General features: G+C 46.1%; 1 protein-coding gene and 1 long non-coding RNA gene across 2 annotated transcripts; both read left to right on the top strand.

Moving 5' to 3' along the window:
* Window positions 1–29,369: 29,369 nt before the first annotated feature.
* LOC144173110 (uncharacterized) lies at window positions 29,370–49,404 on the top strand. The gene is made up of 5 exons (XM_077701617.1): window positions 29,370–29,487; window positions 33,858–34,035; window positions 38,418–38,557; window positions 40,404–40,524; window positions 48,475–49,404. Exons 1-5 carry the CDS (start codon window positions 29,418–29,420, stop codon window positions 49,268–49,270), a joined length of 1,305 nt encoding a protein of 434 aa, XP_077557743.1. The 5' UTR covers window positions 29,370–29,417; the 3' UTR covers window positions 49,271–49,404.
* Window positions 49,405–54,834: 5,430 nt separating this feature from the next.
* Window positions 54,835–60,589, top strand: LOC144173085 (uncharacterized). Its single transcript, XR_013323150.1, has 3 exons — window positions 54,835–55,179; window positions 56,865–56,934; window positions 59,395–60,589. It is a non-coding gene; the product is annotated as an uncharacterized LOC144173085 (long non-coding RNA).
* Window positions 60,590–72,089: the final 11,500 nt, after the last annotated feature.

Here is a 72,089-nt window from a genome sequence, read left to right as displayed (position 1 = left end):
TTTTTCGTCAACGAGCACGAACAGCAGCATATTGACGCATCAGTTACCAACAACAAAAGGCCCCCATTCGGTCGTTGATATCTACTGAATGGTTGCCAGACCAGTGGTGCGCTCTACGCTAAAAGAGCGAAGGCGAGGCAATGAGTGTCATTACAATGAGATAATTACACAAACATACCTGCCATACTGTTTCGAGAAACGTTTTTTTTTCTTCTTTGAGCTATTTTACTGGTTCTTACAAAACCTCAAATTAATAAAAGTTTGCAATTGCACGGGTTACATTTGATGAAATAACAAAACCCATCTAAGACTTACGCACTGCAGTGGGTTATCGAAACAAGCAACGATCTCACTGTTCATACCTGCATTCTCGGCGATCAGGGTTATAAATACTTTGTCGCCGTGTCAATGTTTAGTTGTGGCTTGTGATCATGTGGACATGTGAAAACTGTACTATATGTTGTGCTGTGCATACGTGTATTATGCTTGCGATGTTGTGTGTTGCGTGTATTGTACGTTGGCAATGCCTTTAATGAAGTGTATGCCGCTATGTTGTGCTATGTTTCTTCCCAATATGTGCCCGCCCACATGCGGCCTCCGTGATGTTGGCTATAATAAATACGTTATCCATAAAGGAAACCAAGGAAACGCCTTGAAGTAAGTGCCCACGGATGGTGAGGCTTCGTAGCTGCCCCTCCCCACCCCTACTTTTTTTTTTGCGTCATCTATCGGTTATTTTAAAACGTTTACGATTGCTTTCCTTCGAGCACGCTAGAGGGCGAGCATTGTCAAGGATGCGACAGCGACGGATACGTTTTTCGTGTTGTCTGCGTTGCCTTTACGATGAGATTTACGATTTCAGACGATCCGCGTTCTGATGCATCGGTTGTAGCAAGGTAAGGCGACTAACAACAACTGGTTGTTCTCAAACGGCCGCATTGGATGCTTGCGAACTCGTGTGAGGTGAACGGCGGGATAACGAGCCTTTCGGAAATAAAGGCTGCATTTTGAAAGCAATCGGTATGACTTCTACTGTGTTTACGGCGGCGCGTTCGCTCTGAACGCATAGGCGGGGCGCGCAGCGAGACGAATGCAAGTCGCGCATATACGATTGGCGACATCGCTTGCTAACCGCAGTTCTGGTGCTCGGTAGGTAATTTCTTGGTTATTTTAGCGAATTTTGAGCGCACACAACCCCAGTAACCTACTTAGTTGTACTTCCTCGATCCTCAAACCGATCAGCTCGCTAGGCCTTTATCGCATGACAAGCATTGCTTGGGTGACGCTGCCAGGGGAGGAACGCTCCTCCATTAGCTCATGAAAGGGGGAAATCTTCCTCCACTCCTAGGGGTAGAAACGCGCTCCTCCCTCTTAAAGGGAGAATCTTTCTACCCCTTAGGGAGCAATATATGATACATTCCTGTTTCACCCTTAAGGGAGAAACTACCACACCCTTTTTTCTTAGAGTGCACAAAGGAATGCTTAGCTAGCCACGTGTGTTAACTGTCCGGCTGTGCAAACTAATACGCACATTTATGAGGAATCTCTTAAATTTCCGGATATACAGCATTGACGAAAATTTTGGAGGCTTTTTTATGGCACCGTGTTTCCACGTCTCGCAGACTGCCAGCTTATGTGGTGTACCAGACGCAGAAACCGACACCGCAGCCATGAGATATGCGAGGTAATCGTATAGAAACCGCTGAGGTCACTGTTGCAAAATGAATTGGTGGTGTCACAAAAGCCCATTTCCAATCAGGTCTTACGCTGCGTAAAGTATTTCCTCCTCCTCCTCTTTCTCGCAAACTTTTCTACTTGTAAGATCAAACTCGTGAGCCGTCTTGGGAAGAGATTTATAGCTGTGCTACATGGAAACTCTTATTTGACAGTTGACTACTTACTCACAAGTGCGCCCGCTAGAAAGACCGTAAGCCAGACGATAACAATCTGTTCGAAGGCCTGTGATACACGGTAACTTTAAAGTGATATTTGGACTCTGGTCCACAACTTCCCCTCATGTATTTACAATGGGGAACTCCACAGACAGTCGGTTGAACGGCCTTCCGAAGGCCTTTGAAACGACCGTGTAGCACAGTGTATAGAAACTTTTTAGCAACCATGGCGACCCTTTTGAATGTTACGTAACTTTTCTCGCTAATATTTTGCAGCGCTTTAACGCTAATAAAGTTTCTTGCGTTTTAATTTAGCATCCTAAGGCGCTATTAACGGAGTTTCTAACAACGCGAATAAAGAATGAGGAAAAATCCGGTCGCAGTTGTAAAACGCGCCGTCAAAAGTTGGCGACACGCCACAGCATCGAACACTTGTTAGACCGCAGCCTTTGTTATTTGGAAATGCAAAAATTACGAAATTTATTTCGTGAGTTTTGCATCCCGCAAATAACAAAGGCTACGGTCTTCCCTAATCATTTTTGATGATCACGCTGAGAGTGAAACATCAACAAAAGATGGTTCGACAGAGTTATTATAAACGTAGCCCCATGATGCGCCAAACATTACATGTATAACCCTCATAAAAAAAAAAATAAGCCGCCCCGTCCTGGACGTTTTTAATACGCCGTAATCTTCCGAGCGTCGCTAAGAAGAAAAGAAATGCCACGCTGTGTCTGACAACAATAAAAACTGCCCACGTGCTTACTTTGGAAATTCCCATTATTCTGCGACGCAAACGAATCTCCGTATTTTTAAAAAATTACGATGTCACCAACCACGGCCGTTCGTCTACGCGAATACCTTAGAGCGCATCGAAACAGCTTTCGCGGCCGGCGGCCGCCGGGGTTCTTTCACCGATGATTAGCGCCAATGTCGACGCTGTGACGGAAAATGGAAGTAGCGCCGTCACCGGCGAAGAGGCGCGTTCGGCAGGCCGGACCTACTTTCCATCGAGCGGCCGTGCTCAGGGGCTCACAGTGACGCCAAAGTCGTCGTTGATACTCAGTAAATCCTCAAAGCACACTCCTTTCGGCACAGCATCTGGAACGTTGGCAGGCTCTTCGTCCAGATCGCTGATGGTGCCGTCATGGTCGGGACTCGCTGAATGGATGTGCTCCGTCGTGAATCCCGTGCGTCGGAAACAGTTACGGAAGGTATCAGGCGTCACTTCGCTCCATGCGAGGCTGAACACTTGAATCGTGGCCAATCAGTATCTCAATTGCCGCTCCGAGACCATGCATTCGGTGGCAACTGTAGGCGCGCCGAGTTCGATCGATATATCCGACGTGAATTTCGTTATAAGGAATATGTTTCGCATGCGTTTTCATAACGGATTTTCTTTTGTTCGATATACAGCCTAATTCGCTCTATCCGGGATCATTATAATAGGGTTTGACTGTATTCGAGTGATCCGCGGCCGGCAGACTTCGAAAGGTGTCGCTGTGACTGCAATTGTCGCGGTCGAATGACAGCGACAACTAGTCGTTTCGCTTTGTGGCACCACTCGCAAAAATAGCTCTGTGTGGCTACATCTTCAAAACTAAAATAAGACTGCAGCGATAATCTACAGACTCAAGCGATGTGTAGGCGACGTGTAACTCCGACCCGTGTAGCAGCATCCTTCTGTGACAAGCAGCGGCTGGCATACAGCATTAAACCACAGTAACGTTACCGAAACGATGTAAAAGCCGAAACTCATAGGGCTAAAAAAACTCCCCCCACCTCCCCGAAGGGGATCATGCGGAAATGCGAATGCATTGGGTGCACCGATGAGTGCGCTGCGGCAAGCAGTCACGGAGAGAGGCGCGCGCTCCACTGCATTTATATATATTTTTCCGAGCGCAGCGAGCGGAGAGAGGGTACGCGGAGAGGAGAGAGAGACCCGCGCAACACGCCCGCCCCGCGCGCGAGCTCTCTCCGCCGAGCTCCGCGATGCGAGCGCCCTCACACGCCCGAGCGCGCTCCTCCTCTCCACTCACTCTCCGCTACTCCGCCCGAGCTCCGCGATGCGAGCGCCCTCACACGCCGAGCGCGCTCCTCCTCTCCCCTTGCCCTCCGCTACTCCCGCCCGAGCTACGACGTACTCCGGTTGCTAGGCGCGCCACAGCTGTTGCTAGGCGCACGCCGGCCAACGCACGATAACCCCCGACTAAGAAATGCATTCGCATTTAAAATGCAGTGACGTTACGTCACCATAAACGAATGTTTGGAAAGGCGTTCACACAGGAGAATGCCGACGAAGTGTGTAAACTAACTACCTTAACTGATGCTCTTCCGCATTACTGTTCAGTTGAAATGAATGAAACGAACGCGTTGAGAACGAGCCATTTAATGTCGTCTCACCGATTTGGCTTCCCATGGTGTGATGATACTTATCTATTCGTTGCGACAAGATATACCGCTCAAAATAAATACCTGGATCACGTCATGAGCTCGGCATGGACTCACATGTTTGTAAAACCGCCCGACCATTTGCCACTAAAGTATATGCGGCTGGTAAACGGAAGTGCGCCAGAACTCGAAACTTATGGTTGAAAACTGGGGTACGCCACAGCTTTCATTTCTCGTACCTTTATGGGTTCGAGGGAAACGATTGTCCGGTAGCGTCATTGTTTATACCTTTACCGGCTTTTCTGCACCCCGACAAGAGTCGATGCCCTGTTTTTTGGATTGAGGTTGCAGCCGCAGTCGTCGGCCTCGGCGTCTTCGTTCGTCAGTTCAGACGATAACAAGCTATTTGACGCCTCAAACAATTGCAGTTGCGTATTTTGTACACCTATAGTGGGACCTGCTTGAAGGCCTAATAAAAATCTAACAACAAAAATATTTAACCACATTCCACACGTGAAGGCTGGAAACGAGCGATGCATGTAAAACTTACACAAAGAGGACTTTTGATAAGAACCACAAATACATCAGTTTTCACCGACGATAATAGCTACCTGGCTGGACGTTTTTTTTATTGAAGCATCGTGCGTGTTGGTCTGTTTTCGTTTTTATTTTCTCGCATTTTTGTGCTAATTGCTAGGAGAGGCCGACTATCCACAATTCAAGCGAAAAACTATCCAGAAACAGATCTCCCCATGGTTCGCGTGCCCGTGTTCTGCTAACGTGCCGTCACATTCACAGACCACGTGACACGCCTTAGGCTAGCTTTCGTTCTTACAGGGGGAACGTGCCATTAGTGTGGAGGTCGGCGTCAGATCCCACCCAAATTCAAACGTGTTCGTTTATTTTATGTTTGTGAGCAGGCAGTTTGTGGCCACGGACGTGAAACACCTGTCTGAGTACAGTCTAATACCGCTCCGCCTCCTAAAATTTATAATCCCTTGCATTTTTGGGCGTAAGTGTGAATAGGAATGCCGCACACAGATGTCTCTGCTGCTCCACACCCATGCCTACGCCCACATCACACATACCCCCACCAGGGGTTGGACAAGAACGAAAACACCAATACCTTGTCGTCATATCTCGAGGAATATCTGCTTCAGGGCAATGCTCACATAAGCACACGAGACACGGGCCGGCGTTGCGTTCTTTTCCCCATTTTTAGGCACCGGTGTAGCACGTACTCCATGAAGTATTGTTTCACGGTGAATCCCCGCAGCCGTTTTGCTGTATTTCTACCGCTGTCGCTGGAGGTCCTGTCCCCTCCGTTTCTGTCGGGTCAGGTTCAACCCTCGAGTTCTAGGCCCAGTGTTTCTAGGACTGCATAGACTAGAACATTAGAAGGGTAGACCGCGCCCTGCGAGGCCGGCACCTACCCCACGCAGGATCCTGTAAATAAAGTCTTTTCTCTCTCTCTCTCTCTCCGTTTGTTGCTTCTCTCTATACCCATTTAAACAAAAGATGCTATACTTGAAGTAATTTTTCTATGACACTGCGTTACGTGCCCATCCCGTAATTTTGGCTCCATTCGTATACAGATAACTTGTAAAAACAAGCTAGAATACGAGCGCACGCTGGCAGCAAAAGTGAAAGAAGAACGGCGTCATGGATCCCGGGAGAGTAGTTGCGGTAAGATCATCGCCTTATTTTTAACCTTCCAGGGTAAAAAAAACTGATCAGATTGAGGAAATCTAGCAACACCTCACGTGGATAGCTCACATAGCGGTGAAACCTTCGTTCTGCGCTGGGGATTATTGAAGTGACCCAGGTACCCAGCCGATAAACGCATCCAGACTTTCCTTCATGCGTTGAGGCACTGCAATGCAATAGGTATGGCCAGCGAAGGGCGGGACCGCGTGACCGGCTCGCCACTGTGTGTGCCTTGCTTTCGTTGTGGTTTTCTTTCAAGCTACCATGGAATTGCGTGCGTGTATTGCAGCTTCTGTAAAACAGCCGGCCAATAGCAGCGGTGTAGCTCGAGTGACGTCAAACAAGCCCGGAAATAATGCTTGGACAGAGCAAGAGGGGAAAATATTATGAATCCGTATATCAGTTATTTGATTGGCGTAGAGCAGTAATATTTTTCCTGGGCAGTTCGCGACCCTGTCATCTAACCTCGTGCCTCGCTGCCCTTTGTCCATGTTAACTTAGCGCAGTGTTTTCCAAATGAGTGAACGGTCTCTTGCAAAAAACAGTCTTTTACATACGCTGGCCACAATCGTAGTCTACGCACAATGTGCAGGGTCTCCTTCGATACGTGGACACGGCCCAATCGACGTCCAGTGCCCGTTCGCTGATTCCGCCGCCTCCTGCGTTCACGCGCACCAAGAACTGGTGGCTGTGGAAACTCATCATGTTGGCGACGTGTGTGCTCGCCATCTCATGGGGTTTGGCGATGGCCACACAACGCATCAAGGCGAAGGCAGCTAGGAGGCAGCAGCAGCAGTTGAAAACTACCGCCGCTGAGCCCACGGTTGAAAATGCGCCTGCACGTAACCAAAGCGACGACGCTGCCGCCCTCAACGTCACCAACTACGGACACGAAACGGCCGCCCCTCCAGCTGGCGTCGAAAATGCAACGTTGTTTAATATTTCTTCATCCCCAAGTGGACCGAAGTGATTCCACGCACGCGCCGCCGGATTTTTCACCGCCCTATAGTCTTCAATGTCGATTATGTCTCAATACTTGTGGCGAAATTTATTTGCGGTTTACATTATACTTCGCCCTTTAGTGCCGCGTTTCTTGGGAGTCGGATATGTCATTAATTTTGTCGGTAAGACATTGCGATTAATTATTATAAGCAAAATGTCCATGTTAGCATATATATAATATAGTGTATAGGCCCAAGAAAGTTACGTGTGCGTAAAGGGAGGTCACCTAAGGGCTGAAAGTTCGGAACCAGGTTACAATATATGCGTCTTCGGCAGCGAGCTGAACACGAAGATTGAAATGGTTGAAGCATGTGAGCGGATCGGCAGAGCAAATGATAATATTGCGACACGATCTGGCTTAATCTTTAATGCTCAGTAACAATTTCAAAGCATTTTTGTACAGAAGCAAGTTTAACCACACGTTCACAGCCAATGTTTCAAATAAAGCAGATGTCGTCGCCAGCCACTATGGATGTGCGTAGCCAATGCTTCAAATAAAGCAGATGTCGTCACCAGCCACTATGGATGTGCGGCTATGTATACAAGCATTTTTATGCGAAATCCGTAAAGAAGCAGCAGAGCCATTCACGCGGCTACCCAGAAATGCTACGTCAGCAGCTGTCGGTGCAACTTCCAAAATTTCCAACTTTATTAGCAAATCTAAAAACTCTTCTTCACCCGGGACCAACAATACTAATTGCGAAATATGAAAAAAGACGTTCCGGTTCTTTTGCACTTCATGCATGCAGACGCACTTTTCTTGGACCAGATTCCTGCTTACTCGAAACATCGAAGGGATTTTTAGTCCAAAAATAAGGGGCGAAAACAAACGTATGTCTTTGGCAACACTGCAAAATTGCTTAACGGAGACTTTATGCATCAAGATTCTCCTCTTTTAAATAAGCGATTAATCGTTTTATGCTTTCTGCAAATTTAGCGCTGCAATTTTGCGAGAAACCAACTGACCAGTAATCGTCACGGGGTCAGTGTAAACCTATTTTGTGCATTCCAAACAATAATTTCTTTGAAGTTCAGGAACGCGTTCAGAAAGCGGACTCTAGATACAAAGTTCTGAAAGTTTTCCGAGCAAAAAACGCGACAACATACATATTATTCAATAATTTCTACGCATACGCTCCCGGGCTGCTCTTGTCACCAGTATGACCTCTACTACGCTTAGAATATTATTGGGAGTCCCCCACAAAGCGAAACTTAAGTGTTTATTCATGGGGCCGTCGAGTTGGATTTCAAACCCTCGGCAGCAACTTCACAAACGTTAGCTGACATTAAACGAGGAGTTGTGTTGAAAGGTGGAAAGTTGCTTCAAACGGGGGCCATCGGAGCGCTGGTCAAGCTCCGATGGATGGGCTCCGTGTCCGTCTACCAGGCACGAAGATCAGGGGCCTTATTGGATGTGAGGCTAAATATAGTGGACTGCGCACTACCAATTCCCTGCTTTTACAGCAAACGTTCTACTGCGCCACATACATATTTCAAGGACATTCATCCAGCCGTGCGCTTTTCTCATTGCTTCGGTACACGATGCTTCGCCGCAGCGGTAAGACATGACCGGGCGAGGGTAAGACGCCGCCTTCGTCTGGCCCTTATCCCCCAACGGTGGTTGCGCCATCTGTGCGGTGGTTTAGCGCAAGCACACCACGCGATTACGCGATGGTTTACCCGTGATATACGAAAACAGTGAGCTGCATGAGTTTACAGGAACGAAGGCTTAAAAAAGCAGGATGCACGCACACGGAAGTAGTGCTTTGCAGGCAGGTTCACCAGCACTTCGTTCCTCAGCCTCGCCATCGATTACGGGAGAACTGCCCAGCGCCTTCGAAAAGGGGCCGCACCGAAGCGACCTTGCCGCTATTACCTGCTATTCCTTTCGAAATACCTCCCTAGATCATTCAATTTGATGACACGACTAATCCAGTGACATCAAAATTCACCTTATTGCTCCATTTATTGAAACTGTCATAAGCAAAGACTACCATACCAAAAACTAACATCTAGTGAAATCCTTATTGAAGTACACAACCATTCGCAATCACAAAAGCTCTACAAGAGAAAGCTCATCAGGGATGTAGAAAGTTTTATAAAAACAGCCCCCTTCAACTGTCCTTTCAAACGCCATTGGTTTTCGAATAGAAGAAAAGTTGTTCTGAGCAGGACACCTTGTCTTTGCCCGAAAAGGCTTGATAATGTTGGTAACTCCGATTACCAAATTGTTATCCAAAACTGATCTTCCTCGTCACTAGTGCCAGGTCCTGAAGCCATTACTGGATTAAACTGGAGAGCGATAGCCAGTTCAGCAGGCGACATTCCTGCAATGCGAGCTGTACAAACTTGTCATGTATTGTGTACCGCTGTGAGGGCTAGTCGATAGAGGACATCACGCCCGCCCGCCGAGAAGCATCCAAACCCTAACGTCGTGATGCGACGGCGGCTAGTCTCCCGGCTGGCCCCTCACTCCACCAGGACAACGTATCGCTGCCTGCGTACCCATCCGTTTTGACCAAACAAGCTCTTTCAACACCGTACAAGGAACCGCGTCTGATTAACCCGATTAGCCATGTGGCGGACCTATCTGACAGCTCTCGTGTGGACAGCAAACACGTATTATCATTAGCAAGCGACTCTGTCTACACGGCAGACATAAGAAGCCACTTAGAAAAAACGGCTAAAAAAAAACTATACGACAGGGAGTTTTAGTTGCGCTGCGCTGACAAACACTACTTCCCTGTAGTACCATTTTTTGGCGCTGTTTTTTCTAAGTAGCATTATGCACCAACTAGCCCGTCTCAGACATAAGAAGTTATGTCTGCCTTTCTTTCATGCCAGTACAGACTTGTAATTGAAGGGGGTATCATTGGGTTTCGCGGTCTTTATTAACGTTCTTTTTCTACCGACGACCCTGCTATTCGCGCCCAATGGTGATGATTCCGGAAACACCTGACGCGAAAATTACACTGAATAGCGTGTGTCTACCGAGAGTCGAGATACTTTGAATATTAGGACTGAGTCTCCAAAAAGACGAAGCAGGCGCAGCCATCCACACGAAGGCTGCTACGCTTAGCTTCGGATGCAAGACTACTTGGGCCCGGAGGACGTCGACCCCTGGACAGCAACAGGCGGATGCGGCGAATCGTATACCTTCCTACGAAGCATCCACTGCCTTATTTCCAGTCGACGCAACTTCAAATTTGGTCACCGACAGAAAAGACCTTCCGCACTGTACACGTGCACTTATTCCACGGTGTGAATCAAACCTCCCTGGTGGGCTGAGCCACCGTGAGGAAGTGGCGCTAGAAGGATTGGCGTCGAGGATGCTCTCACACCAGCTGTCACCCACACCTGGCGCCCGGATCGATGGGCCCCGTTTGGCCGGAAATGTCCATTTTGTTCTACGTCGACATCAACTGCCGACATTCACCATGTTCTGTGGACTTTCTGTGGCCTTCAATGTTCCTGACAGCAACAGCATGGGGTTCAACGCAAGCCGGCCGCCCGACTACCGATGCTGGCTACCTGGGCCGTATCACGGGAGCCTTTTAGACTTCCTCAGAGAAACTTCCTGTCTATGTACATTTAGACTCATCCGCCCCACCGTTTTATGCGGCAGAGCAAACTTTCGCAATTAAAAAAAGCTACTCTGCAAGAACTACAGAGCACCATCACCCAAGTAACGCACCTGGTCAAAAGGGTAACGAGCAGAAATAATGGACTCAAGGAAGCGGATACAATTAGATTGCTAGAAGCATTAATTATCAGCCGAGTTTTATATGGCACCCCATATTTAGGGTTTAAAAAGGCCGAAACAAAAAAAAACTGAACGTTATGACTAGGAAACGTACAAATCGGCACTGGGTCTACCAGCCAAGACATTGACTGAGGAATTACGTCAACTAGGGGTGCATAATACCTGGGAGGAACTTGTGGAGGCGCAGAAAGTAAGCCAAAGCGAGCGACTAAAGCTCACGGAAACTTGTGCTACCTTACGCCATCTCGGGTACGCAGCAAACCTGGACACCCAAAGCGAGAAAACGCGCACACACTTGGGCCTGAGGCATCCCATTATGCATGGCGGCCAACGTACCGCGCAACATGCATCCCGTATACCCTAAGGACGGAGAGAGGCTGTAAGGGCACTCAAAAAAGCCAACGGCAACGACAGCAGAAAGCGATAAGTTGACGCCGCAAACACTCAAGCAGGGGAAACCGAGAACACGCGATATGCGTGATTGACAGCAAGACAGAAGAGCTATGGTCGGCAACAATGAGGACAGACGACATCGGCGAAGCTGAAGAGGCAGTGATTGCCCTCGCCACGTCAACAGTTGTTAAAACTGAAACTCGAATTATCATAATAACGGGCTCGCAAGCGGCCTAAAAAAATCACCAGAAGGGCCGTAATTCCGCAGTAGTGCTCAAAGTACTCTTGAAAATGCACGACGGAAAATCAGAGGACCAACAGGACATTTATATCGTATGAACACGGTCACGAATTTCTGTAGGGTAACATGGCGGCTGATGCCGCCGCCGGAGTCCTTTCCCAACGGGCAGCAACTACTGCCCCCACCACCATCGCAGAAGATCAAGCTCCTCCCCCGTCGCTGTTCCCGCCTAGTCCACGACGCAGCAGGGACATCTTAGAACACTACTGGTTAGCCCGAAGGAAATACCCACCTCCTCATCCGGAACTCTCCAATGACAAAGCAATTCAACTAAGAAGACTTTACAGGAACTTTTATTCCAGTCTCATATGGACTAGTCATAAGGTTCATTACAGTTACAACTGCAAATTCTGCGGGACGCCAAACAGTCTCTATCTCTACCACAGGGTATAGAAGTGCAGGGATGTCAAGAAACTTTCAAAAGTCCTGGCGCCCCCGACAGACCAGTGGGAAGACCTGCTGTACAGCGAGGTCCTGGAAAACCAGCGCGGCCTGATGATCCGAGCCACACAAGCAGCTGAAGGCTGTGTGTGTGTGTGTGTGTGTGTGTGTGTGTGTGTGTGTGTGTGTGTGTGTGTGTGTGTGTGTGTGTGTGTGTGTGTGCGTGCGTGTGTGTGTGTGTGCGTGTGTGTGTGTGTGTGCGCGTATGCGTGTGTGCACGCGTGTGCGCGTGTGCGTGCGTGTGTGTGTGCGCACATGTGCGTGTGCGCGCGTGTGCATGTGTGCACGTGCGTGCGTGCGTGCGTGCAGGCGATAAGCGTTTATCTCCTCTCTCTCTCCCTCAGAGACTTTCATTGGGTTCTTTCGGATTGTTCCTCCGTTCCGGGATCGCGTGACAGCGGTCCACATTGCACACGGCTCCTATCGAACCATTTAGTTGCTCCGATCCGTGCTTGCGTGCCGCTCATGTCACGCGTCGTGCGGTTTCTTTTATTAACTGCATTAGAGGTTAGCCTTGTCGTCGTAGCTCGCTGTAACGGTCAATGTCAAACTACTGCCGGAATCAGGCGGTGCCGCCAGACAACGGCCTAAAGTAGAGCCCGGCGTTCCGTCGTAGAGCGTCCCGCAGAGGTTGGAAAACCAAGCGGTTTAAAAGTAATATAACCATTCGAAACTCGTCAAACGCCGGCGCTTGTCATGCATTTTCCAGTTGTTTAGCGCAAAAAGCTGCAAGTACATTTGACGCAAGTACATTTGACGCAAGCAGCAGCCACGTTCATTTAGCTCGGAACGCTCGTTGGGTTGCTTTTGCGATCGTATGCGAAAATAATTGGCCGCGTATCTGCTCCTTTCGTTGCAAATGTCGTCAAAAGACGATAGTCGTTGTGGACATTTGCCAAGGAAATCCCCCCTTTGCTTTCCCGCTCATCTCTCATGCTGTTCCTGTTCCGTCGCGCTAACCCAAGGTAAACACGCTAAAGGTTTGCTCAGGCGATTTGAATTTACCGCGTTCCACTGACAGGCCGGGTTCTCGATGCCAGCGCTACAATACGGCGGAGACGCGCGTTGATCGAAACGGCCGACTTCAAGGTTTATAGAAACGCATTGCCGTGCTCCACATGTGTTCCAAGCCGAACGTAGAAACTAGCTAGTGGAACCTTTCGTTGCTTGTCCGCGTGATTTCTCATATGCCGCCAGGAGGGGGCGCGGGCAACAGTAGGCGGCGGTTTTCTGCAGCAGATAAAGAATATCATTTGCTATCTAAAAACCACGTATCTATGAATTTTTTACCTAGGAACACTGTAAATATCCCTTGGGTATTACTTTCGGTCTTATATTTACGTAATGTCTTGTTAATGTTCAACAAAGTTGACAAGTATGAACCTATAAACGGGGCTTAGACGCTCACATTTGGCGGTAAGTATATAATACTATTGCGCACTATGCATGTTGCTTTGGCCGGGCGGCTGAATCGAGTCACAGACAGACAGACAGACAGACAGACAGACAGACAGACAGACAGACCAAAATTTATGGGTTTTAAGTAGCCCAAGAAAGACAATTGTCTTTAAAAAAATGGCAGTGCAACACCGGCCCGTGCCGATGAAAAGCAAGCACAAAAAGAACAGAACTCCCGCTGACGCTGTTTCAGGCAGCGGGCGAGTGAGCACTACGGAGGCGGGAACTTTGAATTGCTTTGGGAGGTAGCAGTGAGCGGATGGCGGCGCTACAGTCCGTTATGGCGAAGCGCTGTCTCTGCACTTCCCTAAGCTTTCATGTTGAGTGGAACGGCTTCATTTTTTTGGTATTGCGAGGGGCAGCGTCGCTGCGCCTCACGAGGTGCGTTCGCTTGGCCAGGTCCAAGGGGCTCGTGGTATGTTTAGCGTGCGAGTCGGATCACTGAGCTCAGTGGCGTCAACGCTAAGTAGCGCCTTAACCTTTATGCTAGTGCACTTTCTTTCTTTGAACGCCAAAGGCATTCGAAACCGGGATAAGCAGGGGGAGATTCTGCTCTTTGTTAGAGCGCCAAACGTTGATGTTTTATTTTTGCAGGAGTGCAATTTTCTCACGCCTCGAGATGTTTTCTTAATTAAAAAGTGCTTCCCTGATGACGCTTTTTTAGATGGTCGAACTCACCTGCCTCAGGAGTTGGCATAATATTTTCGTACGCCAGTTTGCGCCAAAACGCGCATGTCACCTTCGGGTTTGGCGGCCGAACGAACGCGGTGAATTTTAACACAGAAGTGCTTTATTCCGGGATACACCAAGATTTCACACACGACATATCCGTCACGGAAATGACGCCAGTGCAAAGAAGCAACCAGCCTGAAAAAGGGTGCACCTCTGCACACGGTCTTCTTGCGGGGTAGCAACCTTTAGTAGTAAAGAGAATGTTATACTTAAAGTCGTTCATCTTCGGGTTTTATATTTTAACATGGAAGTGGTTTATGTAGGGATACACCGCGATTTCAGTAACGTCATATTAGTCACGCAAATGACGCCAGTAGATCTTTGTCTAAGGGACACGCCACCAGGATGTCGCTCGCCAAGCACACCCACAACACAGCCGCAGACCTGCAAATCGTGCTCACTTGCAGATTTCACTGCACATTTCCTTTTCGCGTTATACCTATTCGTATGACAGAGGAATCAACCACAGTGTTTTTCTCTTTCTTCTCGCCAAGTACGTGCTGTAAACCTATAAGCGGAGGCACAGCGCCACCTATCTACAAATGTATGTGCATCACTGGATGTGTCCTTACTCTACAGTCACCCCACCGTTCTATTGGGTGATTTTACCTGCGTTTGAGATCCTGTTCGAGACCTTCAGTGGCCGGGTCAGGGAAGACCGCGGCGCGGCGCGCGCGCGCTTGGAGACTTGGTCGATCAATTTAGACTGAGTGACGCTTGGGTAGAGACACACAGCGGCCTGTTTACTCTCAACTTGGGCAGAGGAGTGTCTGCCAGCGGGATGGAAAAATTCTATCTGCCCGCAGAACTCCGTCGATACCTTGAAAAGTGCGAGGAGCTGGCGTTTCCACCGGGCACCCCTCACATTTCCGACAATTCTCCCGTCTCCGTAAAGCTGGTGCAACGCGGAGCCATATCCAGCCATGACATGTGGCGTTTGGACATCTGCCTGCTAGCGGATCTGATAGCGTTGCGCATCTCAATGACCATCTGAAACGCCGGCGGCAGAGAAACGAATGGGACGACTTAAAGTCGACTTGGCGCAAGATACTGATGGAGGCCGGAAGCAAACGTAAGGCGCGCATCTCATGAGAACTGGAAGAGGCTTTGGGGAGGTTACGCCTTATAAACGGGGGGCGAATGACATATGGTAATCTGTTGATGGCGAGCTACGAGTCTTTTGCGTCAGTCGTCTAGCGCAGTGGGTCGCGCATTCGTGCAAGGCAGGCCTTCTTCAGACCCGTCGGCACTAAGGCACGTTGGGGCAGCTTCGGCAGATGACGTCGGTCGAGCGCACGTACCCCACGTCACGGTGCCGATCGGTGCCGCTAGCTCGCGTTCAAGTTCCAACCGACATAAGTGAAATGTTCACTCACCACTTGCGGGAGTTTTTTTGAGGTGGCACGTAAGTGCGGACCTTCCCCACAATTTGAGGACAATGTCCGCAACTTTTGCAGTGAAATTCCCGAAGTTCCTAATGCCTTAGCAGACACTTTGACCGCTCTGGTCTCTCACGAGGAGCTATGGGTTGCAGTCAGAAGCATGAACCAGGCCTCCAGCCCGGGGCCAGACGGCACTCCCGTGAGGTTTCAGAAAGCCTCCTTTTCGTGCCTCAAGGACCCGCGGTTAAAGAAAGTGAACGCCTTTTTCACCTATGGCGTGCGGCCACTTTCTCTTAAGTAGGGCACCATAGTCCTTATAGCGAAAACGGGAGCAGAGCCGTCACACCCACGAGCACTTTGCTGAATACCGACTATAACATCGTAGCCACATAAATTCAAGGCCCATTTCCAAAGTTTGCCTAACGTAATGACCCCTGCCAAGACATGTAGAGTAGCAGGGCGCTCGATGTCCTCGGCCCTGTCTCTCACCAGGGACTTGTTCGCGTTTGCCACTCGAACAGGCATTCCAGGCTGCTTTGTGTCGCTGGGTCAAGCCAAAGCCTTTGATCGAGTGGAACATCTTTACTTGATGGCCGTTCTTTGCAGCTTCGGCTGTCCAGTGGACCTCATTACGAGGTTTTTTGTATTATGGCCCCACTTCCCGACTTTGCATAAACGGACAACTTAGCGCCCCTTTCCAAGCTGAACGCGGGAACCGGAAGGGGTTCCCAGTCTCTCCCCACCTTTTGTACTGATCATCCACCCTCAACCTAGACGCGTGCTGAACTCTCCTGACTCATGACATACGCTGCTATGCCGTTCCCGGACAGGCCCAGGTAAAAGTGCCGGCGTACGCAAACGACGTGTCCCTGTTTTTGCGGGACGACAGCAGCTTTGCCGCGGTCTCACGCCTCTATTCCATTTACAGAGAGCTGCCTGGCGCGCAACTAAACTGGGCGAAGAGTCAAGCACTATGATTCGGAGAATTCACGTCAGACCTTGGGGGAGAAGTGGAATGGATCGCCACCATCAAAGTCCTCGATGTTACATACGACGCCTCGGGTGAGGTGATGCGCGAGACATGGACGGGAATTACGAAGGCCAAAAAGCACCTGTTGGTAGCTGCGCAATAGACGTTATGCGAAATTGCTTGGTGATCTAGCAACACTGATGTAAGCGAGACCGTCGGCCATATTGGTACGGGCGCTGATCGGGAAGTCTCGTATTGTTTACTGTGGAAGAGTAGGTGACGGTAACGCGGTATGGCTCAAACTGTACGGCATTTTCCGGCTCCCGACCGCGGATTGTGGACGAAGGACTTTTCTGCACTGCCGAATGTGTCTGAAGACTCATACCACTCGGGGCGCCGCGCCAAAAACCCATCCGAGCGGCAGCGGAGCAGGGCATGCCGCCTAGCCAACGAGGCGCATTGCTCGCCTTCATCGGTGCGGACAAACACGTGCGACTCGCAGTAAGTAAATCCTTCTTTGTTTTTTACTTGACGCAAGTTAACCGGTATGAGAATTTGTATAGCACTTTGCTCACCGTTGTTTACCATGCAAATGCGTTGCGGTGACCCTGTTGCAGTAACTCCGAAAGAGGAAAGCGACAATCACGAGACCGTACTGCTAGTGGGTGGATTGGGTATTTTCAAGTGCTGTACATCGAATTTACGGGATGATTTTTGGCGAAGATGTTTACGGAAAGGTTGCGGCCGTTTGCCGTGATGGTCGTCCGCCAGCGCGTTTGCCGCAAAGCAATCGCGCTTTGCGGCGAAGTCAACTACAAAAGCTCACATACGCCTTGATTTTTCTTTAGTGTGTTTTTATTATTTATTGCGCATGTTCTGCCGAAAAATTCTGTTTGTGTGTCTTTCTTCTCCTTTTTTGACGGTGGGGTGTTGTGTTTGTTTCTAAAGCGCATGTTTTTGGTGTGCACGAATAGATAATACAGTAAATCCTCGTTAGCTCGAACACTGAACTAGAAGATTTTTTTTAATTCGATGGGTCATCGGTATAGCCCGAATGTTTACCTGTTTATCTCGAAAGGTTCTGGAAGTGAGTTCCAGATAATCATATTATTGCTTGCTTAAGTTATGACGAGCACGATTATGCGGGTACTGGTATCATTACCCACGGTGAGGTTTTTAAATGTTAAACTTCCTTCTCTTGAAAATGCATTAACAAAGCATGCAGAGACACTTGCACGCTCGAACTTGACAAACAAATTTGACATCATTGCAGTTTGAGGTGTAGATTATTGCCCTAGCAGCAGTGTTAAGCAGGACACAAAATCTGGTCATTTTGAGCCTGTTCCTTGCGGCCACTTCTTTCTGCTCTGTCCCTTTACCATAGGCGGTATCGGACTAGTCCTGTTCTTCCCTGAGTGCTATTTACTGTTACTCTCTCTGTTCTTGCAGGTTGGGCCTCATCCATGTGCTCAGCAGCTGCTTTCGCTCCCTGAAGAAAAGTGGCCGGCCCTATGTTGTGTGCCTCACCTTTGAGACGGACAGTGGGGCGATTGTGGAGGCAGCGTACGATTGCCCGGCGGGTTGCAGTGGAGCATAGAGTCACATCCTGGCTGCTGTGCACCTACTCGCCCTCTTGGAAGCCGAAGGTTTTAAGCAGGATGTGGGAAGAAAATGTTTTTCGTTCCGGTTTCTGTTTCGTTCCATAAATAGAAGTTCCGTTTCGTTTCAGCTCCGGAACGAAAAAAATAATGGTTCGTAACGGTTCATAACGGTTCGTGTTTGCACGAAAAAAATTAATATCTATGAAATTGTTAAAAAGTATTAAAAATTGTGAAATTACGTTAAAGAAGATGAAGTGATGCTTAATCATTTTTTTAAATATATTTTTTGAAAAACTCGTATAGTTGTGATCTTACTGCTGAAAGTTTAAAACGGTCTGTCTCACGGAACACTGAAAAACCCAGTTTTTAATATTAAAAGAGATTGTGTGCGAGTATGTAGCAATGGATTAGCATCAGTACCTTCAGCAACCCCCCCACCCCCTTCCACCGTATATATTCGAACGAAGGGATAACAGCACGAAAATTGGTGAATAATTATTGCGCACTTCCGCATTGCAAGCGTATATTTCTAAAATACTATAATAGATAGGAGTGCCCTGCCCGACATTGTTGCTTCCGCGCTCCTTATGAAATATTTTCCGCTGCGCTCTGGCACCACTTCCTTACAGTGCAACATGACTTGTAGCTGTTTGCATTGAGTGTGCGGCTGTAATCTGCTTTTTGCGCTGCTAGTGGTGTATGCAAAAGGTTGTAGGCTTTGCTCCTTGTTCTTATGTCATGTTTTAGAATATTCGTTTCTTTAAGTATCACACCCCCTAAACAATGCCGTAGGGATCATGTGGGTATTTTATTCAACTAAATAAATAAATAAATAAATAAATAATTCCGCGACGTCTGCATCGAAGCCAGATGCCCGTGGCAATCACGCGTGGACCTCAGCAGCGCGCCTATCGGCACAAACGGAGAGAGTATGGAAGCAGGCAGCAAGACGAAAGACGATTTCATGCAAGCAATCGACGGCAATTTTCCATTTCGCTGAATGGAAATTGAATGAATCCTGAGACACATGAAACTGTCACTCAAACCGAAAACCGAAACGAAATTTTTTTCGGTTTCGCTTTAGAACGATGTAATAAATATTGTTACGTTTTCGTTTTCGTTCGGGCCAAAAATTCAGTTTTTTTCTTTTTTCGTTTCTGGTTTTTGTTTCGTTCCGACACCCTGGTTTTAAGAGGCGCCACCGGAGCTTGCGTGCACCATAGGTCGGCGTACTCACTCGTGAGTACACTCATTTGTACTCATTTGTACTCAAACTCACGAGTGAGTACGATGATGAGTGATCACACACCCAGAAAAAAACAGTGAGTACGATGACGAGTGAGTACAGGGGTAAGTCCACTACTCATGAGTACAGTACTCATGAGTACACTACTCATGAGTATGAGTACTCATGAGTACAGTATTCATGAGTATGAGTACTCATGAGTTTGAGTACTAATGAATATGAGTACTCATGAGTACACAGCACTCATGAGTACACAGCACTCGTGAGTACACAGCACTCGTGAGTACACAGCACTCATGAGTACAATACTCATGAATACTTTTTTTGCGAGTGCTTGCACTCTTGAGTATATGCACGCCTCAGTACAGTAGTGCAAACAGTAGTGCAAACAAGAAAACGGACGACAAAAGCTGCCACCCGAAGACACACAGAAAAACGCAGTTTACGACCACGGCTGCACCGACAACCCCCGAGCTCCCCTGAGCCCGACCCGGCCTGAGAACAAGAAGAGACGCAAGACGCAACGCGAGTGCTTACGTTCCGTTTCGTTTTCTCACATGTACTTGCCTTCGCGCAGTAAGTCGCACAACGACAGTGCACCGCGTCATACGTTTTCTTCCTCTGTCCTGATTTATAAGTAACCTGTGCTTTTCTAATCAATCAAACAATTTATTTTTTCTACTTAGTCTTTCATTCGAGCTACGACCTAGCTAACAGTGCAGATAAGTTGACTATTCGTGAGTAATACAAATTGAGTACTCATGAGTACAGATTGAGTACTCATGAGTGCAGAATGAGTAGTACTCATGAGTGCAGAATGAGTAGTACTCATGAGTGAAAAATGCGTAGTACTCATGAGTAGTACTCATGAGCAGTAGTACTCATTGAGTACTCATGAGTACAGATTGAGTACTCATGAGTAGAGAGTGAGTACTCATGAGTACAGATTCAGTACTCATGAGTACAGATTGAGTACGAATACTCGTGAGGACAAATGAGTTTGAGTACAAGTGAGTACGATTACAAATGAGTATTTGATGAGTGAGTACGAGTGATTTTGTAAACAGACGAAGTTTTTGAGTCTGAGTTTGATTGAGTACAGCGTGAATGAAAAAAATTGTGAATGAGTTTGAGTGAGTTCTTTCTGTTTTGCCGACCTATGCACTGAGCTGCCACAACAGTGGGGACAAGGTCCGAGACAGCAGAGCATCAAGCCAGCGAGTGTCCAAGACATTGACTGGAGAAGCCCGCGAGAAAATGGCCCCTCCCTTCTCTTGCCAATGCGTCTGTTCGATGCACGTCGAGTACAGGAGCAATGCGAGCAGCAACAAAGTGCCGTGCAGGCGCTTGGGAGAAAACTTGGTAGCCTTGGGAATGGGTTTTTTGCCCCAGTTGTGCTGGTCTCACCCCCCACAGTGACAGAAACAAGGATTGGCATGGCATCTGTAGGGTCGCCTATGCTCTACCAGCAAGCATTCATGTCACATTTCGCCGTGGTCATCTCGCGAGCACGCAGAGGCTGGGCAACGTCGTGTTTACTAGACCGCGGCATGCAGGGGTGCGCGAACGCTTCCCTTTGTTCCATTTGTATCCACAGTTTGCTATACTGCATGCGCTATAAATCAGTGAAGTAGTTTAATTTACCAGCATTTTCACTGTGGATACAAAAAATGCAAAAGCACTCAAGCTGATGCGCGGCGGCCGGATGCAACTCTGGCCGTTTTCTTTCTCTTTTTTTTTGAATAAAACTTAAAAATTGTCTCAGCTACCTACATCAATGGCCACTATCATTACGTCGGAGGCATGCATGCAGCATGTGACAAACTAGAGAAGTGAGTGTGTATTTTAGTCGCAAAATATTCGACAGTAAATACATCGTGGCTGAAATGACAATGGGCGCCAAGTGAACTTCACGTAACAACAAACCTTTCAGCCCGAAAAATCGGGAACCAAGTGCAAAAGCTCGAATTTTCCACCGTTAGATCATCATAAAACAGTGTACGCCACTTCTGCAACGACACGCGGCTAAATGCAATGTAAAAGAAACTAACAACACACTCCCATACCGTGCGCGCCCACCACAGATGAAATTTTCAACCGCGCTGTGACAGCGTAGTGCGGCAAGAAAAGTTTGTTTACAGCCCTAGGTAAGATAAAGGCTCGTGTAGGGGCTAAGCGGTACCATTTAACAATGAAATGAAGTGGGCGCAGAGCCACAGGGACGAGTAACGAAACAGCCTAATTTTGGCAACGTGTGGTACTGTTTTCCCGGTCGAGCGCCGCTTTCAGTCGCATGAATAGGTGGTGCACGCTGAGGCTTCATTTAGAATACAAAGGCTGGACCACAGAACGCCAACGCAGCTGTATTTTTCATCCGGACAGCGACTACGGAATCCCGCGCTTAGCGAACCAACGACAAATATTCGCTCCCAGCGCACCGCGCCCAGCGTAACACAAAGGTTGCTCGCGCCGGCATAGTTCGCGTCAGAAAGTTAATTCAAAAGCGTGGAACTTCACGTACCTTTTCTCCATTTGAACCGGTATTTCTGCATTGCGTGCACTACGGCACGAAGCAATGCTCCGGCATTGTAGTCCACCACCAAGAGCAGTCAATGCCCGCCTTCTATGTTTTGCTAATTGGTTTCGGTTTCAAACGACCGTACTAAAATGGCTGACCTAGTTACCGGAGTCGACGTGAGATGGCGGGGCGCATTTTGCATAGGGTCTATTGAAACTCCTTCATGGAGGTCAGCTTCGTAATTAAAGCATACGTTTCTTTTGCGCTTTATTACGTTGCCCGCATAGCTCGTCCCCCCAAAATGTAGTGCGGAAGCTGGATACAAAGTTCTTCTCTTTCTTTTGGAGAGGGAAGACAGCGAGGGTAGCGCGAGCTTTATTGCGGCTCACAAGCAGAATGGGGGGATACAGCCTCCTAAGCATATCGACAGTGTGCGGCGTTCTGGCGTTGTGTACGTACGTAGATCTGACGTGATCTGACTACATTGAAAGCAGCTTTCTGAACTACTACCTGGGAACATCGATAGTCGTGTTTTACACTGAACAGCACATCGGCTCTTTGACAGAGGAACCACCGCCGTTCTACTTTTATGTCAGGAAAACCGTTTGTGAACTTTTAGCACAGATTCCAGACTTGGAAATTTCGCACATTGCCCAAGCAAACTTTCCGAACAACTTGCTGTGGCGCAACTCACTGTGGAGTAGAAAGCACGCCCTAAAAAGGCGCACTCAAGACCGCTCCGTAATTGGGTGCTCCTAGCGGACGTTAGGTGTCGGTTGGGTGCGTAGTTGGGGTGTTCTACCCACAGGATACCGCTTTACAGCGTGGGGCCTAACCCCGTAAGCGCAGTGCCCTCAATGCGGACAAAATGAAAGTTTGCGACACAAAACCTTTCAGTGTTGTGTACCAAAGACGTTTTTCACGCTGATGTCTAGAATGTTTAAAGTACGCCTAGAAGAACGCACAAAATCGCGCGACGCACTTGTGACGTTTTTGTTACGTGAAGGGGTCCTAGTTGTATGGAGGCGTCGTGGTGTAGGGGCGCTCCGGTTCCAGCCTCCCAAGGCTGTGTTCCCAATGCTGCTGCGCATGCGCAAGCGTCGGTTCCAACACCTGGAAGCGGAACTCCCCAGGCTGGGGGAAGAGGCGTTCCTCCTGGGTTGGTCTTGCCGCTTCATCAAGGTGAACAGCGCATGTTTAGAAATCAGAATTGTACAATATCAGTCTTCTAACCACAATAAAACACGACACATAGTTACCTGCAGTGTTCACTATCCAATGTGTGTAAACTTGTGTAAACCTCTAACCTTTGCAAACCTGTGTAAACCTGTAAATATCTAAGATTGTAATACCGTTAATGACATTAGCAGTTATTTAACCCTGAAGTTATTGTTCGCGTGTATCGACAACTTACCGTTTCACCCTGTCTATGCCGTGCCCTGCGTGGCACAAGTAGTTAAAACTTACGTGTAGGTCAGAGGCAGTCATTTTGGGGTTGTTGTTTTTGTGCGTGTTCCCCTTTTTAAGTGCGAATGCACTTTATAAGCGACCCCAAACCTTCCACCGCCGGCGGCGGCGGCGTCGGCGGCGGCGTCCGCAGTCCTCCTCTCTATATAAAAGAAAACAGCATCCGGCGCCAGGTTTCGATCCGAGGACTTTGCGGCCGCAGCGCGACGCTCTACTGACTAAGCCACGGACGCGACGCTGATATAAGTGTTAGTAACGCGCCTTATATCTTTAACGCATTCAAACTACGTCGTCAGCGGCGTGCGTTGGCGAATCAGCGGCGTTATAGCGGCTTGATAACTGCGTGGTGTACACGTGATACTACAAACCCGATGGAAGAGATGGAAGAGAAGGCGGCGAGGCGGTGGGCTGCGGGGGCCGAGCGCAAGCGCCACAAGCGGGCCGACAACCGTGCATTCGCACTTTCACATTCTCCCCCTCGGGGAAATGCGGGGGAATTTTTTTTGTAATAAGTGTTTGTTGCCTGACGCATAGTTCCAGCGAGGCGAAACATAGCAGGTTATGTACCTTCTTCGATGGACAAATAAACCTCTTTTTACATTTGGGTCCGCTATCTCGCTGCGCAGCCTGGTTCCGGCAGTCTGGTTCCTGGTTCTAGCAGGTTCCGGCAACAGCGAGCGAGCTACGGCGACAATTCGAGCCCACAAAGTGCTCTACACACAAAATAAAAACGTTGCCCGAAGGGTCCTACCATACGTGGGATGACTAAACGCTGCAGCTGCCCGGGATGACTGTAGGTAGTGAGGGTAAATTCCCAACAGTGTTTTGGATCAGAATGCTGCGGCATTCCGACGTCAGCGGGAGTGGTCGGTGAGCAGTTTCCTTGCTGTGGTCAGCGCAGTTAATTTCCAGTCGCTAGACTTCTTTTACGATTTGCTCCCGCACTTTGCTCAGAATTCTTCTAGATCGTCATCGCTAATTGCAAGCCAACACAACTCAGGTCCTCACCCCATAGTTCCCTGTCGCTTCTTTTCAAGGACCCATTGTTTATTTTTATCACGGAGCTGTATCAATAAAAGGGGTGAAAGTTGGGCGAGTTGGTCTAACAAGGAGTGTTACAAGGAGGCCGAAATACCAAAAGAAAACCCAAAAACTTCGCCGTGGTGCCTTATGTTCATAAGTTGTCTAGTGGAATAAAAAAAAGTGGCAGGACGGTATGACGTGAGCGTATTGTTTTCGGCTCCTAATAATTTGGGTAAGACCTGTCCAAGAGTGAACAAAAATGCAAAAAACCGTCAGGGGACATGTGGTATAAATCACCAAAAGTGATTCGTACCGTGTGCTACAGGGTCGTTTATTCGATCCCACTTGCCTGTGGGAAACTATACATTGGCCAAACAAGACGATGTTTAAATGTCAGGTTTAGAGAACATAACCATTTAAAAGAAAAACGTGCCCTCAGCCACTTGTCTTCCCACTCCCGCGAATGCATTCCTGATTGTGTCTCCGTGTTTGAGCGCACAGCCATCTTATTCTGAAATAGGAACCAGCAAACTCAAGAAAATGTACTTCAAGAGGACGTGTTGCTGCGCGTGTTTCCACAAACATACTGTGTGGCGGAAATACACAACACACAAGAAAGAAAACACGTGTCTTCTTTCTTGTGTGTTATGTATTTGTGCCACTCAGTATGTTTCAAGAAAATGTATATGTCAGCCACATCATAAAAGCTGGTTCCGATTGCATCAGTCACCCGTCTATTGGCCTCCTTAGTTCAGAAGTCGCATACTTAAATGCGCATTGGGCGCGATTTCGGGGCCTCATCTAGGCATGTCAGTTGAAGGTGAGAGGGGGGGGGGTCTTAACCTATGTTTGATGCTGTTATATTTGCCGCTTTTCGCCATTCCTGTGCCTCGAAGTTTGTTTTGTGGTTTTGTTGTTACGTTTTTTTTTGTACGTGCGGCTGAGTGCCCCGAGAAGAGTGACGCATGTGGGGCGTGTCGATTGGGCGCTCGGGCCTTAAAGGCTTTGATGTGTGTAATAATAAACTAGTTTACGAGTCTGCGCTTCTGCTGTCTTCGTGTGTTCTTGTCCCCGTGAATTTTCGCGCAGTTTGTTTTTTGAGCTGTATCACGCCCTGATATTTTGTATGTCGGTGCCCCGCTGACGCATTTAGTTTTCAAAGAGAACATAAAAAAATGGCTGTGGCTTAGCTCAACGAACCCTGGATATGCAAAGCGAAAGCTTGTCTTAGCCTGGCTAAGTCTTGGTTTCCCTTGGTGAACAATTCATTTAGCTGTAATTATTATACTATTCCCCCAAAGGCTGTCTTGGACTGCGGATGTGGCTCCGCTTTTAGCGTTTTCAGGCCAAATGGCTCGCCGGGTGATATGGCGTTTTCTAGACGTTTGGTGGTGGTCTTTGTTTCCAGCTTGGGTACTTGCAGGAGGCGATTAGAAGTGACGAACTTCCCGAACACTTGTTACGGCGGCCGGTCAGTACTTATGGCGGAATAAAACGTGTTTATTTTGTATTTCCTCCTATCACAAGTCTTCTCTGTGTAGTTATACAACTTCGCTAATGTTCCACAGCCCAGCCACGGTGTGCAATGGCTAATTTTTTTTTTTGCGTAGGTGCTTGAGTTTGTGATTAGCATTGTAAAAACGAGGGTAGGTATCCAGTCCATTCAGGTCACCTCGATGCTCAGAGAGGGTTTGGAGCTTAGCTCTTTGCATTGTAGTGCCTGCCAGCTACTGCTTTCCCAGTTTCCACAATAGCTGTTAGTCGTGAGTTCTGCCCCCCTACCTCCAAACACATTGCCACAGTTGGACTGAGGGGGGGGGGAATGTAGGGGGCTAGAGGTTCATTATGTCGCACCTCAAAGTCCCCGAGATTGTTCTAGGCACCACAAGGAGCCGGTCTAAAGGTTCATCAAACGTTTAAACACAAATGTGAAGCACTGTTCAGTCCGAGAGTGAACGACTGCAGGCGCGTCTTCCGAAGCAGATATTTTGCAACAAACTGCGTAGGGAGGATATTAAAGACCAGCCTACATCAAGCGCAATAACCAACAAAGGCTATTGTTATATTACTAATATCTAACAAATTCTGTCCTGCTCTGCAACCACGTTAATGTTTTGTTTTGTTACGATACGGCAAGCCGTTGATATCGAATTTATAAAACTAAGCGACATCTTGGGATATGATAGTCGGATGCGAGATCGTTCCACCTTTCTAGGGCCTGTGAGCGGTTGCTGCTTCCTGTTTATGTGTTACGAAAAAGCTCTGCGCTGTTTGATATTGCTTCTCGTATTTTAAGTACAGCTATATGCTGCTTTCGAATTCGAAAATTCCTTCTCACACAACATAATTGTTGGACTTCGGTTTTCCTGGTCGATAACCCTTTTGGTTTTGTATAAACTCCGCAGATGAAGCGGCTAAAACCATACGCAGGGTGGCTTTTCAGTCAGACATGTCTTCCATACTTATAAAAATTGCTTTAAGAATGACATGAGTGCGGGGCTGCTCTGAATCTTCGGCATGACAGGTGGCGACGCAAAAATGCTTGATTCGTATTTTTTTTAACTAAACGACCACTATAGCTCTCACATTTCATTTCACAAAATAAAAATATAGATTAATAAAACAGTTTTGCCGCAGTATACTTCATCAATATGCAGTTATGGAAACAGAGTGGTTGTAAAACGACGTGATTAATTGACAGAGCCGCCAAACATCGGAGTTCTGACAACAGCCCCGCAGTGCCCAACACTCGCACTAGACCGACCGTGACGAAGCCAAGCGCCACATATTACCGCCGGTTAGGCCATTCGATGCCCTTTGGTTTAGCTACGGCATGTTCGAATAAAATTTCAAGCTTACAAATGTCTATTGTTTTTCCATTTTTGGTCGAGGTGACTAGCTTTGCAGCATGCTGATGACTACTGAACACGTTTAAGTATCCGCTAGTGCACGAAGAGGCACCTTCTTATTATTTTTCAAGAGTAAAACGGTGCACAAAACGTTCCTACTTGGTCACTGTTTCCCGCATGCTTAGCTGTGTCTACCGCTTTACCTTCTTCCCAAGTATGTATGATCTCAAAACACAAACTACAAATTCCTGGTCCTTACTTCACAACAAACTCGTTCTTTTGTGTCCTTTCAGTGTCTATGCCGTATGGTGGTGACAGAATCCGGTTGAAGTTGCGCAAGGAAAACCACTACTTAGCCACGAGTCCATTGCCAACCTCCCATCCTTCCATGCCCATTTACCGATTCCGCCATTTTTTCTTATTCCCGCAGCCATAACAAAGTGCCAGTACACAACACGGTGCATCATCGATAACAGATTCAACTAACAACCACCCTTATGACATCCACGGCTTTTTCATATTTGGTATTGTGCAGCAGCAACGGTAATGGTGACGCTACCCCCATCCCAGAGGCAAATTGGGTTGTTTGTCTTGTCAAAACATTCCCTCAGGCACATAAGCAAATACGTCATGTATTGATGAGTGGCATCGGAAAACACCACTCGGTTGCTAGGCAGGTCTGGTCCATAACCTGTTGCTGATGCAACGTCATCGCGCACCAAATTCAACTTCTCCGCAAATTCCATGGGCCCACCGACTGAGTTATAGGTAAGAAAAGATGAAACAATCCAAGCAAAATGCAAGAAAATCCGACTTCCTTGCTGGCGTGCTTTTCCTCATAGTAAGCTTTCAGGAAAAACATTGGCCGTAGTTTTGACTTTTGATTACGTCCCTGCTCTTATTCGGTTGCCCTGTAAAATCAAAACACATCAAAATGTTGTACGGTTTTTGTTTTCTAGGCTTAAGATATTTTGTTACACTTCGTCAGACCTTTTTAACTTATCAGAATATACAAGGTTCTCAAGATCGCATTTTTTTCGCGTACTCTGGAACGAAGGCCTTCGTATTGACAAGAAAACATACATTCAACCAGCCATTTGCCGCCAAACACGCTCCAATCGCCCAGGCAAAGCCGCGGAGGTTTCGTGTAAATCAAACATGTATAAAAATTATTTTTGCCTGTACATGCTACGATTGGAATCTGCTATGGGCTGATGTTGTGAAATGCCGATATATTTTATTCTTTATTTGCGTTGTTTTGAATTCAACGTGATGTATTCTTGTTGTTTACTTATTAGCTTACCGAATGTATAATCGTACAGTTTTTCGTTTCTTCGAAGCGTACCGTTAGGTTTTTTTGTTATCTGGTTTTTGCTTTGGGCCGCCCGCACCTGCTCGAAACCAGACACCCAGGATAGCAATAACTTGTAGGTAAATAAATAAAAATATGGCGGCCGGAATAACAATAAATCAAGCGACAAGCCATAAGAGCGAAGTAGTTCGCAACAGTGCTTTAAGGCTACTCTTCAACACTACCGCTAAACACTTGCACTCTTTCCTTCGCGGCTGGAAGCACCGCGAACGCTATAGTTTTCGCCAGCACTCCGCAGCACTGCGTGATTTTCTCGTCGCAGCAGATACGCTTTCCGTTTCTTTGGTTTTGAGGGTTTCTTTTAAAAGTAGATATCAAATGCGTTCATTACTGCAACTGGAGGAAAGTCATCCAGTAGCTGCTACACCGCTGTAATGAAGTAATTCCAGCGGTCGAAGAACACCAAGAACGGAAAAGAACGAAAAATCCTTTGACAAAGTCTCTAAGTTATCTGATAGACATACAACAGTAATTTCAGGCTGAGGCATTTTGCGACCCCCTAGTCTAACTACTGCATATTTTGGTTGACTACGTTCTGCAACCATTTAGGATTTCGAAAAAAAGGTTAAAAAGCGGTCACAGGGTCTTTTTAAACGACGGCCAAAGAAATGAAGGTAGAAAGCCAGTTTTTGCCTAGTAAAACGTTAAAAAACAGCGGAACACCATAAGGTAGCTTTCCCAACGTATTCTTCGCCAAAATATGCAAACTGCATCCCATATCTTTCTTTCCTTATCCTCCGTTCTTATAGAGTGATGGCTTTGTTGTAAGCCGACACACACAATCCGGTGTCATATCTGCACCTCGATCACGAGTACCTAGCTCCCCTCGATATCTTGCCGTTATCAGTAAGACGGCGAACGGTGCGTCTTTATCTTGCACGGAATCACGGAACTGGAGCACTCTTGCGAATGTCGTTGGCGAAGACGATGGGCCGCGTGCATCTGTGTTTCTTGGTATTCTTCGTTGAAGTCAGCACGAGTGAGTATTCCGGTGTTTTATTTTCTCACTGTCAATTTTTCTACAAAGCACATATGATCAAACAGGCGTCAAATTTCTTCTGCTGGCGCTCTTCTATGTAATCATCAATACTTGTGTATAGGAGAAGTAAAATAAAATCGGTAAAGCTAGTGGCAACGCGGCGCGAATGAAAACATTGATCTTAACCGGCGATGCATTTTCGAAGCTGCTGTCACTGTTTCCATCACCTTTCGAGCGTCCTTGTTGTTCTCGTGATGCAGTTGAAAGTCACTCTCAGTCATACTAGTCGTAGTTGCTTAAGCGTCCTTAAAACTGGGTTTACGGCACCTTGTAAGCCTTTAGCACCAATCACTGAAGCCTGCAGGGCGGATAAATATTGACAGTACACAAGCTCGGCGTTAGATTCGGAGTGTAAATTCATCCTACCGTACTCGTCGTTGCCCAGGACAGCTATAGTTTAGGAATCCAAGGATACGCCGTTATCTGTTGTACTGACGCAGCAAGTGCCATTGGAGGAGCATTGTTTTGAAACAAATGGATGAATCATGTAACACGAACTAAAGTTGCTCAGATGTATTTTCAGGTAGGAGTTATTACCAATCATTTCCGGTTCAGAACTTTTTTTGTGAGCCTAGGTTCGACAGTGGCAGGGCTTTCTCTACTGATCCCTGGGCCAAGACTCAAGAGTTTCATGGCCGTATTTCGAATGACGCCGAAAAATCAATTATGGCAGTGTGTACGGTTTCGGCGCACGCCAAATCCGGAGGTGACACAAATAATCATTTATGTTCCGTAGCACTCGCACCCTAGGTGTTGAAGGGTTGCGTTAAAAAGGAATTTCATCATATCGCTTTTAGTTTCACATAACCTTGAGTGTGAAACGTCACCCGGAAACCGGAAACCAAAATATCTCGTGTACTGTCTATTTGGACGTGTGGTATTAAGAAACTGAGAACTTACGAGAAACTTTAAGCACACCAGAATCACTTTTAACAAAAAAAGAAAACATCCATTTGTTTCCAAATTCACATTTCTGTTGCCGTCTCACAACTACTCTTTAATAAATAATACACGCAATTAATTAAATGGCTTAGTTGGCTTGTTTTGAGCACCGGCGGCTGTTTTTTTTTTGCGCGTAAAGAGTTAAACACAAACAACCACGCAAGTTTTAATTTTTTTAGCATCAACTGACGACAGCAACTTGCGTGGAATATATTAAGGGCACAAGACCCATTTTTGGCCAGGGAGAATACTTCCTACCTGCAGAAATATTATAGGTGCACTTACATCTTGGGGAAAACTGCGAGAAACAGTCAAACACATCTTTAAACACAGCGTTACACAGGCTTCCGGTGCCCCATGAGTACATTAACATGATCATAAAGAGAAGTTGCTTTTATTTTCCTCTACCGAAGCTGCCTTTTAAAGTATGCTTTCACAAACATGCAAAACTGAGTACATGCTTTACACCGTCCGGAAGCTATCCCACGAGACGATTTTCACTCCACTTAACTGTAATATGCGGCGACACTTGCTAGTGTACACCGACGCCGGCCAGCACGGTCATTCCTTGTCAATTTTCACGCTTCGTCACTGAGGGCATCATTTCGTTGCAGCTAAGCAGAAGCCGGGTCGCAGGTGTGATGGTACTGTTTATTTCAACAAACAATGCAATAACATACGCTCATGGGTCTTAAAGGCTAGAGGAGGAGTTATTTACATCACACTCAAAATTTGCACTTATGACATGGCACCGGCAGTGGTTAAATGGGTATTTGGGTTGCCGGTGTTGGATGCTTTCGGCACACCCCAAGAAATTATATTTGCACAGCGTAAGCAAGCAGGACACAACCTAGGAGAACACTTGAATGAATTTTTGTGGTACAAATTCTCTTTTCTGTACAACCAAAACGCTAAATATTCAGCAATAGCAAATCGCTTCTAAAATCAGCTTAAGCTAATGGAGTTAAGCCACTAAAAAACTGCATGGTTGGACCCATAAGCTAAAAGCGCTCGTGGTTTTCCGTGCCGCGCAAGAACTTTCTACATACACACGTCATAGCAATAAAGATACAATTATTCAAGTGAAGAATAGTTCGGCCTCCCTAACGTTCTTTCATATAAAATATGGACGTTCCCCAATGGCAGTGCCTATTCAGTGGATCAGTGGATGATGATCATCATGAATACAGGATAATGTGCCACGTTATTCTGTGGACCAGACCATGTAGTTATTATGGTATAGTTAATCCTTATTCGTTTAAAGCAACCTAAAATATATTAATCTAATATTTACATAACTAATGGGTAGAATTGACTTAAGAGAACAGTTTACAGCATAAAAGAAAGAAGACTGCGTAACTGCTGGGACTCGAACCCAGAGCGTTAGAGCCAAACAACGAATACGGGTATCACTGAGCTATGGAAGCCAACAAGCGAAGCCCTTTTGCAGTAGCTCAAAACAGAACATAACCCTGTGGTCTCGACCACAGAATAAATCCGAACATTGTTTAGTGGTCTGGTCTACAGAATAGGCAGTGCGTTCCCGAACCGATCAGGGATTGGGGTAATTTAAAACTGCGTCAAATTTTTTGCTATGTTCCCTTGCACTGTTCACCAAAAGCCGCAGCAGTATGAGTAGTGCAAATTTCGGTATACAGGATAGTGCTCCCTGGTTTGGCTATCTTGCTCGTGCTGCTATTAATTACTCCCCTCAAACGACGTCATTCTAAGCGGCTAAAAATACAGTACAAACGGCTTGAAAACCGTAATTAATGCGTCTCAGTAAATGAGCATCCCAAAGATAGCGAATGCCACCATTAGCCCCATGCAGAATACAATGCTATCAATTGTGTGCACATGCTCTAACACAGTAATCGCTAAGCGTAAAAGTTCTTAAGGCTTCACGCTGTGAAGTCCTGTCTTGTGTAAACAGGTTTCTGAGGCCCCTGTGACATCATCGCGGCTTCCCCGGCTGCCTGCTCTTCACGCTCAGTTCGCGATGCCACAGCAATCAGCATATCACCGGATGCTCTCTGCCACATTCAACAAGAAAATTCAAGTGGCGTGCGGCCTCACAGCTTCCTAGACAGCCTGCACGTTTGATTTATTTCGCGTAGAAGCTAGTAGTCTCCTGGTCGCCGGTTGTTCGGCGCCGCCTAAATTCACGGACGCAATCGTCGCTTCCGTCTTTTTACCGTGCAACTGGCGGTGACGAATATAAAATATCTCTCAGAAATTAGAAGACTGAGTCCCCACACATACGATAATTAAATGGGCCAATATCACGTCCTAAATCACTTACAGGCCATGCACGCTTTCTGACCTAATCTTCAAACGAGAACACCTATAATTCCTCGACCCGAAAAAACGTTTAGTACCATTCAGTGGAAAAAAAAACTGCCCCGGGACTTTCAGTTTTACCTTGTCTTGTTTATGTCGCAGTCAATGAGCTAACCTATGGAAGGTGTAATTGCGTGGTGTAATTGCGTAAATATTCCGCCATGGAGTAAATTCCCGATCTTTATCACGGATTTGGTATGCAAACTTGAAGCTGTCAGGATAGTTGGATTGTCGGTTGTTAAACCTTGGTTTCTTTTTCTTATGTCAAAGTGTAATTCGTACATGATAAGGTCTACAAAATTTAACGAAACAAACAGCTATCGGATGCCCTTGGTTTGCTCATTGGTAACAGCTTTCGGTACGTTCTCCAAAAAAAAAACTATTTCAACATTTACTAGTGAATCTCTTAGAATTCGCGAGTATCTCGTCCATCTTCCCCACAAACTTGATACACAGCCATATGAGCACGCCTCACTCCGGCTTCCTGCTTTGCCGCAGGCGCTCCCCTCACATGCCGTTCTACAGAACGTGCAAGCGGTGGCGGTAACCATGGGACCCATCTACACAATGCAGAGAGCAGAACGTTGACTTTACGTTAACCCTGGCAACGTCGGCAGCTCTTGTACCCACGAAGCAGCTGTCTGCACACGCTCTCTCCCCTCCATCGTTCTGTGCTCTTCTGTCGCTCCCTCCGTTGGCGAATCGAAGTGTAGGGCAGCGAAACTTTGGCCGAAATGCCACACCCATTGCTCACGTCCCAAAAGTGTCCTATCAGAACTCCTGCATTGTAACTTGCGGTGCACATCAACTGAAACACATCCGAGTATTCCCCTACAATTCATCAAAGCAAAAGCAAAAACCTGAAATTCTCAGATGAAGTACGACCGGAACAAAGGGAAGAAATTCGCTTTGTAATAAACGTATTGCTGACGCACGCCGCCCACGGCTGTGCATATGCGCCCGCATGCGTCTCTCTGTAAGACATTTTGTTAGATTGAAATTGCTGTTTTGAAATTTTTGCATTCAAGGTGGACATGGTGCAGAACCTGTCGACAACGCTTCTGATGCTAAAAAATGTGACTACAAGAACATCGTCGCCTGTCTTGAAAAACAAGTTCGCTGGATACCGAAGAGGTTTTCAGAGCGCCCTTTTAACACAACGAACGTCACAACCAGCGAGGAAAACTTTTTCAACGAGATATGCAGGTAAGGTGCGAAGTTGGGTGCAAGGCTTGGCACTGTAATCTTCGTAGAATAGATTTTAGAAATTATGTAGATCTACTAGCCCAGATATCTGGGGAAGTCTGAAAACAAATTCAGCGAGTAGGAAAAAGTGCTTTAAATGTAAGTTATGTTGTGCTAATGTCCTTGTGACTGGCACTCTTCGAAAGCAGCACGGATAATTCTGACCTGATAATCTACGCGCTTCCACCGCCTGCAGTACAGTCGTGCCCGATGTACTCAATGTACGATTGATGAGAACGGTTAAAGCAAACTCATTGTATACTTGAAGAAGTTATCGTGTACCTAGTGAGTTCATAGCTATAGCACCTAGCACGGTTGTTCAGCCACCCTCTTAGATGATATGCAGTGGGTGTTTGTTCAACCACCCTCTCAGGTAATACTGTGGCTTTTACGATACGAAAAGAAACGGAAACTGCCCATGTTTAGCTCTTCTAAATCAACTCATAACGAGCGAAAGCAAAGACTATACTCAGTATGTCGTAAAAATTTGCCTTTGGTTAAGATTTCGCAGACTGCCATATAGCTATCGCTACCGGATGATTGTATTCCTTCGTTCGCTTCGGCTGAAGCGCACACATAGAGCGTACAGCCGGAATAGATGACGAGACTGAGGGACCAAGTAGCGGCGAAGCAGCCGCCAAGCCCTCGCCTAGTCGCGTGCTTCTTTTGCGCTGAAAAGCACGCAAAGACAGCCAACCGGGGCTGAGCGATTAAGCGCGGGCGAAGCAGCCACTTCTCTTCGCCTAATGACGAGGCCTCCAAGCGAGCGAAACGATGAGAACGAGATTGCGCGCCGGCGGCTCAAGGTCACTTGGAAGGGGACGAATGACGTTGAAATATTAAGCGTAGTAGAATATTTTCTCCTAATTACAACGGTTTAGAATGTGCGGCAAGTTGCGCTCTCTCCCACCAGATGTCGCGCGAGCAGTGCGGGAGCTCGAAAATTGAATGGAATCGTGAAAAGTGACATCTAATTAACCTTTGGAGGAGCAAGAAGGGGACAGAAAAAACGTGAAGGGTGAGAGGGGGCAGCAGGACACTATCGTCTTTCAACGACATTTGCAGCGAAGCAAGCAAATTCCTGAACAATTTTCGATGGTAAGGGCGACCACCCATTTTAAGGAGGATCAGTAGCACGTTTTGAGCCGCTGCAGTATTCCAACCTCATAACCATAACTTCTTGTATACAACGCTGTAGTTGCCAGTGGGAGAGTCCCGTGTATTGCAACGGCTATTTTCTCGATGCTGTAAACTATTACGTGCACCAAATTAGGTTATAGGCTGAAGCGCATGCCCCAAGAATATCAAAAGTGTCGCACTAATAAGCATTGGTCAACAAAGCAAACGCACAGGAAACGTGGAATCTCTACAATTCCCCCAGGGTGCCTATTTAGCCTCCTTAACTGTTGCGCTGTCTGGCCAGCACAGAAGGTTCAAAACACCCCTGGAATAGTAGACGATGTTTCTTGAAGTGACCTAGTAAAACATGGCCGCGTATCTGCTCCCTTCGTTGCAAATGGGGACAAAAGACTATAGTCCACTGGCGCCCCTGCCAAGCAAATGCCTCCCTTGTCTTTCCCGCTGACCTCTCATGCTGTTCCTCTGCCGCCTCTTAACTCCCAAAATAACACGCTTGAGGTTTGCTGAAGTCAATTTAAAATTACCGCGTACCACTGCTCCAGGTCGGGTGCCTTGATTGTAGCGCTGCCGCATGGCGGAGACGCGCGTGAACCGAGGCTTCCTACAACAACGTTAATAGAACCACGTTGCCCTACTCCACAAGCGTTCCAAGCGGAACGCAAAACCAAATTAGTGGAGCCTTTCGTTACTGTTGCCATTTGATTTCTTAAAATGCTGCCAGGAGCTATAGAAGCGCGGGCAACAGCTTGCGATCAAGTAATTTATTTGCCGTTGTAGTATTTCGCTTGCTATCGGAAAAACCAAGCTTCCATAAATTTTTAATAAAGGAACACTGTAAATATCACTTATGGAATGATAAATGCCTTACATTTGCGTAATGTCTTGTTCTTGTTCAACAATGTTGACAAATATGAACATTGCCACCGGACGTACACGTTTAAATTTGGCTGTGGGTATTTAAATCTATTGCACAGCTTCTGATCCTCTTTGGCCGAGTGGCTAAATCGAGTCAGTCAGACAGACAGGCAGACAGACAGACAGACAGACAGACAGACAGACAGACAGACAGACAGACAGACAGACAGACAGACAGACAGACAGACAGACAGACCAAAATTTCTGCGTTTAAGTATCCAAAGAAAGACTACCGTATTTAAAACAGCCTTTTAAAGAAAGAATTTGGAGGAACCCGCCGCGGTGGCTCAGTGGCTGTGGCCGTGTGTTGCTGAGCCCAAGGACACGGGTTCGATTTCCGGCCGCGGGGGCCGCCTTTCTGGAGGCGAAAAGCGAAAACGCCCGTGCCTTCGAGATTTCGGCGCACGTTAAAGATCCGCAGGTGGTCAAAATTAATCCGGAGCCCTCCACTACGGCGCGCCTCATCGCCTGTGAAGCGTCGGCTCCGCAATCAGTCAATCAAGAAATTGGAGGATCCCTCGCAAAGCGGGAATCGAAGATTCCCACGCAAGGCGGGAATCATGGCATATTTTGTGTTGAAATGAACTTGCGGGTGGCATTTTTGGTTAGTTTGCTTGGCGCAGTTACTGGCTTTTCACAACAATGAGCAGTGGCGAGTGCTTCGAAAAACACCAGATGTAACGAGATACGTTCACCATCGCAATCTCCCTAAGAAAGCCCCACCAACTTTAAGTGGGGATGACGGGATAAACGCCTAAACTGAGGCTTCCCCGGGCGCTGGTGTAATCCCCGGGCGCCAACCGCGGGTTGCTTTTACGGCTGTGCAGCAGTAGTTGGCTGTTGCAATATCAACTCAGCTGGCATAGGTTCCTCTACATTGTAGGTTTGAAGTTTAGAGTCGTTTACCCCTACTCTACGCATTCAAGCTTTCCTGCGTTCGCCATTGAGCTGGCCGAGCGGCGCAGCAAACCAAGCCTTGCCTTTGCCCGACTGTGTCGCCTACTGAGGCTTAACAAAGGGCATTTATCACAAAGCAAACCTTGAAACAAACACAAGAGAGCAAACAAAGCCACACAAGCAAACTATCAAACCCTCTAGAATAAAACATATGCAACGTCCTGCGACAACTGTACCTTATAACATCAACAATGTCTCAGGACGAGGATCTATTAAATTGGGGGCATACGCAAGCTATGGGTGATAACGAGCGGAAATCGCAGTGTGGCCGTGAAAGAGTTGGTTCCCGCGATCTGTGGTCACAATGTATTGCGACCGGACTATGGCTGGTCGGATTACAGAGTGCTGTCGTTGTGGGCGCCGTCGTAGCGAAAGACGGCGGTGCGATGCCGATGCCCGATACACTCATGTTTTACCGCTGGGGCCGCCAAGTCGTGGGTTGACTGGAGCCGACGGGGCTTCGTTCTGCTCCCGCCCAGGCTTGTGTAGCGACGTCGGTGCCCTGGCTGCGTGCCCCCTGAGTTGACCGTCCCGGAACACAGCCTTTTCATCCCGCACCTACCTGGACCAGTATCCTCCGTCCGCCTTCTATTTTGCGCTCCGAGATTAAATCCTTTCTTCCGTGCCACTGTGGAATTCCTTCATTGCTGCATGTCGCGATTCCTTTGCGGGGCGTTGACAGATTGGTCTTGTTCTTGGCGCGATGTTTAAATTTTCTGTCTTCTTTGTAGTCTTCTTCCAGTGTACATCGAGGATTGTCTTGGACTCATGACACCCCTCACCCTCATGTAGTGCACAAATGTGCCCACGGAGCCAGCTCGCACACCCAACGCCGCCCGTAATGTTATCATGCATGCAACCCTAATTTATATCAATGATATGGCACTGTACGAGCTTCATGACTGGAAGCGAGCCACTATTGGAACTCGGTTACCCACCTGCGGACGATGAAACGCACTTGCAACGTGTTCGAGCAGACCCGTCATCACTAAGAAAATATTTGAATATACACTAACCAGTGGTCTATACAAGCTGGTGTGGTAACCTGGACTGACACTCCACATAACCGCTCTTGCGCACCTGTCCCTTCACGAAACATGTGAACTAATAAATGACCTTCGCGGAACAGTAAACTTCAAAATGATCTCCACCAATTCAGGTGTTTGGTGACCTTACGAAACTTGCACAATTCGCGTAATCTTTAACCACGACATCTCTTCGATGATTGCCTTCCTCCGTGTCCCCCTCGTTCCCAACCAGTGCATTCATGCCCCCTCAGAAAACGATGCTATTCTCTCTCTCTCTCTCTTTCTCTCTCTCTCCTTGTATAGGCGCAATGCCAGTGAGTGCTGGCGGCACAGTAAAAGCGATGGTTGCCGTACGGAACAGCAATACACCCTGGATCGCTTCAAGAAAGCTAACGCAGCTGCACTCGAAGAACTGTGCAAAAACAGGATGGAAGCCTTGAAAGGTAACCTCCACTGAACTCCATCTTTCTTAGTGATCGCTTCTCGGAGTAGTCATATAGTGAGAGGGCAAGCTTCGAACAAAGCTCATAGCAAATTAGGAAGCTGCCTAGTCTCTTGAGGATAAATTTTTGTTTTGGCGGAAGGCAAATATGTTTGCCGCGTGGCTGCTTTCCGTTTGTTCAGTGAGGCCTTTTCTAATTTTCAAACGGAATTGGCTATGATGAATTTTCTGTTAGCCTCCTGACAGATTTTATTGCGACATTGCCGCCCCCTCTTCATTAGGAGGTTAACTTACGATCAGGACACGGTGTCAGTACTGCACAGAGGCATCAATTTCGGACGGTGCACTTCAGAGGACGACATCAGATGAGGGAAGACGTCTTGTATTTAAAATAGGCAATTCATGGCTTGCGGAACCTATCATTCTACAGCATTGTGCCAACTGTGACGGAAGAACGGTGTTACCTGGTGTGTAAGTGACGCTTTGTTATACGTCCTACCACCCCCCCCCCCTTTAAACACCACTTGGATAAAGGATGCGAAACATTATAAAAATTGTCCACCAATGATCCATTATTCCTACAGCGGTTCTGTTTTTTGGTGCTTCTTTCGTTCGACCAATGATCTCTATTTACGCTATATATCAATTAGGTGGGTTCAGTTCGCCAATTATGTATTTTTATGGAAAGACAGGGCGTTACAGTGTTAGTGTTTCTTCACAATTTTTTAATTTGTGATTGGTGTTGTGTTTTCTATTGTTGTTTGTTTTTCGTTTTTCTTCGTCTCGTCAGGGCTGTGTATACAATGAATATTTGTGATTTTGATTAGTTAACTTGTCTCCTTTTTACGCTGTTTTATTTTTTTTCTGTGCAGTTACTTTGACCAATTAGCTCTATGTTCTTACTGCGGTTACACGCATTAAGTTCGCCGATTATGCATTTTTGTGAAACTGCGGTGCGTTACACGGTTGGTGCTTTTCCGTCATTTTTTATTTCGTGTTTCGGTGTATGTCTCGACGTATAGTTCAGATAAGATGAACTGGCAAGCAGTGTTAATGCGGGCTTATTGGTGCACACTTACCACCAAGCACACAAACGTACCCAGGTACAACATACAGTCCCGTCTGGCCTTTTTTTTGTCCCGTCTTAACGCAGCCTACACTCTTTTTAAAACTTTTCCTGAAAAGCCAGTGGTGCAGTTTGAGAAGATCGTTCGAAAATCGTTTTTTTTTAATTTTGAGGGCTTTACGCCCGAAATCTACACCTGGGCGATGAGGCGTGCTTTAGTGGAGGGCTCCGTTTTGACAACATCGTGCGAACAGTCTCAGCAGTCGTAGAAATATTGCCCCACTGGCTGCGAAGCATGTAAACAGCGTAAATTCACGAGCATGGACCTGCATAGTACGCTTTCCGTTGATGGATTGGATTAGAAAAGACATTAATGACAAAGATCCTGCAGTAGGCGGGGGCCGATTTACGGCTCCGCCTCAACACGGCCTAACCTTGCATGTCCTTTCGCAGCCCTACTGAGCACTAGCTCCTTTTCGGAGCCCGTGCTTTTCAAGCGCGGTGAAGATCTTGCTGCACACTCTGATTATTTTGTGTCTGACCATCACAAGTTAGGTACTACTCACGGTATGAATGATTTTTTTTTACCGAGAACGGAGGCGTCCCGATTCTGTAGCAACGACCAATGAATGCGTTCCAGTGGCAAGAAGTAACCTGTCCTAATAGAATCATTAAAAGTGCTAAAGGCATCATTGTCTATATTTTATTAGTCAACTTGTACGTTAATGAGCATCGTCCTTGAACTGCATTTTTTTTATCAAGGATGTTAATTTATTTACAGAGTTGTATTACGACTTTTTGTCTTGGGACGTCGGAAGCTTCAAGGAATGTTTCGCCTCTATGAACATCTCAGCAGTAGCAGAAGACATCTTCTCTGTCCAGCGCTCTGAACAGAGCTGCCGGTAAGGCGATAGATTTGATCATGCCGTAATTTTTTGTGACTCGCGTAGGCGCGACTGCTAAAGCACTGAACTGGTGCGGCACAATGCAAACGACACTCCCCTTAAAACGCACAATGTGCCAAAATATTGAGCCAGCTTCCAGCACTTGGTTTAAGCTGACGTCTTTTTGTGTAGTGATATAGCAGTTCACCGTTTACGTAAGCAACTATGACACTATCATTACACCTGCACACTAAACAAACACTAGATGTTTACTGCTGCTTGCATATTTCCTGAAACATTTGTCTGTTCTTTATTTACACGTGCAACGCAAATCATCGAGGGTATATTAGCATGCCGTGTAGGCAAGACACTGCAAGCATTCCAATAAGCGAGGATAAGGCCACACCCCAAAACTGGAAGCAGTAACGTAAATGAAGCGGTCCTTCAGCCTTCTGCAACACCAAAACCAACGCGGTGACCTGGTTTATATACTGTTTAAAACAAAATGTTCTTGATATTTTGAAACAGAACCAAATTTTTAATATGATTTCTATTACGCGACGAAGTTGGCCAGTATACTACCACAACTACCAGTGACGTTTATTGGTAGGACGTAACCAACGATACCTTAGGAAAGTGAAACAATGTAAAGTAGCGCGGTATAGACAGGACAAAACAGAAGAGACTAAACAGGACGAGCGCTGGACACCAACTCAGTTGATTTCCAGCGCTAGTTTTGTGTAGTTTCTTCTCTGTTGTCCCGTCTATACCGCACAACTTAACCATGTCTCACAGTTCGAACCTACTAGCCAACATTTATGCACTGAAAACTATTGTTAGAAAAGTATTGTTTTGTCTTCTCAAAACGGCTCGAAAAACTGAATCCATAACAGTGTATACTCTGTCTTCCGGCCTGTATTTCAGTGCAAGTGCCTCGTGTTCTGCATGTTGGAGTCCCTAAACTGAGATCTATGTTCCCGCCCGTTGAGCAAGAGCCACCAAACAATTTTTTGTGATCATCTTGCTTTAATTTCATCATGACATTCTATTCGTCACACCATCAAAATATGAAGTATCAAGGACATCCTGCTATTCTTAGAAAGAAATCTCACACCAGTGCAAGAGTACGCAGTGGATTTAGCCCGAAGCAACCCAATCCGGTTTGAGCCCGTACCATTTGAACCGATTCCCGAAACTGCCTTCCCATTCGGGGCTTCGTGCTTAAGCCCGTTCCCAAAGCGCCCTTCCCGTTTCAAGCCATTCCCAAAGCCCCCTTCCAATTTCTCACTTCGTTTTCATGGACGTACTCACTAATGTTTGCTGCTTCGTATTTTCCCCTATTAAAATACTAAACAAATCATAATGATATATGATCAGTCAACATTATTCAGGCTCCGATGAAGCTATATGGTTTATTTCTGGGAGCGTAAATAAATACGATTGATCATTATTAATTATACTTATTATCATGAATATCAGTATATTTATTCTTTTTCTACTTGGCGCTGTCGTGGATGTTTGTTAAAATCCCGTCCTTTTGTACTTGTATGAGTATATGTACCTACACAAAGGCCTCATGGTTGTTTTTGGGCAGAGTAACTAAACTGAATTGATTTGTTTATTTATTTATTGATTGATTGATAATTCATATTGTTATTGTTGTTTTTGATAAGTACAAGTTATCATCATCATCGCTGCAAAACTACTTCCCGCTTAACCAAGACAAGCCCGAAACACTCTCCAGTTATTTTCTGCTGATAGTTTCCTGACAACAACTGTTTCCCTGGGGGCGGGTTTGTTTCTGCTGACGCAGGTAAAGCTATTTGAAGAAGGACGTGCTTTCGCATTTCTCATTCGTATTGTTTCTGTACGGAGTCAATGAAATGGAATGGATGACTTTATTATAAGAGGAGGCCTATAGGCCCTGTTGGGGGGCATGGGAAAATGGGTAGGGGAAGATGGTTCATATAAAGTCTTCACTGCACTGTGAGGGTTCACTTAGCACGGTATGCACAGTTGAAGTTGTGGCGATGACACTCTAATACGACCATGATCGGGGTGTGCAATTGGAGCCGTTCAGGAGCCACAAAGGGTGTTTTTTGGGGGCCATCTAAAGACGGGGTGAACGATCCGCCATCATACTACTTTAAAGAGACCTGCTTTGAGAGCGAATTCTGTAATTTTCTTTAAAATTCGGAGGTTGTTTCTGACCTGTTGGACTAGTTCTTCCGAAGTCGTCGGGCGTACTTGCGTTGTAATGAACTGTTCGCGGTCACTTGAGTAAGCTGAACAAGCCCAGATGAGGTAGAAAAGGTTCGTTGCATTATTGCTGCCGCAGTAGGGGCACCGAGGCCTAGCAAGGTGCCTATTCGTTGTCCATTTGGAGATGATGTCCGGAGTGTAGGCCGAGTCAGCGTAGACTTTATTAGCAAAAATTTCTCCCGTTCTTGGCAGGGACTGCAGGGGAGCAAGAAAACCAAGTGGTGAGGCGTGGGCAAGCTGTTGCCGGCTGAGGTTCTTAATTGTACAGTATTTTTGCTGCCAGTCCAACTCGCATGCCTGTTGGGGCTCGGGGCTTTCTTGAATGGACGCGGGAAACATGGGTGGATTGCATAAACACTCCCGGGCAGCAAATAAAAAAAAACATTTGCTCCTTCATTCCTGGCTCTGAGAAAAGAAACAGTTGTGCTGAAACAAAATCATGCTCTATAAAGACTTTTTCCATTAGCGGTGCTTCTAGCAGCGACGACGGAACACTAATCCAGCGGGGTCGGAAAGATTTCGTTGTTTAAAACTTGCGAACGGAGCATCTTGCATCGATGTGGGTTGAAATCTCGACAGCTGCATGGATTGTTTTTTTTTTATAATCAGGAGGCGTGCGCCCGAGTGTAAAAGCAACTATGCACGGACCCAGTCAACGAAACTGCGTGCATTAATTTGCATGTGATGCTTGTCTGTGCTGCAATTTCAAAGCAATGTTCTCAAGCAAGCAGCTGGTTCTGCAAGAAATATTTGAAGCATCACATGCACGGCTACCTGTGATGTAATGCACTACATTGGCTCTTTCACGTACTGCGTTCCCCATACGTATTTTCCGTGAAAGGTACACGCGAAGGTGTTATTATAGCTTGAATGAAAAATGTGGGCGAACCCTTTCCTCCAAAAGAAATTGTATCGCCATAGTTTTAAGAACATTTGCATATAAGGTGACCGTTAGCTCCAAATTAAAATGCGTTGTGGAAACCATTGGCTTAGGCCATAATAGTTACCGCATTATTAAAATGCTTTTCTTATTCGTCAGCTGGATTTCGCAACTAAACCTCGCGAGGTTTTTTTTTTCCACGTAAAAAAACAGTACCTTTTTACGACCCCTAACAAATTATTAACTGTATTTGTTAAAAGACTGTTGGCCCAACTTCCTTTTATCGGCACAATACGAACGCTCCAAAATTGCGCTGCGCCAGCGCTCAGAGGTTCTATTTTGCTAATTTCCATCTTTTACTTTCCTTTTGGCTCTTGCATGCGGAAATAACTGTCTATGCATTCATATATAAACCATTTGAATACTTTAAAACTTCCATGCAACCGACGGGACTCGTTCCCATACCGCTTCCAGAATGCGCATACGCGCAACATGCCCAAGACCGATTGACCAACGCGGAAGCAGACGGAAGGGTGCGGTTTCAGCTGCAATTCACCAACGCTGTACCGGGTCGCACGTAACGTAGCAACCTACATGTTGTTTTCAAAAAAAAATATTTCTACCTCTACCAGCCAACAGTTCTTTCGCGGCGTGCCGGACAATAAACTTCCAACGCGGCGGAGGCGGTGGCGAGGGCGGAGTGTTTCACTCACGGGGCACACTGTAGATGTCGCGGCGAATTTACCCAGCGTTCCCCGCGCCGAGGTGCCTTCTCGCCAGCGGGCACGTAGACGGTACTGCTTTGCTGTCTGCTTTAGCGACAGTTGTTTTGGATCTGTTGTGGCGCAGCTTCACGTCCATTGCGCACTTCCTTCGCACGGCTTCATTGTTCTACCGCACCTCCTCGGTAACCTGGATCCGAAAGAATTAAGTGGTCGTCCGTGAGAGAAACGTTCAGGATTGTATTCAAGGGCGGGAAAACAAAATGTAGAGACCACATACAGAAATCTGGCCGCTAGAGAAACGCTACGTTTTGCGAACTGCTTGCCACGAATAGGACTCCGTTTTCTAAATTGTTGAATACTAATTCGGTTGTGTTTAAAAAGGTATTAAAAAGCGGAAGGAGCAACTGGTCCAGATAAATAGCGATTATAAAGGTTCCGTCAGTTTTCTCGCAATTCTCAAACGTACTAAACTAGCCAGTTTAAATCGGTATAAATGGGGATCACTAAGCTCACACATGCCGAATAGTTTCGGTGTCTACGCTTGTGTCGCGCGGTGGTGTAGCCCCGAGCTAGCACATCAGGATGGCTAGGTTCCGCTGTGTCACTTTTCAAAAGACGCTCCTCCCCGTTTACTTTCTGCCGACCCACGGCCGGGTTACGGCGGCGCCGCCCACCGCTCTAGCCCGGCCGTGGTCGACGCTGCTCTCAATCAATCAATCAATCAATCAATCAATCAATCAATCAATCAATCAATCAATCAATCAATCAATCAATCAATCAATCAATCAATCAATTCGCGGGGCAGTGTCCCGACACTGCCCCCGCGAATTTATTGATTGATTGTAGGGTTTAACGCACCGACGCAACGCAGGCGATGAGGCGTACCGTAGTGGAGGGCTGCGGATTAATTTCGACCACCTGGAGGTCTTTAACGTGCGCCGAAATCTCGAACACACGGGCGTTTTTGCTTTTCGCCTGCATCACCCCCGCGAATTCCAAGTAACGGCTGGCAGAAAATCTCACTTCATTCCTTGTACAGCCAAGTTTGTGAATTCAAGTGACGTCGCATGGGCAATTGTTGTGGGCGTCGTTTAAAGCTTTGCTTTCGTACCACCTTCACAACGTGGATTGGCGCGAATTTTTGTTTTATTTTACTTAAGCGTTTTCGCGTTACAGACGTCATCAGTGAGAACACTAAAACTTCGCTTTAAAAGCTCAGTTTTTTGTTGTAACTTCTTTTTCCGAATTTTTTCCCAACACCTTACTTACGAGTATACACGCTTTCTTCATTCCAATGATTATTTTGTAATTTACCGTTGGGTAGCGGGCGCATTAGTCCTCCTTACGCCACCGGCTTGAACCGGTGCTGCGAAAGGTTGGAGTTCGAATAAATAAAGCTGTCCACGTGACTGTTGGGCGGATATCAAACAGCAGAGCTGCCGTAGCACTGTCGCTTCGCAGGAGTTTCTGCTAGTGCCCCTACATACTGATCTTGTCAACCACCTAAAGGCCAACTGCACTCAAAATTTCGACCTCTTGAAAACACTATTTCCGTATAGCATGCTTAAAAATAAAACAAGATGCAAAATACAACAGCTGAAATGCGCGCGTGGACCCCGCAAGTGCTCAGCAGAAATCGGCGATTTTAAAGCCGAAATCGCGCAGAGCGCGGCAGTTAACATGATGTTGCAGCCGCGCAGTCAGCGGCCGGACGGTCAGCCGCTCGGGAGGAAGCCTGCACGCATTCCCTACGCGCGCACGGCACAGCAAATGGTGGAAGCGTGCGAAGCAGAGCTCGACCGGTTCTCCAACTTCGTGGCTTCCCAGAGGAAGAAGCTCCGGCCGGCCGGAGCTTCACAGGCGCTGAACCTGCTGGCGTCGATCCGCCGGCAGGTGCAGCGTGGTCTGCGGCGGAGCTTTTTTAAACGTGTGTGACTGAGTAACGAGTCGTTTCGCGGGGCTACCACTCGTGTCCAAGCTGATTTGGAGGTGCTTAGTACGCATTAAAAATAAGTTTAGTCGCGGTGACATTCGAGTGCGGTTGGCCTGTAATTAAAAAAATTGCTTCCAATCCACGCGGTGAAGGCGGCTGGACACCAAAGCTTTAAACGACACCAGCAACAATTACCCATGCAACGTCACTTAATTTCACATACCTAGCTCTACAAAGAATGACACGAGAGATTCCGTCAGCTGTTACTTGGAATTCGCGTGGGCGGCGTCCCGAAGGAAGCAGCAGCGTCGGCCACGGCCGGGCTAGAACGATGGGCGACGTAGCCCGGCCGTGCGTCGGCAGGAAGAAAACGGAGAGGAGCGTCTTTCGTAGGGTGAGACATCGGAACCTAGCCATCCTGATATGCTAGCTCGGGGCTACACCACCGCGCTACACAAGCGCAGACACCGAAACCATTCGGCATGTGAGCTTAATAATTCCCATTTATACCGATTTAAACTGGTTAGTTTAGTAAGTTTGAGAATTGCGAGAAAGATGAGTGAACTTTTATATTAGCTATTTATCAGAATCAGTTGCTGCTCCCGCCTTTTGTAACACCTATTCAACCACAACCGAATAGGTATTCATCAATTTAGAAAATGGAGTCCCATTCGTGGTAAGTAGTGCGCAAAAGGTAGAGTTTCTCTAGCGGACAGAGATGTCTGTATGTGGTCTCTGCATTTTGTTTACCCCCTCCCCTTGAAACCAATGCTGAACGTATCTTTGCCGCACGACCCCGTAATTGCGCCGGATCCGGGTTACCCAAGAGGTGCTGTCGAACAAGTAATCAACCCGTGCGAAGGAAGCGTGCAATGGACGCGAAACTGCGCCAAAACAGGCCCGAAACAACCGTCGCTAAAGCAGACGACAACGCCGTACTACCGACGCCCCCACCGGCGAACAGGCATTTCCGCGCGGGTAACCTTGGGTAAATTTGCCGCGCCACCTACAGTGTTCTTCATGAGTGAAACCGTCCGCCCAACCATCCCCCCCCCCCCTCCCTCCCCGCCCTGCCACCTCCTCCGCGTTGGGAGTTTGTCCCGCACGCCGCGAAAGAACCGTCGGCTGGTAGAGGTAACAAGCTTTGCTATAATACCGACCGTGGACGCGATGCAGGCACTGCGAGTGCGAATTGTTTCCGCGGCTAGGGAGGGGCGCGAGACGCTGGAGGCAGTGGGTGGGAAGACGCGCGCTGGGAGTAGCCGGACGGTCTGGTTAAGGTCCGCCTACAGATGTTAGGCTTAACACTGCGGCGGATATTCGATTTCCGCTCTGATAAGCGGTGCAGATGACAATTTTTATGCAATTTGCAATCACATCATTACCTCCTTCATAGTATGACCAGCTTTGTTTTTGACGTGAATCCCCTTTATTGGAGCGGTGAGAAGCTATCACTCAGGGTAGCTGCGCCTGCCAGCGCCACTTCGCGGTTTTGCTGCCGCCCGCACAGCGAGGTTGCTGGTGGTATACGCCGCTCTCTCAGTGCGGCTGTCGTGTGCCCGGCGCGTTTTAGCGCCCAGTGTAATAAAAAGCAATAAAAATAGAGTGCCTGGAGTAACTTAAAACTTCGGTCGCAACCAGCTGCCTGATGTGCCTAAGAAATTACGGCTCCCCCACCGAGAGAGCTCGGATCGTTTGTAGCTCGAGAACAGAAGCGCCAACCTCCGATGGGAGCGGTGAGCCGGCGAGAAACGCCGGCAGGGCGGAAGCGGCCAACAAAAATCCGCAACGTGTTTGGATGTTTTTTATTTACTCTACGTCCAAGTACATGTCTATCTCGCGAGGGCTCCCACTGCCTGCTCGGTTCTGTTACGCAATCTTTAAAATTTATTTTAAGTATGTCCTAGGCTGTACTTGCCGCTGATATTTTGCAGATAGTGCATGTGTGTTGACACCAATCTATCTCACAAGTTACCTCGCTTTCAAAATTTTGTGTCAGTGCTTCTTTGAAATACGGTGGTGGATATTCAATGTTTTTCAGTTTCCACTAATCCCGGTAGCATAAACACCGTTGCTACTATTAAAGCCTTGAAATCTCAAAAACTTGCCCATTCTCTGCCAGTTTAATTTGATTTTGCTTAGTCTACATCTCATTTCATTTCTTTCAGGACGCTGCTACATCAAGCTGAAGAGTGTACGCGAAACAGTTACAAGAAACCGACGCACGCAACAAATTCTACGAAAGCAGCCGTGCAGATTCTGATACGTTTTCTCAATCAAATGCGCTGCCAAGAACTTAGGTCACCTGTATTAAACGCAAGTGACACGCTAAGGAGTACCGCAGCTGCCATGACCATCAACACAGGCGGTGCTCTTCTAGTTCCGGCCACAGAGATTCGTGGTGACAGCAACACGAGTCAAGGTGAAGGTACGAGCCCAATCTCGGCGGCAAATGTGCTATCAAGAAGCCCAGTGACCCCCTCAAAGGAACAGTGGAAACTCCTTACAGCAACAACTCCTCAGCATGTTCCCATACAGAGCAAAGAAAACGCAATTACCAACGACGGGTTGAATAACCGGATGGCCAGAGAAGCAACTCGACAGACAGATCAGGAACTACGTACAGCTACTCCTCAATATGTTCGCGCAGAGAACACCCAAAAAGCAGTGACCGACGACGGAGTAGACGACCAGGCGGCAAGAGAAGCAAGCAGAAAATCATCACTTGCAAACGGCGTTACCTCATTACATTTGACCACGCCAACTCTCTTAAACAAACGCATTCAAGAAGGATCGTTCGATTCTAAACATACCTCCCCGCAAGTGTTCACGGAAATTGCATCACAACTAAAACATCAACCTCGAACTTTAACAAGTAAAAATGGGCCGGCGGTTCACGTACGTCCGACTACCCCCGTGCTCATACTAGCGGCAATGACTGCTGCAGCCAATCTCATATTGTAGTTTGGGATAAACGGCTATGGCATAAACAGTCGCTTGGCTGACAGTTCATTTTTACAAACGGTGCAAGCACGCATACATATTAGAAACAATTACATGAAAAGTAGACAAAAACTGCCAAATCGTAGAAAGCAGTTACGAACGACTACTACTTTGAGTGGACAGCCGTTCATTTAGGCGTCAAAGCGGCCTGCAACTGTATATTCATATCTGCACTACTCACTAGCTTCTGCATACAGATATCGGCTAGAACGTAGTTTTAACCTGCTCAAATTACCTTGGTAACGAACAAATCACGCACAAACTAATACCCCAAGAGGCTGGAATGCAGCGGCTGGCAACTGCAGGCTCTTGCTTAAAATAGGGCAGCTACTTTTAATATGCCGCACTTCTTCGAGCATTTCAGGTACTTCGAACGTTTTTTAGCATATATCGAATTGCTCGTACTTTTTGTAAGGTACATCTTTTGTACATGTTCCAGTATTGTGTTTGTGCAAAATAAAGTGTTCAAGAGTGAGACAAAAGTGGATGGTGCTCCACCGCGGTTGTTTCTTATACCACTGTACGTTCATAAGTAAGGTGAATAAAACGTGTTCTACATGTTGTAACTCTTCAGATTTTCTACACGTCAAAAATCAGATGACATGGCTGCAATAATGACATCCGAGGAATGTATCTTGTTAGAGTGTAATAAAGATAGACAAGCACTTTTATTCCATTCTGAAATGTCCGATATTTGTAGGCAGTACCAGTACTATCAGCACGTTTTTTTTTTTGTTGCAAGGGTACTCCGACCAAATAGCATTAAGACGGTGTTTACTGTAACTTGCAAGTTGTGTTTGTATCTAACATGTAGGTGGCATGCACGTAATGCCCCTAAAATGTTTGTCATGTAAAACATTTCTTTAGATACATACGCACTTATGCCGTGTATTTATGCGGGAAGGACACAGGCTAACACATTGGAAAGCACTGATCTGTTGTTCGGCAGGTGTGGCCCATCGCCTGCTGCCAAAACGACGTCATCTGGTGCCGAAAAATAGAACTTTTCCGCAAACTCCCTGAACATAGCGACTGAGGTATAGGTGAAGAGAGTCACGATGCACGCACAGCGCAACAGGCGCCGGCTTTTTACTGACTTGTTTCCCTCGTAGCAAATTTCACCGGAAAATATCCCGCGTACTTTTGGCTTGTTATTACATACCCGCACCTACTATTAGGTTGTCATTGTAAAATAAATAACAGCAAAAAGTTCTTCGGGCAATTTTTCATCATTAAATTTAGCCAAACGTACGTTGTTGCCCTACCGTCAACGTTTTAACCTTATCTAAATACGGCAGAATACCAATAATGCCAGAAGCCATTACAGCAAAATGGTTGGCCACAGTTATTACAAACACAGCTAAATAAACGAAAATAAAAAGCCAGTTTCTGTATTTTAAATGTTCGAAAGAAGGGGAATGATACAGGATAATCGGAAGTACAATTGTCATTTAGATTTATTTATTGTACCTGCAAGGCCCGAAGGCGCACGGAAGGGAGTAAGTGAATACATAATACAAATACAGGAAAGGTAATCGAAAACAGGAAAATAAAAAAATGCCCATTAACAAAAATGTTTTTCTATAGCATTTCTAAATGCAGACAAATCAGTTATGCTAGTAAATTTAAGGCGGGGAGGTGGTTCCATTCATTGGTGGTTTTAGGAATAAATAAGTAAAAAATAAATTGGAGTGCCAATGTGGAACGAACAATTTATGGCGGTGATCAGTGCGAGATTATATATGTGAAGGTGCAGAGAAAAGCTGGCATCTTAAGTCTGGATTGTAGTAGTAAATTTTGTGCAGTAGTGCTAATCGTGCTATTTTCCTGCGGTGTCAGAGGAGAGATAGGTTTAAGGTGGCCTTCATAGATGTTACACAGGATGTCTGAGAGTAGTTGGTAGGAAAGAAATGTGCGCTACGATTTTGTACAGGTTCTATTGCATTTGTTAGATAGTCTACTCCAGGGCCCGAAAGGGTGGAGGCATATTAAAGCTTAGGGCGTATTAGGATTTTGTAAAGAAGTAGCTTTGCGTTAGCAGGGGCATTGAAAAATTGCGACGGAGGTAGCCAAGCATGCGGTTGGCTTTGTTAGTGTTATGGTTAATGTGAGTTTGCCAGGAAAGACTAGATGTTATGTGGACGCCTAAGTATTTATAAGAGGCGACTTCTTCGAGTGTAGAATTCATAATGGGATAATTGTGTCAATTAGAGGGAGAAGTACTGCGGAAAATTCTCATTAGTTTGCACTGTTGACTGTTAAGACGCATATTCCAAGTATCGCACCGCGTAGAAATCTTCTCTAGATCAGGCTGTAATGTTAGTGTCATCATTTGGTGATATCACACGGCAAATAACACCGTCGTGTGCGAATAACCTTACAGGGGATGTTAAGGAGTTAGGCAAGTCATTAATGTAAATAAGAAAAAGAAAAGTTGCGAGAACAAAACCTTGGGGAACCTCGGAGGTGACATGACAAAGTGCATAGTCATAATTGTTGGCAGAGACAAATTGGGTTCGGTTGGGTAAAACGTTTTCAAACCACAAGATAATATTGCAGCCAATGTTGAGGCCACTTAACTTATGACAAAGTATTGGTGAGAAACAAAATCAAATGCTTTAAAGATACGTGGCACCAGGCTGAGGGAACACTGTGTAAGTGCGCTTTCAGTGGCTCTGACGCATAAAGAATTGGCCTTCCTGCGTGACTTTCCATTTCGGCGATGATTACCTAGTGCCACGTGTGTTTTGTGTACTTGCGTGTGTGCACGTTTAGCGATTACTTGCCTATGGCTTTTTCCTGACCGGTGTATATTTCATGTGTGTTTTCTCAGATAAAGTAGTTGAAAGTTAGCGCTCGTCCCGTTTGTTCCTCACTCGTCCGTCGTCGTTTTTGCGCTGCAACCATTTTAACTATGTACCAACAAGCCCAACTGGTTCTCAGTGACTACATTTCTCGTACCTCGGGCCCTTTTTTGTGTTCCGCTTTAAGTACTCCGGCCTTGGTCGGTATCATTGCTCATGCCGTTCGCCGTTCTCGAACCATGTCGTTCTGCATCAAGAGGAAGATTCTACCAATGGAAGTGCTGGCGCTGTTTGGAGGGTTCCACCCGTCATTGGGACATGGGCAAAGGTTCTGCAGGATCTTGAAGTCCGAGTGGCATCGTCAGGCCCTATTCTTCAGAGATCTTCTACGTTCACGGCACTTCAGCAGGCCTACGCCCTTCAATACACTGTAAACGCAAACTAGCCGGAAAAGGAGTTTTAATCAACTAATGTGCCATGAAAAGTACCTATAGCAAAACATGTACTCCCTAGGCATGGTTTAAAAAAGTGGGCGAACCTCCATGGTAGTACCGTTGCCCATCCGTGTAGCAAAAGAGAGGATTTAGAACGACATAACACCATTTGTGAGATGGCGTTCGGTTCCTTGTATACTACCACGTCCACAATAAACTCCCCATCGGCGGTAATCATCTCAAGCGGGCGGTCGCCATGTTAGTCTTGTGTTGTTTCCGTGTATCAGCACTTCAACCGTGGCCTAATGCTAATTAGAACGAGTAAGCAGGACGCGACGGTTGCATGCAGCTACAAAACCAATACCGTACGTATACCCGTATAGATGCTTCAGCCAGCGCGACCACAGGCAGACAGCGTGGCCGTGTTGTTTCAATCTGTTTATTTTGGCGATAGGTGTTGTCAAACTCTGCTGCTAACAAAGAGACAGTTCTCGCCGTTGCAAACAATTGCAACGTTCATCTGCTTTGCTTGCTTGCGCATATATAGACGATTTAAATTCTCGTGCCAGCACGCCAACGCACCCGACTGCAGCGACTCAACTTGCCCTGGCGGCACGACTTGCTGCCCGGAAGTAAACAACCTCCGTTGCCTCCGTGCTATCAACGCAGCGCGGCCGGTGGCTCGGTGCGGCCGTAGCTTCAAGCCTCGCCTTGGGCCTTCGTTTTTTCTTATTTGAGAAGGACTAGTAGTGCAGTGGTGCCATTTGGTGGAAAGATCTTCATGTGCCCCTGTCACACGAGGAACGGCCCCTAACAGCATTTGGATTCGTCTACAGCTGTGGACAGCTCGCTGGTAAGTGGTCTGTCATCAGTCGATGCGTTTGTCAAACGTTTGGATAGGGTTAACAGCGAAGTACCCGGGTACCCGTGCCGCGCACAGCACGTACACGCGCGGGCAAAGAAAAAAGCGCACACTCGTTTTATTTTACTTGTTTGTGGGTTTAGGGGTATGCATTCGCATTCTTGTGTAGGCCGGTTTGTAACAGGGCATTCGAGATCGCGTTTACGCGCGCGGCGTCGTTTCAAAGCAACGTGGCGGTTACTCGTGTTGGCGAAAATCAGCGCAGTCAGACGGAAGAGGGAAGGAAGGTGGAGAGGTCGGGAAAGAGGGCGCTCATATTTAAAATAACGCGTAATGCAAGCCCTGGAGGACTCCAACGTACTCCCGGGCCTAGAATCACCGTGATCCTCTCGGACGGCCTGTCCTACGACGAAGCCACGTTTCACAGGTAGCCGAATCGCCTCCGACAGCGGTGCATCGTCCGGGCCGGTCGGTGAATATTGTGGGACTCTGTCTCTCATATGCATCGAACTGTTCGCGTTATTTTTAGTTAACTGCTCTACTTTGTAATATCTATTTATTAACGCGCCTGGTGGTTTGCCTGTCCAAATATAGGTCTTTGAGTTGTTTACGCGTTCAAGGCTCTGACTCATTCTTACCGCTCTGGTCGGCCACCTCATGCGACACCTGTGCCATGTAAATTCCATGGGGTTATTTGCTCGCTTGAGTCGACTCTTCACAACTTCTAACAGCGCACCCTATTAAGGAATCGGTGACATGCGTAAAAGATGCTATGAGCCTATTGTACGATTAAATGCTCATAGTGTGGTCCACGACGGCGACGTGGTTCGAACCCGAAATGTTTTTATTCCTTTCGGACGATAATGAGGGGTCGGTATACAATCGGGGCCTGTCAGTCGCCAGCTAAGGCCACGTAATTAAAAACAAAAATTCATGCCCTTATGGAAGAGAACCGAGTTTGCCGTAGCATGACACAAGTCTGCCGGGCATAAAAAGGGATATCATTTTTTAGAAGAACAATGCACACACTCTTTTGGTGGTAATAACTTTATGTCATAATCAATAGTAAGACCATACACAAAAATTGCTCGAATCATCTCACACTCGATTTTGACACGGAGCTTGCAGCTCCAAAAAAATGCACTGTGGTTTTGCGTGACGGAAACTTCTACAATCACGTTAACATTAACTAAGGCAGGTGTGTGTGGCCTGCAGCGTTGGTAAGTTTGCGAGAATAGTGTTTCCATTTCAACTGTTTTTTTTTGTTGCCATGCAATCATAAGTAATTTGGTGCTATGAACAAGGTTTACGTTAGCTAACAAGGCTGTAGTAACGGTGGCGGCTACAAATGACCTTATGCACCAATCATGCTTGTCAGCACGGTGACACAGAATATTAAGGTGTCGAAATAGGCGAACTGAGTCGCCTATTTTATCACTACTGTAAAAAAAAGAAAGTGTTTTCTGACCCAGTGAGTGACTTTCCTTTATGACTAGCTGTGTTATGACAGATGACCATATTTGATGAGACAAGCCGTAACACATTAGCTTTGGATGTAACACCACGAGGGAAATAGGTGGAGGTATCTGCAAGTATAACTGAAACAGTGTGTGCCTGTCCGGCATGAATTCATTATTTTCTGACACGATTCTCTTCTGCAGATCCTGATACATGATCGAGTTGAATGACTTCATAGATCTTAAGACATGGTAGGCTGTACTATACAAGGCAAAGCTGCATTTGGAAACGAGGTTGGCCCCTCCAGCAGAAGTGAGTATTGCCACGGCTCGCAACAGCCGTCCAGCTCGCAGAAGCTGCACTTTTTCTATGAAAGTGAGCCACCATAGTAGGGGAGAGGCAGTTTGAGGGTTTGCATCTTTAACTGTGTACACAGCCCACTCACTTGAATAGATGCCAGCTGGCATCTTAAAGCAAGAAACAGCACTTAACAAAATCATGCAATACCAAAGTGTTTTTTAGTCAAAAACAGAAAAACTTGCACGTGTTCTGAAAGAACCCCATGCAACCTCGAAAATGATAACGCACATTTGTCTCAAACAAGCCTGGCAGGAATTGTCAGGCCATAACAGACATGAATCACGGTATCATTTGAGAGAATACTTGCAGCGCTGCACTTTTTTTTTTGCATCCAAACGTGGGACGAAATCATGGAAAAATTTCTTGCACGCACCTTCAAGGGCTGTGCATTTGCCATCCTTTTTCTCTGTCTTGCTGAATTGGAAATTTTTGTAGTGTGTCTGGGAACTTGGCTTTTTGCACAACATGCCAGCGGTGCAAAAAGCCAGACACACAAGAAGCAGCATATAGGTGTGTGGGCAACTGTTAGTTGCAAGAGCAAATCTTTTGGCAATTTGAGATTCATCAGCATAGAAGTCAGCTTCAAAAGGCAGACATTAAATTGCGTGGGGGACCTCAGCTGCATTTGCGAATTCCTCTACATTACGAACTTAATCTATATAGTTCATCGTGGAGCCCTCCATTGTTTTGCAAGCTTGAGAAAGCTCCACAGCACATTCATAGTTGAGAACCACTGATCTAGGTACTAAGGATTTAAAATAAACTGAATATTTTATCATGAGGCGTAAAACCTAAGTATGAGAAGCACTTCTTTGCAGGGTGAAGTAGCAGACCAGCTTCTGCACGACCACACATTTGTGATTGCTTTTGCTGCCTGAAGGAATGCATTCGCTGGTAATCAGATATTTGTGCCTACTATAGGGATGCTTACTGCGCAAGCATTGTTCAAGAAATCCTCAGATAGGCACCTCGGAGTGCTAAAGGTGAACAAGTAAACAGCAATGCGCAACATTTGATAGGCCTTGGCATGTATATGTGTTATCTCTGAGGGGTTGTGCATGTGCCCACAGCTTAGTCAATATGGAGCACTAGGCATCTGGTATCGCTCTGTGTGGGTTTGAATTCAGGCTGGGGTTCTTTTTGGGTGGGAGGGGGGGGGGGTTAGTAGAAGCAGGCTGGGTCATGCTGTCTCTACTAACACACCTGAGCTCCTAACGAATCTTCTAAAGCGTGCTCTTCTTGCTGGCATGAGTACTTGATGGCTTGCTTCCTTGCATTCTGTTGCTGATAGACACTCACATATTTTCACTTTCCTGCCGACTTGCTTGATTGCTTAGAAGGTTCGTTGCGGCTTTTTAAGAACTTTAACACTTTTCAGGAGCAGTAAAACTGCTATCTTTGTATTCCAAAGAATTACAAGCAAGCACTAGAATTGGTGCATGCTTGTTTTATATTCTGTTATAGATCAGCGATATGGAGTTCAGTTTTGAAAGAGGAATTGATGATGTCATGCTTTTTAAAAATATGACAAGCCACTGTTTTTTTGTTTTTACTGTACATAACCTGGCACGATTGCAAGTGGAACATTTTGATGAAGTTTAGTCTTATTACAAAACTGCCTTTCAAAACATTTGCAGAGGATGGAATTCGAGCCTTGCTGGCATTCATTGTGTACGTGGTGATTCATTCGAGGCCATTTTGACCGAGGTAAGTTTTATGTAACAGTTGAGCCAAGGCGTAAAGAACTAAGTGCAGCAGAGAGTTAAAAGGATGCTGTTAGCTAAATTTAGCATAACTGGTAGACTGATTTGCCTTGCTGCGACGAACGTGATGGGCAGTTGACACCGAATATTCAAAATGGCTAAAGCATGGCCATTACTAGGCTGAACAAAAAGGCAATCATCTATTTCATACAGGTATATCACAAACAACAGTAACAGAAGCATAGATTCTGGGCTTTAGCTGGAGATTGCTGACTGGTCACTCAATAATGGCTCAAAAGAACAGTCCTTTGCTAGGAAAGGTATGTCGTTGCTGAAGCGGTTTCATGATTTTTCATCCAGATAAATATTAATTGTCATCCTGAATCTCGAGAGGTAACGAGGCTAGTCATATTCATCGTCATCAGCCGTCTGCTCATCAGCCACTGACCCATCAAAACTGTGGTCGTGATTCTGATTCTCATGACACTAACGAGCGAAACAAAGACTATCTATCACTATCTCTCTTAGAGCATAGCGATCTTACTCCTCTTGTTCCTCTCCTAGGGGCAAGTCGTCTCTCTGTGAATATCAGGTTGCATTGGTACAGTCGACACGTTGGGAGAATACCGTACAATAGAAACTTTTGTGCTTATAAACAGGATTCAACAAATTCTGTGGTTACATTTCAAGCTGAGATGGCTACTGAGACTGGTCATAAATGCGCCTCTACTCGGCACAAGTTAAGAATGGCTGTGTGGCGGTGGGAGGCGTTGTGTGGGGGCCACTGTTAAAGCGGCTTCAACATTCATGTGGCCTCAAAATGGCAATATGTTTTTCTTTAACAAAGCGTCAATACTAGTGATCATGGGTTCCTTTAAAATTATTTTGTAATTGTCTAGAGCAGCCAAAGACGTGGGAGTTTGGGGAAGCACGACTGGTGTAGCTAAAAGTGACGAAACCTCTTGGTACATGGTAACGTTGAATTCAGTTACCCCTTACCGCCATACATCACAGCTGCCTGGCTCACTTCCTGTTTATTCTAATGTAAACAGGGGCTGCATCATGAAACTGCTGCGAAGGAAATGAAGGAAATGCATTGTTTGATTCAAGATTTTTTAGCAATTAAAACATCCTTCGGAAGCACATTAACACTAAAATGGCTGTGGGAAGGTTTGTTTCATTTGAAACCAACTTGCTCTCCTCTGTCCACTCTCAAATGTTCTAGGTCCCTATCAGGAAAACCGTTACGGTCTAAGGTGTTTCAATTGAAAACCTTTGATTTCGAATGTAGATCCTATACTCCGTAAAAATGAGTTGCCTGTCCTTTTAGGTACGGCGAAATCTTACGCAGCGCATCTTTCTGCCAGGGGGCCATATCCTAATGTCAATGCACACACTATGAAAGCAGCTTGCACCTAATGCGTCACATTGCCTGCTGATAAGCATTTTAGCTTCGCCCCTCTCATCATCATTCACTTCGTGGAGAGGGCGGGATTTTTTTTCTTGCATAGTTTGTTGTCGCTTAAGTAATTAATAGCAGAATAAGTCCTACAAATCACAGGAACGGCTCGTTTCACGTTGAAAATACTCACAGTAACACACACTGCACCGCACTGAGCAACAATCGGTTGCAGGGATGAGTCATAAGGGTAACTTGTTGTTCTTAAAGGGTCACTGAAGGCAACCAGCAAGTTGGTTTCAAACGGAAGTCGGACCTCCCCAAAGCCATTTCAGCATTCATTTAGTGCCAAGATGCCTTAAGTGCTCAGAAATCGCTGTTCAAATGCTCATCAAACGTGACGCAAACACGACTGCAGTCGCTGTTTGCATCAGGATAAACCGGAAGCAAGTGAGGCAACGGTCATTTATAGCAGTATAGAAGCAACTGAATATAACATTACCACGTACCAAGCAGTTTGGTCAGTTTCGGTCAAATCGCTCATGCTTTCCCAAACTCCCCTGTCATTTGCCGTTCGAGACCACTAAGCAACATGTTTCTCCATTGGACCCGTGATCAGAATTTACGCTTCATTGAAGAAAAACATTGACCTTTTGAGGCCCCGCAAGTGTTGGCGAGAAAAGCTGCGTGCGTCAGGCCATTTAAGCCGTTCCTGTGAAACCGTGTTTTTGCTAGTTTCAACCTTATTTTTAAAAAAATCCAGGTGGAAGAGGGGTATAATACTGTCCTCCGTGAGCTAATCTATCAACCTAGAGAGACTTGCATATTAACTTCACTGTCATTTAAAGTTGTGGGGAAGTAATGTCTTTTTTATTGCTGCAAAAGCCACGAAGGTTAATGTACTGGTACTTGGTTTTATGAAGCCTTTGAATTCCTAGTTTAAGTACTGAAATACGCAGGGAACCTGGCCTAACAATTTTATTACTGTACCGAATTATTAAGTTCATTTAATCATAGTGTCTGTTTTGAATTTTACGTGTGGGGCTTTTTTTTTTGCTTTTTCAGGCATATGTTCCTTTGACTCCCTGCCTGCATTCCGTGAACGGGGAAGTTAGCCTCCACATCGATGGCCAGCGTGTCTTGACTGCATCATCTTTACTGGGAGGACTGTGTAGTCTGTTTGCATCGTTCTGGGTTTTCAACATTCAATATCCCAAGAAGGCACACAGAGCTCTAACGTTTGTGGAACATGCCTTTTTGGACCTTGCCAGCACCAAACCACGTGTGAAGGATTTAGAACTAATTAACTTTTATCGCATCAATATCGCTCACTAATATTTTATTTGTTTTCAATCCTGTAATCATTGGATAGTAGTAAAAAAGAATTGCGTATTATGTTTCTGACTTTTTCTTTTTTTACTAAACAGCGGATCTTTGATGGGCTCTTCTGTATGCTGATAATACAGCTATCTTTTAGTGAAGCAATAATATTAACGAACTAATATAACTTGAAAGAAGTATCTAAATAATGTGGGCAACTGGTGCCAAATGAATCAGCTAAAAATTATCCGGAAAACACGAATTTCATGGCTGCTTCTTCTCACTCTAAAGAAGCTGTCGCGAAACCACCCATTCTGTTCTATATCCTTGCAATTAACCCGTCAGACTCGGTCACTTTTCTTGGCGCATTTGTGTCTATCAAAACGCACTGGTATTTTCTGCAGCATATTTTTCGTTCTTTATATTACTAATTTCTCCATAGCCATCTCATTGCTGTCTGTCTCCTACATCATTTATCTGTTGTGCCTTTACCATCTACAAAATGCTCGTTACCTTTCAAAATCAAATCGTTACACAGCTCATTTCACCAGTAATTGAAATTTTGTTTTGTTGTTGTAAACCACTGCAACCATTTTTTTTCACTTTGTGTACTGAGTACTGATGCGTACTGATAAGTTCTGAAAAGTACTGACGCGTTCTCGCTCCGCTAGTATTATATAATGATTTCGCTAACCATGCGGTTGTGTTTGTGCCTATCTTTGTTTTTCGCGTACTTCCAGTTCTTGTAGTAATATTGTTTCTACGGTTTGTTCAACTAGCATTGTATTTCTGTCTTCCATTCCTAACTGGCCTGTTATTTAGCAATGTACCATTTGTGCTTTCTTATAGGAGGTCGCCCTAAGTTTTATTTCGGAACCTCCTTGTGTACACCATGTACAATGTAAACTTGTATGCGAAAGTTCGTTTGAAATAAACCTGAAACCGAGAAAAACCGTCTGAAATCAGTACTCCCGCAGGGAACTAGAAATTCTCCCTTGTGGCCTTGGAAAAGATCCTTTTGGAAGGCTTACAAAACCACCCAACCTTTCGTAAAACTCCTTTCAAAAGAAATATATGCTTCCCTTGAACCTCCTAAAAACTCCCCTCGCGAGGCCCACAAAACTCCCCAAGCTTTCGCAAACTCCATGCAAAAGAAGTAAATGCTTCCCTTGAACCTCCTAAAAACGTCCCTAAAATAACATAAGTACTTTCCAAGGGAGCTATAATAGGCTCCTATTCAACCGCCTAAAAATTTCATAAACATCACTTAAAAACGCCCTTGAGGAAGTAAAGAATACTCCATTTTGATCTCCTTAAATTCTCCTGAACATTTCTTAACACTCCCTAAATAGCTCCTTCCTATCACCTAAAAACGCCCTGTTTTGAGGAGGTAAACAAAACCTCCCTGTTCCATGTAGTAAAAAAACTCCTACAAGGAGGACCACTAGAGGACAGGCGAAAAAGAACCTCTAAGGAGTATATGGGAGGAAAAAAAGTTTAGAGTGTAGCGCTGCGCGTTGGCGTGATGTGTCTCGCAGCGTCCACCAGGCCAGTGAACTCCTTTGGAACTACACCTTACCGAGGCTTGGAGCCTGGCTGGCCATGAAGAAGAAGGAGAAAGACGAGGCTTCCGGAATCCGTGTGCACACCTTGGGAGTGCAGTCTCTGCTCCCGCCGGTGCAAGAAGTGCTTAGCCACGGGCCAAAATTCGCCATTGAGCCAAAGAAGACAGCCCCAGAACATCTAGCCCTGGTGCATAAGGTGGCTAAACCAATGACGGACGCTGAAAGAGACAGGTGCGTGTCTGAGGGTGTTGATTGTGTGTCGCGTTTTCGTGCCAGACAGAGTGTTTTGCCAGTAGGTCGCGCTGTATCGTATTTGAGGAGCCACTCACTTTCACTAAAGGAAGTACGAGTGTGCTCGCTTCATTTCCAAGGAAGTGATTACGGCAGGGACCCTTACGTTAGCTCACTCCTGGGACATGCTGGCGCTCGTCGCCGACTTCGTCAAATCGCTCTGACCTTGGGGAAAAAAATGCCGTAAACACCGCGCATTGACGCTCGTATCTTTCTGGTCGAAGCAGAGAGCTCGCGCGAACGGCTTTCCATACACGACACCGGCCAACTGGCATAAGTGATACTGCTACTGAAATTGAACTATTATTAACCGTAATCAAAATACGGCACATACGTACCAGTCTATATTCGTCCGTCGCGACGGGGCTGACGAGGCAGCGGTGCCGACGACTGGGCGTTCGTCTGTTGTGGCTATCGCGGAATGGTCGCTTTCCCGTCCACCGCGTATCCCACAACTCTTGCCGCTCGTGCACTTAGAAGCATTGAGCGTTTTTGTGGTGTGAGGTTGTTAAATGCAAGCCCGAGCTCCTCGGCGAGAGTTTTGTTCTCCGGATCAGGCGAATCCATGACTAGGGCTGCGGGTGCACTAGGTTTTACTAGTATTTTTAAAATGGCCGCCGTCTCTGTCGACTCCCGCGTGTGGGTGCTATATGGAGTCGACATACTAAGTATCTGTTTCATGGACCGGCTCTATGACGCCATTGTACACGTCACGGAATGTTCAATTTTAGCGGGAGATTTAAAATGTTGGCTTAAATTGCCTTATTTCTCAGTGAATAAAGCATCATTTGCTTCCGGGAAAGCGCTTGGGGTACTATGAAACACCTAATCTTTCGAATAAAGCAAACTTTTGTTTTCTCTTCATGGCTCCTTTAAATCGTAGCTTCATTTTCTTTTTACAACATCTTCCGCGATATACATCACCTGAAAACAAAAAACAGGCTAAAATAGACATTTGAAAGATTTTTGCTGTTGATTTAAATTTTTGGCTTTTGCTGTTCAAGAAGCCTCGGCTGCGTGAATAGTGTTTAATGCCAGAGCAAATTCCGTTGCCCAATATAGTGCTCGCTGGTACAGTGCCCTTGCACGTATCCATCTGTCCTAAAATTAAGTTATTCTAGGCCTTAAGGTAAAGCCTACAAACGGTTAAAAATCAGTCATCATTACGACTGGGCAAGTGATGGCCTTAAAGGAGCCATGAAGACAAAATACAAGTTGGGTTTATTAGAAAGGCTGCTTAGTCCCGATAAAAATGATACCAATATCATCGCAATCTTCGAACAAATAACATAGATATTGAAGAAAACGTGTGAAGCAGTCGCGACCCCCTAGACAATTTCCCGCAACTTTTCTATGACGTCAGGGAACCTTGTTTGTGCGATTGGCGGCCGCCTAACTGACCTGTCGCGACGACACATGACTGGACGTCTGTAATGGGGCCTCTAGTTCCATTTGACCGCATCACTCGAATGCTAACGTGCAGTTAACGCACTGAAAATTATGTTTTATTGTTGCCCCGAATGACGTCATTCTTGCTCATAACACGTCACTGTGGCGCCAAATTTGAAAGTTTTAAATACTTCTTGCTTTTTTTTCGTTAAAAAACATCTTTTGTTGCTGTAATGGAGCTGAGTGACACACTGAATTTTAGTTCTTTCAAATTAAACAAAGCTGTATTTTCTCTTCATGGCTCCTTTAAAGATTCGCAATGCCATTACGAGCGCCTTGTCCAATAAGATGCTTCTGTTCGTGCATGCACGGTCTCATAAATAATTGATTAGCGTCAGAGTTTCTTAAGGCCTTACGTGGTTAAATCCTATACTGTGTAGATAGAAAACTGACCCAACTGGTGACGTCATCGTGGCCCCTCGGGCAGCCTGCTCCTCACGCTCATTTCGCTATGCAGCTGCAATCGCCATACGACCGGATACTCTACGCCACAGTCAGAGCAATATTCAAACGACGTGTGCCCTTCTTCCATCCGCCCAGACAGCCTACTCTCGCGATTCATTTTGTATAGTAGCGCTGTCTTCCGTTCGCCCGTTGCTTTGCACCGCATGTGTTCACTGATACCACAGTAGCTTCTATGTTTAAATGTGCGATTTGCAGAAACAAGTTTCCTAGTATCTTGCAAAAATAAAAACATCTACCCTCACGATAATTGCAAAAGCAAGAATGTGAAGTTAACATGACCAATGACACTTGTAAGACATCAATATGTGTGGCAGGTTGCCTGACTGCCTGCAAACGACAATATCCCACACAGCACAGAAAGTGTGTCCGAAGACCGGCCTGTCTATGGCCGTTTTCTGGCTTGTCCGGCCAGAATCCAGGTTCTGGCAGCCACTGATCTTACGTTGAGCAGTCAACATTCGGCCGCCAGCATTTCGGTATTTCCCCCGGCTGTCTTTGTACACCCACACAACGGAAGGTACCCGGCTGCCAGATAAACAGTTTATTTTCGATGACCGATGTTCATTAAAAGAACGGCTGACCGACGGCCCCAGAGCATTTGCTTTTCATTCAGAAAGCGGTGTTCAGCCGAAGCGCGGCAAGCGACCGGCCACCGAGTATTCGTATTCTTGTGGCAGTTGGTGTTCGGCAAGAGACCGTAAGGAGTGCGGCTGCGTGCATACGTTCTTTCTACGGCTAGCCGCGCGTCCGGCGGCAGAATATTCGTTTTTGTCGGGCAACCGGTGTTATAAAGGAGACCACACGACCTACGGCGGCACAATATTAATTAATTAATTAATTCATTCATCCTTTATTTGAAGAAACCAAAATACATTGTGTACTACATGGACAGAGACTAAAGGCTAAATCGCCTGACGAGGACTCTGTTCCTCTACAGTTCAACAACGGTGCGTGTAGATTTTACGGAATAGATATAGAGAGTTTGGGTATCAGTACAGAGCAAGTTTTCCAAAAAAATCTAAAGCAACTTGTCTAGTCAATAAACATCAAGAAAATAACTACATCCACATTATATACGAGCAAGTTCCCCACAAAATATAAAACAGCTGATACAACCGACACCAACAAAAAGCAAGAAAAAACCCTTACAACTTATGAAAGTGTTTCAGGGTTCAGGTTTTCAGTTTTTATTGAAAAATATTTGCATACAGGAAAAGAACAATAGACATATACAGAAAGAGGTCCCAGAGTTCACACTGCCGAGGGGATTTCCTGTGCTGAGTACGAAAGAAACGCACACACAGGCAGGTAGAGCGTTACAGGGATCGGTGAAGCGATATTTGGCAAAGAGCAAAAAACATAATATCAATAGAACATAAATAAACAAAGATATATTCAAAATATCGGATTCGACATAATAAAAAAAAGTTAATTGTAAATAATGGTCATTTATTAACTGAAAATTGTTGACCACAAGTAATTTTTTAAGGATTTATGAAATAAGCGTTCCGAGTTGATGAATTTGATGTTTGTGGGCAGTGAAATCCAAAGCATTATTCCTGAAAAGAGGACTGTCTGTTTCCCGTAATTAGTGCGCACTTTTGGTGGTAGCATACTGTTTTGTTGTGCGAATCTGGTATTATTGGGGTTTAGTGGTTGTGGGGCAGAAATATTATTAACGACAGTACCTTTATTTCGAATTCGATGAGTTAGAAGGCCGGGCTTTAGTTTGTAGTGAGTATGTGAGCGGAAGAAGTTTCAAATTCTGGTAGATTGGGAGGTCAGATGTTTGGACAGGATTGAATGTAATCAGGCGTACTGCTTGGTTTTGCAAGTGTTCAAGGTGAGACATACGAGTTTCGTACATGTTTCCCCAGGAAGATATGCAGTATGTGAGGTGGCTGTGTATGAAAGCGTAATACAGTGACATAATAACATGCTGCTGAAAATAATGTCGAGATTTGATTAATACACGTATGCCAAAACCAATTTTTTAGCAAGGGACATCACATGTTTGGTAAATTTCAAGCACAACGCCTAAAAACATGGGCGTATTTGATGAATAAATCACGTGGTTATCTAGGAGGACGCTCGGAACTAAAAAAGTGTGCTTATGATGGGTATGAATAACCATGAAGCATGTTTTTGTGGCGTTTATGTGCAGCGCATTATCGTTACAGCATGACACAATGTTCACCAGGCCCATGCTAAGTGGCGTCGATAAGTTAAGATTCTTATCACAAGCAAATATAGTCGTATCATCAGCGTAAAGAATGCAATCAGAACTGTTAAGGCAACTGGGTAAGTCATTAATTAAAAAAAAAATAAGCTGCCCTAAAATGGATCCCTGCGGAACACCTTGATTAATTGTTATTGGCTGTGATATGGCATCGGCAAATTGAAAAACCTGAGTGCGGTCACGCAGATAACATTTTAGAAGGGTTAGAGCTGGTCCACATATACCAAATGATTCTAATTTTCAAAAAAGAATACTGTGGTTATTTGTATCAAATGCCTTAGTAAAGTCGATAAATACTGCCGCGGCCCAGCAACCATAGTCTATGAAGTTTTTAATCTGATCAGCGAATTTTATTAGCGCTAGCTCCGTAGAAAAACCGGGCCGGGCGGCTTTGTTGTGCTTCCCGCTGAATTGCACAAGTCCAAGGCGCTGGAGTCTGTACACGCGCTATTTGATTGCCATGACCGTTCCTTCATTTCAAAGGCGAAGGCCGCCGCCAAGAAACTTTGTACGAGGTTAGGGCTTGATTCCCTTGTTCGTTCGATTCAGTCTAGCACGAAACCTTACCTCGACATTTTCTTCACTGCTAAGACCCATAAACCGGAGTGCCCCTTTCGGGTGATAATTTCGGAGGACGGTACATATCAGAAGGCAATTGCTCTTTTCCTACAAGGAAAACTGAAGCTGCTGGCAGTTGACGATCCGTTCCTGGTGAGGTCTTCTGACGAAGTAATTGAGTTTTTGCGTGACAATCCTAATTCCGACCTTGTAGGTGCCTCTATAGACGCTAAAGATTTGTACTACTCTATGCCTCAACGAGAGTTGTTGGAGTGCGTCGAGAATAGCATCGACTCATATGGTGCAATCGCGTTCCAGAATGAGTGCGGTGTGTCAGTCCAGGGCTTTCTGGAGCTGCTGGGCCTGTACCTGAAATCCACGTGTGTAATGTATGATGGGTGCGTCTACCTTCAGAAAACAGGCGTTTGCATCGGCTCATGCCTAGCGCCAGTCTTGAGCGACCTGTTTCTAGCAGAGAAGGACAGAGTTCTCGCGCGCACTTTGGAGGGCACTTGTGTTCGGAAAGTGCTTCGCTACGTGGATGACTATCTTATTCTGTGTGACTCCGGGCTACACCCTCCACATGACATCGTACTTGATGTGCTCAGGAGCTTTCGGCAGTGCCTTGAGCCTTTGGAGGTTACCCACGAGGTGCCTGAGAATGGCTCGATAAGGTTCCTGGATCTGACGCTCACGTTTTGCAGAGGCCACGTCTGCTGGAAGTACGAGCCTAGGGCAAAGAAACCGTTACTGCCTTACAAGTCTGCACACTCCAAACTTGTTAAGAGGGGTGTTGCTAACTTGTGTTTAGGTAATGCTTTGAAGAAATCCTGCCACCATGCTATGCGTTCCAGCCTGTATCAGCAAGTGGACCGCTTGTCGTCAGCGGGGTATCCTACAAATCTGGTCGTGTCTGTTGCCGAGCGCTTCAAGAAGCAGTTGAGCAAAGGGCCGAGTCAGGGGGACCTAACCGAAAAAGATAGGAAAAAGGTAGTGGTCATCCCATACATTCCTGACGTATCCCACCGCCTCAAAAAGGTAGGAAGACGTGGGAACGTCAACGTAGTGTTCTCCGCGCCTAGCAAATTGGGGGCGCTTGGCAAACGCGTCAATGGAGGCACGAGGGAACCCCAATCATGCTCTGTTAATCACAAGAATAGGTTTGTCGAGTGCAACCAGGGCGCCGTCTACTCGATACCCTTGGTCCGCGATAAGGGGTCTGTGGTCTGCGATAAGGAGTATGTGGGCCAGACGGGCCGCTGCACTAACGACAGGCTCCGCGAGCATGATTACAATGTGACTCGTGCCGTGAGTGGCCACCTCGGTATCCACTGCCGTGACTGTGGCTGCCTTCCCGATTTTACACGCACCCGCATTTTGGCCAGGCATAAAGACAAGACGGTTCGGGAGATTATCGAAGCTGCCGAGATAGCCAGGCTGAGGGAACACTGTGTAAGTGCGCCTTCAGTGGCTCTGACGCATAAAGAATTGGCCTTCCTGCGTGACTTTTCATGTCGGCGATGATTACCTAGTGCCACGTGTGTTTTGTGTACTTGCGTGTGTGCACTTTTAGCGATTACTTGCCTATGGCTTTTTCCTGACCGGTGTATATTTCATGTGTGTTTTCTCAGATAAAGTAGTTGAAAGTTAGCGCTCTTCCCGTTTGTTCCTCACTCGTCCGTCGTCGTTTTTGCGCTGCAACCATTTTAAATAAAATAAGCTGGATATAAAAAAAATGATTTACGGAAGTCGTGCTGACAGGTGAACAGAATGAATTTGTTTCAAGAACATTAATAAGCTTGGAGTATATTATATGCTCTAGAATCTTGCATGGCACGTTTGTTATAGAAATGGGCAGTAATTTAGAGGTGAATGCATGTCGGCAGACTTAAACAATGAAACCACCTTGCCGACTTTAAACTCCTTAGGTAAAGAACATGATGGGCTGCGAAAAAATATTGCCCTTAATTAGAGATGAGTACACTTCAGTATTTTCACAGAACTTTGAAATAATGCCATCTAGTCCTGAAGAAGAAGACATTTTTAAATGACGGATCAACTTCACGACAGCGACATAATCAATAATCAAGAGCTCCTTTGCCGAGAAGTTCATTTTAACAAATCCAGGTAAACAAGTTCAAATTAAGAGGTTATTCGAAATGATTTAGAAAACACATCATTAGGTGCAACAACACTCTCTACATCAGTTAACGATACAGTGTTACATTGAGAGACCTTGACGATTTTTCAACATCTTTGTTTTAATATTTGCAGACAAAAGAGACGGTAGAGCGTTGTAAAAAACGCGTTTAACTTCTTTGATCGAATTTTTAAACAGTGTGGCAATCTCACAATATGCACGCCAGCTATCACTTGTGTTGCGTTTCATAGCTTGCCGGAACAGCCGCTTTTTCTTGTTTAAGATACGCTTTAGAGATACATTAAACCTCGTGGACGGATGATTACACCGAACGATTAGGAGATGTATGCATTTTTGCGCTGAATCATTTTTCTGTTTTTAAAAAGCGACCAGTTCGATTATACTCTTCGAGCGTAAAAGTCCGCCATATACGCTTCTACAAATATTTCTAACTGTGTGTATATTGTTGCGTAATACCCGCCGCGGTGGCTCAGTGGCGAAGGCGTTCTGCTGCAGAGCACGAGGACGCGGGTTCGATTCCCGGCCGCGGAGGTCGCTGTTCTGATGCAGCCGAAAAGCAAACACGCCCGTGTGTTTGAGATTTCGGCGCACGTTAAAGATCCACAGGTGGTCAAAATTAATCTGGAGCCCTGCACTACGGTGCGCTTCATCGCCTGCGTTACGTCTACGCGTTAAACCCCGCATTCAATCAATCAATCCAGCAATCAATCAAGTAATAAATTTTTGCGTAATAGGCTTTTCTCAAGTGTCATATCCATTTTTGATTACGGGTAGAACGAATGATGTTTTCTTTTGTTTAAGCTTGAAAGGAATAAAGCTGATCACTAAGCCAAAGTATTGTAAATGCATGCCACATGCATCATTCTCGCTTTGCCGAGTGCTCCAATTGATATGATGTCTTTGTTGTAAGCTGACGCACTCACTCCGGCGTTTTATCTGCGAGGTTTTGAAGAGTACGTACTTCACCCATGATATCTTACTGTTATCAGTAAAACGGTGAACGGTACATCTTTGCCGTGCACGGAAACCGAGCAGTCGTTCAAATGTCGTTAGCGACGATGATGGGCCGCGTGCATCTGTGTTTCTTGGTAGTGTCCCTTGAAGTCAGCACGAGCAAGTATTGCGGTGTTTTATTTTCTCAGTGTCTGTGCAGCTGTGCAGAGGATGTGACCCAAGAAGCGTCAAAACTGTTTTTCAGGCAAGCTCCTATATAAAAATCAATGTTTGGATGTAATAAAAAAAGGCACAATAGGTGAACCTCGTATCAATTTTCTTCAACAAGGGTGCGCGAAAAAAAAAACGGTGTGGTTGAAAGCTATTGCAGTGTCGGGGTTGGTGTGAGTGGGTGTTTCTATAGGCTTTCCAACAGGCCTGCTATTTTTTTATGCTGTTTGCTGGGAGAAAATGGGCTCAGCTCAAAGTCAGTCTCTGTCATTCTGGACGTAAGACCTTCAGCATCGTTACAACGAGCTTTACGTAGCCCTGTAAGCACGTTTGGTAAATCAATGTAGCCAACGGGGCGGTAAAATGATAACAATACATGCTGTAGCATAGATTAAAAGTATAGGTTCTGTCCTTCCTACTAGTCGGCGCATAGCACAGTCACAGTTTAGGAATCTAAGGCCACGCCGTTTTTAATGTATCGCCGCAACAAGTGTCGTTGGAAGCGCGTTGTTCTACAATGCATGGACACGGAATGTCCCACGAACTAAAGTTGCTGCAATGTTTTTTTGGCTGTGAACATGTGAGATGGTAAGAATCATCTATTGTCGAGAACTTCTTTATTCGCCAGCGTATTTTTGTAAGTGGCAGAGATCTCTGCAGCGACACCAAGGTGGAAGGTGCTACACCTCTTTTTTCTTATTACGCCAGAAAGCAATTATGCCAGTGTGTCAACAATACACCGCACGGTAAATCCCAAGTTGGGGTAAATTTTTCCACAGCCTTTGCGCCCTAGGCGGTGAAATATTGTGTTAAAGGAGCCATGAAGAGAAAACACAAGTTTGGTTCATTCGAAAGATTGCCTCGTTAGAACCATAACGACACCACTTATAACGCAAACTTCGCTCAAATAAGCTACATAATTAGGAAAAAAGGAAATGACCATGCGACCCACCAGCTCATTTTCCGCAACAGAACCTGTGATGTCACTTGGGAATGCTCTGCGATTGGCGGAGGCCGGCAAAAGCAAACGCATGTTAGGCAGGGCTTACAGTTTGCATAGTGAGCTAAATGCCCGTGAAACATACTGCACATTCTTTTTATGACAAAGAACGGTGGAGTAAACAATTGAAGGTCCGAACGAACTCGCAAGCGTGTGCGCCAATGCGTACGAAACTAGCGGCCGGCCAAGCTCGACATCTCGCCAGGTGCAGAGTAGCGTTTGTATGTCACAGGAAATGAGCACAAATTATTTGTTTCTGTTATTTAGCAGAATTGCTAAAAGCGGCTTCAACATTTGGTTCCTGGAGTAAAACGTTCCAGTCAATGTTTAACATTAACTGGCGAAACAAAAGAAATGCCTTCTTAGAGCTTTTCTCTTGCATTGATTATGAGTTTCGACCAATAAGAAAATGGGGTAATGATCCGTAATATCAAAGTTAAGTATGCCCGCAATCTGAGGCAAAATGACGTTCGTTAGGACATGATCCATGAGAGTGCCATGGCCGGGTAACGTGCAGCGTGTAGGCGATTGTAACAATGATTCCAAACCACGGCCAACAAAATAGTTTACGTATTCTGCGCAACAGCTGCTCGTGATATCTACAATGTCAATGTTTATGTCACCAACGATGAATAAATTTTTCTTTTCGTGATTCAGATGGGTCAAAATTATTTCCAGTTCTGCGCAGAAATTCACGTACGATGACGAAGGTGAACGATAAATGGAGGCGATGACCGTGTTTTTGTTATACGGGAAAGAAGCGCGGTCAAATTCAAGCCGCACACACTCTACTTTATCAAGGTTAAATTTTATGTTAGAGCGGCGCCTGTATGAGAGCTGTTTTGAGATGGATGTGACAGAACCACCGTGGCGATCACTCGTTGGGTGGGCGTATTCCGCTTCATAACCCTGTTTGGCAAACAGCTTATCGTCTCTTTCTCCTCCGTTTGCAAAGTTCACAAAACGTAGCCACTTGCTTCGCCTAGGTTCGTCGTTGGGCAGCACATGAAAGGAGATCTCCTCACCGGCGGGGATGTCGCACTCCCTCGACGATTTGCCCGTACTACATAGGCATTTCAAAACGCAGCAATGAAATTTCATTGTAAAGTACTCGAACAAACTGAAGTTTTCAGTGGTTGTAAACTGGAAACGAGCTCGTAACGACAGCAGCAAGCCAACACCATTCGAAACTTACGCGACGACTGGCACTATCTCGTCGCTTCTTGCTGTTCCTTACTCCCCTCGTTTCTATTTTTACCTTTGCTGGTTGGCGATATGACGGCCAACCTCCTGTGAAGGGATTACGATACGAAGCAAGGTCGCGGCTGTGCGTGCTGGAACGGTTCGTTGGCCCCGAAGAGCCTCGAACCCGAAATTTCGTCTGCGCGATTACGTTAAGGATTGGTTTGCATGGCGGGAAAACAAAATGTAGAGACCACATACAAACATATGGCTGCTATAAAAACACTACCTTTTGCGCAGTGCTTGCCGAAAATGTGGCTCGGTTTTGTAAATTTGTGAATACCAATTCGGGTGTGTTTTAACAGG

This window comes from Haemaphysalis longicornis, unplaced genomic scaffold, assembly GCF_048455015.1.
Source record: "Haemaphysalis longicornis isolate Haplotype H1 unplaced genomic scaffold, Haemaphysalis longicornis Haplotype H1 scaffold_29, whole genome shotgun sequence".
Taxonomy (NCBI): domain Eukaryota; kingdom Metazoa; phylum Arthropoda; class Arachnida; order Ixodida; family Ixodidae; genus Haemaphysalis; species Haemaphysalis longicornis.
The sequence above is the reverse complement of the archived record's forward strand: the minus strand, read 5'-3'. Positions and strand labels throughout refer to the sequence as shown.

Coding starts and splice junctions, on each gene's coding strand:
- LOC144173110 (XM_077701617.1), top strand. CDS start 29,418: ATGTCGTTGGCGAAGACGATGGGCCGCGTGCATCTGTGTTTCTTGGTA. Junction 29,488..33,857: donor CTTCGTTGAAGTCAGCACGA/GTGAGTATTCCG, acceptor TTTGCATTCAAG/GTGGACATGGTGCAGAACCT. Junction 34,036..38,417: donor TTTTTCAACGAGATATGCAG/GTAAGGTGCGAA, acceptor CTCCTTGTATAG/GCGCAATGCCAGTGAGTGCT.